Raw genomic sequence first — 72,089 nt, 5'->3', positions numbered from 1 at the left:
GCTTCGCCCATTCATTTGAATGGGGTGACGTAGAAGATTTTTAAACTTCGCCGAACTGCATTGTGGGGAGCATGGCATGGCTTTGCAAGCATCACGAGCATCTATCGGCATCAAAAGTTGAACAATGTTCAACTTTTGAGGCTCGATGCTTGGCATCAGCCAATCAAATCCCGCGTATGCAAATCTGACAGTACAAGCGCTAGCCAATCAAACCGCGTGTATGCTGGGAGAGACTACGCAGGTCATTTCCTCATGTTCAAAAAAATGGAGGGAAAATTCATTATAGCGGTAGTGAATCACCCGGTGCTGTATGATCAGTCTCTGTTCATCTACCGGGATACAAACCGGAGGAGCGAGGCATGGAGGGAGGTGGCAGAGACAGTGGGTGAAACTGGTAGGTTTTCGCCTGTTTGGGGATTTTATATCCAGTTTACTTCGTTTTAACATTGCTATTGCTTTGTATGTCGGGGGTGGGCGGGAGATTTCTGATTGGTTGTTGGTCGCCTTGGGCGCGAGAAATCGCCAAGCCTCAGACACGCCCAGCTTCAAGATTTTGTTATGCCTGTAGTGTAGACGGGCCGTAAGACTTTAGCACGGAGCACGAATCAGTTCATTAATAGACTAACAAACAAAACAGTAATGTCATCATCTTCCAATCCAATCCAACTTTATTTATATATCACTTTAAAATCTTCAGACCAAAGTGCTGTACAGAGAGATAAGCTCACACAACATAATATAAATACATTTAAAATACAAGATACAAAACAGTTTGTTATGCTCATCGAGTCATCCGTGAGCAGAGCATCAAGTTGGCATGCCTATAACAGCTGAATGTGGCAGTTACCATCTTGTTCAGCAAAATGCCTCACACAAACTTCTTAAGATTTAAAGATATGGTGCATTTTGATTCAATGCTGAGTACAGCCAAACTTGACAGGCTCTTCTCTGTCATTGTAGACCGTAAATACCTCATTCCTTCCGTCTACTTGGATCCGAAATGCTTCTCGTTTTGCGCTGTCCCCCCGTTCAAATGAAATCGCCGCCAATCATATTTCCACGCTCGCGCCAGGGCCGGCGGAGGGGTTACAAGGCTCACGTCTTGTGCTGCATTCACTTGCACAAGGACATTAGAGATTTTCTCTCATAAATGTCCGATGAGCCACAACTTTTCTTTCAAAACAAAGCTGCCAACTGGGGTGGCAACTATGGGTGGCAAGGCATTTTTCTGATGTGGCAGCTGCCACCCCGTAGAACCGCCATCCTTAATAAATGCCATCCTTATAAATGTATATGAATACAATACCGTTTTAAATGACACTTTAATTATGTTTGATTCCATTAATTGAATTAAAGATGTGTGATATCTTGTGTTATTATTACATGTTATTGCATTTGTCCAGCAGGGGGCAAACTCACTCTTGGTATTAAAAGAGCCAGTTATATTCGTTCCCACGAGGAAGTCTCGGCAGTATGTTACCAAAGTAAAACCAGTTAAACCTACTCCTATGATGTGGACTAGTGTTGTCACGATACCAACATTTTGGTTTCGATACCAAGTCAAGAATTGCGATTCTGATTATTTTTCGATACTTTTCTAAAAAAAAGGGAAACAGTCTTAAATGTATTTATTGTGCTTTATTTCACACCAGAACCAGAACCATAACACAAACTTTTAAACAATGAGAACAATAAACAAAATAAATGACAATAATTCGTATTAAATCAAATTAAGCATAATCTCAAACAACTTTTTTGTTTTATAAAATAATTTTTGTTTAATATTTTATTAACATGTAATAGTACAGTAATATAAATAATTATTGACTAAATGTATATTGCAGATGTTAGCCACATTGGTAAGTTAGCTAAAAAGATAGCCATATTAGCAGGGCTGCACATAACCGGTGCGCAGGTGCGCATGTGCACCTCCGCCAAAAAAAGAGCACCGGGTCATTTGAAAAAAGGCGCATTTGCGTACCAACATTGAGAGAGAGAAGATAGAGAAGGGAGGAGAGAGGAGAGAGAGAGAAAGATATTTGCGAGTTGCATATGAACTCGGGGTCGGCCCGTAGCACTGGCGTTATAGATGTTCGCCTAGGGCGCCAGATCTGTGGAGGCGCTGCGCTGACAGCTCTGGGAGGGGGAAAAAACATTTTTAACCGTTGGCGTTCAACCTAATTTTCGGCCTTGATGTAACAACATTCATAATTAAGTAAATGTAACACCCTTTTCACCCCGGTTACACGTTTCATTTGCCCTGTACGATGGTAAGTGATGAAAATGGGAGATGTTGGCTTATCTGGCGCCCGCAGCTCACAGCCAAAATGTGAGTGAGCGAGGGAGAGAGAGAGAGAAGGGCGCACCGCCCGGTACCGGCGCTGTTGTTATTAGAATCTGGTGCTAGCTGCTCTAACGGATGTAAGAAGAAGATGTTTCTACAATAATGTGGAGGGAGAGTCCTCTCCAGTCAGACTGAGAGGCTGATGACTACAGCTCAGTGAGGTAAAGGACTCTGAGTGTTTAGATAGTTCACTTTAGTCTAAAGGCCCTGACACACCAGGCCGATTTCGGCTGTTTTCGTAAGTCGGGAGACGAAGCGTGTCCTGTCGCCCAAACTCAATTTGGTGTGTCCCGTCGACCGTGACACGCCTTATTTGGACTGCCAGACCCGATGCATGGCCGATTCAACATGTTGAATCGGCCATGCATCGGGTCTGGCAGTCGGACCAAACAATCACTCTGATTGGCTGTTCAGCTAGCGAATCAGTGCATGAGAAGCGAAACGGAAGTGAGGGACGTAAACAAACGATTTAAGAAGGCACACACAGACTGATATTCATTTTCATCTCTTCATGGCGATCTGGAATGACGCAAACGAAGACCTGCTCATCACATTGATCCAGGAGAGGCCAGCTCTGTACGACATCACAGAGAACAGGTACTCGAACCGAGTAGTGAAAACCGGACTCTGGCGAGAGATTGAAACGCAACTTGGTTTCTCGGGTAAGATTATCTTTTTCATCAATCTACCTCTTTAGCAGATATTGTTGGCTTTTTATTGTTTGCCAGCGTACAGTGACGTTAACGTGAAATGTAATTTGTTATTTCAACCTTGTGTTTTGTTGTTATCTTGTTGCTAGCTGTTGCTAGCTGTGTAGTTTGGCACTGCATATAGATATGAATTGGACATTGGTTACATCGTTTATTTGTGTGCTTCAGAGAAAGAGCTGAGGAAGAAGTGGGATTCTCTGCGAACCCAGTACACCCGGTAGGTACAGGAGACTTGCCCCTTCGGGTAGTTGTGGAGCACCAAAGACGGGCAGACAGCAGTGGATCATAACCAGGCTGCAGTTTGCACACGCTATTTGTTGTTGTTTATATCACGCAGTCTGTTCTTCTTCTCTGTCTTCCGGTTGTTGCCTATTTTTAATGACGAATACACACTACCGCCGCCTGCTGGTAAGGAGAGTTATTGCCACTCACGCACTGAAGTCTTTGCGGTGTGTTCCCGTGCGACACATGGCCAAGACGCAGGAGAACACCGCGACGCAACAGCCGACGTCGGCGTCGGCGAGTCCTCTGGTGACTGCTTGGTGTGTCAGGGCCTTAAGTTCAAACAGGTTGGTCACAATTTATGTAAACACATATTTCCAAGGCACTCCTTTATAATTATTGGGATAAACAGGTTTGAAATCATTCCAATGTATACTATAGGACAGTAAACCAAAAATATCCTTTAAAACTGGAGAGATAAAAAAAAATGCATAAATAAATAAATGTTAAGGTAAAATAAGATATGAATGAACAACATAAATAAAAATAAGTTTCATTTGTTATTGGCTATGGTAGTTATTGGTTATGTTCACATACTTATTTGATTACATCCACTTGTCTAAGATGACAACAGAGACTTTCGACCCAAAACCAGCTGTTGACTTGTGGATGCAAGCAGCCAATCGCAGACTCAACCAGAGAGAAAGAAGTAGGCCTACATCATTAGCTACCATGTCTGACAGAGAGGAAGACAGTGAGGAGAACAGTCAGGAGGGTAGTGATGAGAGCTTGTAGGATTATTGGTCGTGCTAATGTTGTCTTGTGTTCACCTCTGCATGTGTGTTCTGTGTTCACCTCTGCATGTGTGTTCTGTGTTCACCTCTGCATGTGTGTTCTGACAGTTATCATTGCCATTAATTGCCTCGTCAAACTACGAAAACGTTCGTTTGTCACAAAATAAATTACACTTGTTTGACTTAGATTTGAGGGCATGGGCTTGAGCATGATGTAATTATGTTATCTATCACATTCGCTAACCTGTCTGTCTTTAAATTCTTTAAACAGCTCTGGATTCCGGTCGGCGGGTGCTTAGCCAAGTCTGATGTGTTGGCTCCCTTGGTTTGCAGGGATCTAAAACATTTCTCACAGACAGGCCTCGTGGTGTCCGTAGGCTTGCCCTCACTGTCAGAGATATAGCTAAAATACTTCCAAATTTAGCTTCTGGCGTATTTTTTGTCAACAAGCCGAGGCGCAGCGGCAGTTGCACTCCCACTTGCAGCCATGCTTCTCGTTTTCTCACATGCTCTGGCAGCTAGAGCGTGGCCGTGTGCACGAGAGAGGGGAGGGACTTAGAACGTGCTTGAGAGGGGCGGGACTGCAGGCACGGCTGCAGTGCAGTGCACGCAGGGAGTGGAAGCAGAGCGCTGAACACACGGCTCTTATTACTCTTAGTACTTTTCCCCGTCATATCACAAGATACAACATATTATTGGCGACGAGGATTAAGAAGAGGATTAAGACAAGGATCAAGACGGGATTAAAGAGGACATGCCGAACGGACTGGTTAGCACCTTACATGCAGGTTTGGGTCGTTAGAGGCAGCTTGCTCAAATTATTAGCAGCGGGTGAAGGAGAGGATTCATTGACACACAATGGCAATGATTGGCACGCTGGCACCTTTTGATGCAAAAAATCAGAAGTGGGAAGAATACTTTGAGGTATTGGAACAGTTTTTTGAGGCAAATGAAATTTATAATTGAGACAGACAAAGAGCCATATTAATAAGTGTTGAGGTTTTTCATAAGGCTGTATGTTGATGATCTCACCTCAGTCTGGATAAGCCCAAGGATAAGACTTACACACAACTTGTGGAGCTGCTAAAAAATCACTTTGACCCAAAGCCTAGTGAAATTGTGCAAAGGTACAAGTTTGACTCCTGCAACCGTGAGCCCAATGAGTCAGTAATGGAATACGTGGCTGAGCTGCGTCGGTTAGCGCAGGATTGCAACTATGGTAACACTTTGCAGCAGAGGTTGAGAGACAGGATCGTCTCTGGAATAAATGAAGATCGGATTCAGAGATGACTCTTATCAGAAGCGGATTTAACATTTGAAAAAGCATTGTCAATTGCTGTGGCGTCAGACACTGCAAATAAAAATGCACAGGAGATACAAAACCAAGGGGCCACAGCTAAATGCTTCAAAATGGATAAAAAGCCACAGGAGGCTTATGCACACAGAGAACCTACCAAAGAGTGTTACAGATGCAAGGGAACCAAGCATGAAGCAGCAGACTGTAAGTTTAAACAAGAGAAATGTCATGCATGTGGTCAAATAGGACACATTGCCAGAGCTTGTCGTAGTAGATCTACACAGAATGGAAACAGGCACAGCAACAAAAATGCAGACCCAAAGAGAGAAAGGAGGCAAACCACATATCACCGTTCTCATAAAGTACAAGAGCAACAGAGCCAAAGTGATAGCTCAGAAGAAGATACATTATTTCTGAATAAGATGAGGTTCAGATTGGGACGCATGAGTGAAGTGCACCTGAGACGAGTAGACCCATACATGGTTTAAGTGAAGCTGGATAGTAAGTTTGTTAACTTTGAGATAGACACTGGCTGCAGTCTCACAATAATGAATGAACAGACATTTCAAAGACTATGGAAAGACACAAAAAGTCCATGTTTGAGACCAACCATCATCCACATCGAGTCTTATACAGGTGACCCTGTTAATGTGGTCGGTGCTGCCATTGTTAAAGTGAAATACAAACATCAAAGGCGGTACCTGCCCCTCATTGTGGCTAAAGGGGACGGCCCCAGCCTGCTGGGAAGAGGCTGGCTGGAGGAAATACATCTGAGTTGGAAAGAAATCAACCTCAGACACAAATCCCGAGTCCTGAAACACCTGAAGACAGAGGACAAATCGCTGCAGCAAGTACTGAGCAAACATGAAAATGTCTTCAAAGAGGAGCTTGGCACACTGAAAGGTATGAAAGCTACCATCCATGTAAAGGCTGATGCAGTCCCTCGTTTCTTCCGTCCAAGGTCTGTCCCGTACGCCATGCGCACCAAAGTAGATGAAGAAATAGACAGATTGTTGAAAGAAGGAGTAATCTCACCTGTTAAACATGCAGAATGGGCAGCACCAGTGGTTCCAATACTGAAGCCTGTTGGGACAGTAAGGCTATGTGGAGACTACAAGCTCACTGTAAATACAGTTTCCTCACTTGAACAATACCCCATACTCCGAATGGAAGATCTGTTTGCAGCACTGACAGGAGGAAAACAGTCATGCATACCAGCAAATACTCATGGATGATGAATCAAAGAAATACTTAACAGTGAATACACACAGAGGCTTATTCACATACAACAGACTGCCTTTTGGAGTAGCATCAGCCCCAGGTATATTTCAGAGGACAATGGAAGGTCTCCTGTGAGGCATTCCTTTCGTGGCAGTGTATTTAGATGACATCCTGGTGAGCGGTGTGGATGAGGAAGACCATCTGCAGAACTTCGAGACAGTGTTGGCAAAACTGGAGGAGGCAGGATTGCGTCTGAGAAGGAGCCAGTGCACTTTCCTGGAAGAGGAAGTGGAATATCTGGGACATCGAGTGGACGCACAGGGACTTCACCCTGTGGAAAAGAAAGTCAAAGCCATCATGGAGGCTCCCAACCCCACAAATGTTACTGAACTCAAGTCGTACTTAGGTTTGCTAAATTACTATAACAAATTTCTGCCAAACTTAGCTACACTATTGGCACCACTGCATGAGCTCCTGCGACAAGATGTGCGATGGACATGGCAAAAGAAACAGGAAGAGGCTTTTAAAAAATCAAAGGCCCTGTTAAACTCAGCAGAAGTGTTGGTGCATTACTCTGCTGACCCAGAGTTAATTATGTCATGTGATGCGTCACCTTACGGGGTGGGCGCTGTTTTATCACACGTAATGGACGATGGAACTGAACGTCCTTTGGGGTTCATGTCGCGTACCCTAGCGCCTGCTGAAAATAATTACTCACAGCTAGACAAAGAAGGCTTAGCAGTTATATTTGGAATCAAGAAATTCCACTAGTACTTGTATGGTCGAACTTTCACCATCTATACAGATCACAAGCCACTGATCTCTCTCTTCAACGAAAAGAAACCCATTCCACAGATGGGTTCCCCTAGAGTTCAGAGATGGGCGGTGCACCTGAGTGCCTATGAGTATCACATTGTGTACAAACCAGGAAAGAACAACGCTAATGTGGACGCATTAAGCAGACTGCCGCTGTCGGAAGATGTGCGAGAGAGTGAGACCGCAGAACAAGTGCTCATGATTGTCTCAAGTTCATGGTTATGTCCTGTCGGGATGGCCTTCAGTGACTGAGGCTCCTCTCAAGCCGTATCATCAGAGGAGAGAGGAACTGAGTGTGAGGGATGGCTGCATGCTCTGGTAAGCCCTTGACTGTGTCAGACTAAAGTTGTTGTTTCAGAGGTTAATTCAAGACGTGTTATGTTTACATTCTAATATAATGAGCATCAGGTAAACATACCCATTTCAATTTTTTGAATTTTTAGTGTCACCAAGTGATATTTTAAAACATTATCGCTCTCACTTATGAAGATAAAAGTTGAAATAATCGTCTGTTCTTATTTATTCTAGGACCCATGTGCCACTTTATGTAAATCTCTGAGCATGAGGTGGGGCTAAAAATAAGTAGTTGGACATTTTATGAACTATATCAATATCATGACTATGTGGTTCATTTTCTTGCAAACCAGCCTTTTTTTGATTGCTTAAACCCCTCGTAATGCATGTTAATAGCACCTCTGTTACCGTCTGTTAACAGCTAATGTAAACTGGCTCGTTATGATTTCAAGACGGATGTGATTTTTGTTGTTGAGGAAAACGCTTGGTGTGTCCTGATTTGTACTCAATTTATGTTTCGTTTGTAGGCCTACCATCACAAATCTTGGGATAAAGATGGACCCTGAACTTAAGCTGGACAGCCAGATCAAGGCAGTTGTTAAAAACAGCTTCTTCCACCTCAGGCAGCTAGCCAAAATAAAGCCTTTTTTAAATCGTGACCTCTTTGAAACGGTAATCCATGCCTTCGTCACCTCCCGCTTGGATTATTGTAATGCACTATATGGGGATAAGTGCATCCTCCCTTGCTCGCCTGCAGATGGTGCAAAATGCAGCAGCACGGCTACTAACTGGCACACGCAAACACGAGCACATTTCCCCCATTTTATCTTCACTCCACTGGCTGCCCGTTCATTCGAGGATTCATTTTAAAACTCTTTTATTTACTTTTAAAGCCCTCAATGGCCTGGCCCCGCCCTACCTCTCTGAGCTGTTACACAGCTACACGCCAACTCACACTCTCAGGTCAGCTGATCAGTTGCTCCTGAGGGTGCCAAAAACAAAGTCTTAGCACAGAGGGGACCGTGCTTTCTCTGCTGCCGCCCCTAAACTGTGGAACGACCTGCCCTTGCTCATCAGACAGGCTCCCACACTGTCTGTTTTTAAATCATGAAGTTATACGTTCCCCACGAGCCAGATGCAGTTGGAATAACCATCAAGTAATAACCATGTGTCTCCATGTATGTTAATGTGTTGTGCTTTTAAACAAACTTGTTACTGTTTTATGAAAACTGTTTTGAAATAATCACATTTTAATAACATGTATTACCATGCCCATAACGTTCCCCTTTTTTAATCTATTTGTTCTCAAATGTTCTCAACAGTTTTTCACTTTAATTGGATAGTCCTAACACATGCCTACAAACGCTTAGTGGAGAATGCCTACTAAAAGTATGCTGATAGTCAACTCTAGATTAGTTGACGATCAACAGATAGTCAACTAAACTTTAGTTTCTTATCTGTTGATCATCAACTAATGCTTAATATAATCTCTAGTTGACATCTTGACTCTCAACAGATTATCAACAGATAGTTGACATGACCCTGTTGACTTTCAACTGACAGATTGATTTTGAGTATTCGATTGTCAATTTTGAAGATCTTGACACAATCTACCAGTGACGTGCGGTGAGGTTCATGGCTGGTGAGGCACTGACTCTTTCAGAGTCAGATTTACAAATATTATATTCTGACCTTAATCGAAATATTCTGTTATTTTCAAAAGCTTTTTTGGTCTGATGTTTCGATTCATTTTAAACAGACCGTTCAACAAAAGGAAACCCAACATCTAAATATTGGATTGTTCTTTCTTAGTAAGATCCAATTTTCATTACCAATGTGGTCTTACCTTGACTTGAAGATGAAGTCCATGCTATCCTTCTGGACAACAATCTCTATTACTTTTTTGTAAAAGTCCTCCTTATCTTCCTCTCGTTTTCAAAAGTCTAGTTTGTTGTTTGCATCTGGTCTACCGTCTCTGCGTAGAATAACAGTAGCAACAAGAACCTGTGGGCTCACGTGCGCCCCCTTCAGTGCGGCAGAGGTTATGGCTGCCTCCCCTGGTGCTTTTTCATTGCCGTTGTACGGCGAGCCTAAATATCATATATACGTGAAATAAGTTATTTAGAGACTATGGATGGCGAGGATAAATGTAATAAAGGGATCTACAAACATTACATTGGTGACATACAGTGAGATGGTGCAGGCATGCGCTTAGGGCCCGCTTTCCAGACAGTTTCTGTGAGGTGACGCATTCTGAGGTGAGGCAGAGCTCATCTGTGCCTCACCTCACCCCACAGTAACCGGCTTGAGCGCGCTCACAAAATAAGTGCCCGCGTTAAATTAGTGCCCGCGCTCCAGCCAGTTACTGTGGGCTTACGTGAGGCAGAGCTCGTCCCTGCCTCACTTCTCATCGCTACCCGTAGTTGTAGCGGAGCTCGGCAAATTAGCTGATTTCAGTGGAGACATTTTATTATTATTACTATTTAGTTTTTCCTTAGTTGTTTTCCGTTACATTGTAGTATGGCCAGTCTATGAGTATGACAGGTGAGGCTCTGCCTCCCCTGCCTCCCCTGACTGCACGTCGTTGCAATCTACAGATAGTAAGGTTGAATATCGGTTAATAAGCTGTTGCAAAAAAACATGTTGACAGTCAACAGACACTTTTTGTAAAATCTATAGATCAACACTTGAGATGTACCTTATATTATACTGGCAGTTAGTTACATGCATGTTACTTGTCTGTTGAAACAGTGTTGTTGAATGTCAACTGAGGACTTATAGAGTGTCAACTATGGACTATCAAAAATAAAGTGTTACCCAATATCTGAGTACTTCTACTTTTACTCAAGTACAAGATCTGAGTACTTCACCACCTCTGTAAGTATAGTAAGGCAGTAAGGAGTGCCTTGAATCTCTCAGTCAGAGCTGGTTCATGTTGCTTGAAAAGAAAGCTTTGGTGCCCTCTGCTGGGGTTTTTTCAGGTGCTGATGAACTAAATATCTCATAAAGCACAATTATTTAAACTGGCACTCAAAACAGCACAACCATAGCTCCAAAACTCTAAACACTTTTTCAGCTCTGCACCCACATTTCAATTCAACATGGCCCTTTCTGCAAACACTGCAAACGGTTCTGTAAGTAAAACACGGGAATCTGAGGTAAAACACTGCCATTACTGTAAAACTGCAGCAACATTAACCGTTAAAGTTAACACTTTTGCAAACTGTAGATAGTTTTAAAATCAGAATCCAGTTCATTGTAGTGAAGTAGATTACATTTGCTAAAATGACTTTTGTTGTGTTTCATGCTGCTTTGTTTTGGCCTGCAAACATACGAAACCCTAGACATTTGCAATTTGAGGAAGTCACATTAATTTCTAATTATAATTACTCTGGCATTTTAGATCCCAGAAAAGTGAAGTTATTTTTGTATCATTATTGAATTATTTTTAACTTGAAGTTAGTTTTATGTTTTTTCACATTACATCCTATTTAAAACACTGAAGTTAGTTTGATCATTAAACTCTGAGCTAAAATAGATACAGTACATCTCCCATATTATTAATTTATTAGACTTTGTATTTGTGATCTCACATTATCTGCCAGCTCCCGTCTGGTTTCAGTATCAGAGTTTCTGCTTCCTCTCTGGAGTTTCTTTTAATCATCTTTGAAGAGCTGTTATGTAACCTCCACTCTCTGCAGACTGCACACTGTTAGCGGCAATACAACCGTGTGTGATTGATTGATTGAAAAGTTTATTAACAGCTTGTATATTAGGTACAGTACAGTACAGCTCAAAACATACAATTGTTAAGGGGATGCAGACCAGAGAAAGACTTTCGTCTTGTTTACATCAGGGTCCCCCATTTCCAATTCATCATGTCATATAAGACATATAAGACATATTTGACATACAGATGGCTTATTTACAATTTACATACAGGTGGTTTTTTACATACAGATGGCTTATTTACAATTTTCATTTTAGATTTCGTTCTAATACATCCTAACCGGACATTTAAGACATACCAAGTCTACAGATATACAGTTAGTAACAGAGTATAAAATGCGAGTATATACATAGATGGGGGGGGGGGGAAGCTGTCCATTGAACGACAGGTTGAGATTTGTACCATTACCGGGGCCAGTTTTGCAATGCTCTCCCCCGAAGGTGCTCTTTAAGAGAGGTTTTGAAGGTAAGTATAGTTTTACTTTCCTTTACAGTTGTGGGAAGAGCGTTCCACCTTGATGTGGCATAATTGCGAAACGTGTATTCCCCCTTTTTTGTGCCAAATCTGGGTTTCGCATGATTTGTGGAGCTCCCTCTGGTGTTATGATCATGGTATTCCTTGACCTTTGGGAAGAATTTTGACATGTACATGGGTACCATAGAGGTGTAGTGGATCTTGTAGACCAGGCCCATTGCAAGTAGCTGTACTCTGTCGTCTACTCTAAGCCATCCTAGGTTGTCAAAGTGGGCAGAGGTGAGGTGGGTTCTAGATGAAAGGTCAAGCAGTAGTCTGACCAGTTTATTTTGCGATGTTTGAAGTTTTATTTTTAGCGCCTTGGAGGTGCTATGGTACCATGACGTGCAAGCATAGTCATAGTACCCTTGAATGAGTGCTCCTGCCAGAGTCTTCAGGGTGTTTTTGTTTACCAGAGAGGAGATCCGGTATAGGAATCTAGTTCTTTGATTGACTTTTTTTATTACATTGGATGCCATTTTGTCACAGGAGAGGTTTGCCTCAAGAATAGATCCTAGGTATGTAATTTCCTTCTTACTTGTGATAATAATGTCGCCCACTGCAACTGAGAAGTCGTCGGATTTGCTGAGATTATGTTTTGAACCGAAGAGAATGGACTCTGTTTTACCCAGGTGTAATGACAATTTATTATCGGCGAGCCAGGTGCAGATTCTGCCGAGTGTGTGTGCAACTGCTTCTTATCAAACATAGCTAAATCAAATCTGAACAGAGCAGGGCTGCGGCTCATGATTTAAGAATCAGTATTCATTATACACCTGGACATCAGCAGGAGAGGACTCTTTAAAGTAGAGACACTATACTGATATACACCTGAACATCAGCAGGAGAGGACTGTCACGATTCTTGTGTTGTCACATTTTTAGTTTTGGATGTCTTGTTACGGGTGTTTTGCTGTTCTCTCTGTCATGTTTTCCTCCTTGTGTATTGTCTGGTCCTTCTCCCTGGCCCTTTCTCATTTCTCTAACTCCCCTCCTCGACTTCTATCCTCGAGACTTAGTCCCGCCCACAGGAGATGCGAACGGAGGAGTCGAGGAGGGGAGCCGAGGAGAGAGGAGGGGAAGCAGCAGGCGGTTAGAGAAATGAGAACTCCTCTCCTCTGAGAGGTCATTTTAAAGAGACGTCCATTAATGATGACAGGAGGCACAGCAGCCCTCTGTCTGATGGACAGATGTGTTCATGACCACTTATATATTTACTTTTAATTCATTCACAGTGCGGTATAATGAGACAATAACAGGCTACAGATGCGGACACACACACACACACACACACACACACACACACACACACACACACACACACACACACACATATAAATACAATTTCAGAATCAAACAGAGCACTCTCATAATAATGTAACACTATCAGAGACTGCTGGATATATACCGCCCCCCCTCTCTGGTCGCTACAATGAGGGAAATAAATTACGGGCCAAAAGTTTTATTTACAAGTATTAAAAGTAAGCAGAGGACACCAAACCAACTGAGACGCTGCATCTACGCACTGTACAACACACACACCTACACACTGTACCACACACACCTACAGCTGCTAAAGCATATAATCAGGCTACAGCCGTTGTGTATTTTATTATGTGAAGCACTAAATGGTTTTAGAAAAATATCGACTCTTTGTTTGTAGGCTAGTTATCGACTAAACTACAGCAAATAAAGAGAGTAATGTAGGCCTGTTATACTGAGTGATATATATTTTACACACTGCTCTGCTTTCTGCACGGACCTCACAGCTGTTCTCTCTGTAAACATCGCGTTGCGATGAAAGCAGTTAATACAAATAATATCCAGGGGATGCATGCAGAGCTGTCATTGGCTGAGATAAATCCGGCCGTGCGTCACGACGCTTTGAAACATCTCTGTTCCCGGAAATGCATCCACGAATGAGCCGTGGAGGACTGTGGAGGACCCATCAGTGTATCATCGGTTATAGCTCCTCTAGAAAGCCTCCTCGACGCTCGATCCTCGGTCCTCGAAGTGCATTTAGAGAAATGAGATGTCCTTCAACATGGCGCGCTAAAATTCATTTCCGGGTCACTACCGGAGGACCGAGGAGTCGAGGAGGGGGATTTGATGAAATGAGAAAGAGCCCTGTGTTTTCCTCCCTGTCGTTAGTTTCCCTGGTGTGTCTAATTGTGTTCACCTGTTTCCCTTCTGTGTCTCCTGTGCTCATCAGCGTCAGCCCCGCCCCTGATTGTCCCCACCTGTGTCTTGTTATCCTGTGTTTAAATTCCCCTGTCTCCCATGTGTTCTTTGTCAGTTCGTCTTGTCTCTTGCCATGGTCAGGTCTATGCTCTCTGTGCTCTTGAAAAGTTGTGTTCCTCACCACGTGAGCGATTTTCATTTTGTTCTCAATTTTTTGTCATCTCAATCTGAGATTAGTTAGTGACCATTTTTTGTTCATCGTGTTTTGGAAAAATAAAGTATCTTACCAATACTTTACCTCTGTCTCCCGGGTCGTGCAATTGGGTCCTACCTTCTGAGTGCCTGAGTTCTTAACAAGGACTCTTTAAAGTAGAGACACTACATACTGATATATACACCTGAACATCAGCAGGAGAGGACTCTTTAAAGTAGAGACAATACATAACATAAACACATATTTCTCGATGATGATGATACCTCACACAGTAAATTAATATCATTGTGATTCTGTGTTATTCATGTGTCTGTGTCTGTGCAGGGTGTTGAGGTGGGGTTCCCTGCAGGATTTAAGCTAACGAGCATTTAGCTGCTGCTTCTCCTGCAGTCCTGCAGCCGCTGCCTTTGATGTCGGCGTGTTTTCCCCAGTGTCGGTGGAGGGTTGATTTGCATTCAAAGATATTCTCTCCTAATTTGTTCTCGCTCAGAGAGAGTGGTTGTCTTCATCAGTCAGACGAGTTTATCTGAGTGGTTCGGGGCAGATTTGGCGTGACGTCGGGCGGAGGTAAAACTTTTGTGTGCTACCCTGCAGTATACAAAGTCATTAAAACTAGCTGCACCTTTACCAGCTTTGATAACACTTTAAATATCAATCATTATATAAAAACCTATATAATGGGAAACACATGTATGATCACAAACAGAAACATTTGTCCCAACGTTCAAAATCCGCCATACCAGTCCCATATTTGTATATTATTATTATTATCATTATTATTATTGTTGTAATTCATATTTATTTTAATACCGTTTTTCACCACAGGGAGGCAGTGAATGTATGTTTAAAAGAAAAACTAAAATCCCATGATGCATTGTGGCGGTCCGTTTCTAGCTTCCGGTCCTCAGTAGCTACACGTTGTTAACAGACGTCGACGCAGATTTCAAACCGAATGTAATGTGTTTAAGAGACTTTTAAAACACATACAAAGAGTTAGTTTATCCTTGGAGGGTGATTTATCCGTTAAACCGTTTTTTGTTGCCTCCCGTTCTTTGTTCGTAGCTTTTTATACCACGTTGCTAATCGGTAAACATAAGTAGGCTAAAGGCGTTCAAGGGAGATTAGTGTGTTTAACTGCAGTGTTTTATCAAGGAGAAGAAAGACTGAAGAACCAGGACGAAGAGGAGAGAGAGAGGTAACATCCTTCAGTGTGTGCGTTTTGTTTTTTTGAATGACTTTGTATACTGCAGGGTAGCTTGTGAATTTACTCCAGGTGGACCTAAAGTCTGATTTAAGAATTGATTAGAATTTCACATAATTGATCCAAATATGTAAAGTAACTAAAGGTATTCAATACATGTAGTGGAGTAAAAGTGCACCATTTACCTCTGAATTGTAGTGGAGTAAAAGTACAAAGTAGCATTACATGGAAATATTGTTGACAGACCTGCTGTTCAAGTGGCCGGCCCTTGACAGAACTCACTTTTACCTCACCTACCTCTATTAAAGGTGGGGTAGGTAATTTCGGAGAAACCAGCTCGAGTGCGCTAGAATTTGAAAATACCATGGATGTATAATAAGAACTGGATACAGCGTGGGAGGCGGGGCCTCATTCATTCATTCCTATGAGAGTTGCTCATTGGCGCATGATGATCATAGAGAAATACGGACATTATCTTGGACTGGTCATCCTACCCATATTGTACAGACATTCTACCCATAGACAGCAGAGGTTTCAAGATGCCAGAGCACTGTGCGGCGTATTGCTGTGCAAATCGGCGGACGATTGCGAACAGGGGTCGGGGGATTACTTTTCACAAGTAAGATTCAACATTATTATTGGTTGTATTTTGTAAATAGAATATTATTGTACTGTATTGATGTCCGCCAGCGAAATCGTAGCCAGCAAACATTATGTTTATGGCCAACTGAGACTTTATAAATCATATGCTGCTGGAACAAGTGAATTTCACCGTTGTAGGATGAATAAAGTAAAATCTAATCTAATCTATCTAGGAAGAAGAAGGCAGAAAATAAGCTTGACCTCCTTCTTAACATTTTTTTGTGTTGACTCTCTCAAATCTCCCGTTTTTATTTTGAAGGTTTCCCAAAGACAAAGATATGAGGAAGAAGTGGGAAGTTGCTTTGAGGAGGGAAGGGTTCACTGCAAGCGAGTCATCCGTGATTTGCAGTGAGCATTTTAAGCAGGACGAGTTTGACAGGACAGGACAGATTGTCCGACTCAGAGATGGTGTTATTCCCTCCATCTTCAGCTTCTCGGTTCACCTCCAAAGAGTAGGTGTATCATCATAAGTAGACCCTCCAGAAAAACGCGATTCTCTGTGATTCCTGTGTATGTATGTATGTATGTGTGTGTATATATATATATATATATTCTTTTCAAGTATTATGCTTCTTCATTTTAGCCGGAAAAGGGCAGGACTATGTCTACTTCCAGAAAAGCTGAAGAGAGCCTGTCTGTGGCCCCTCAGGACGACCCAGAAGCTTCAACCTCACACTCACAACCTCAGCCTAATGATGTGAGTATTTCTATTTTCAACATCATATCATAATGGTCCTAGACCAGTGTTTCTCAAACTTTTTCATACCAAGGACCACTTAACCAATAAAAAAACACTCGCGGACCAGGGTTTCCGTTAGCCGGTAATTACCGGTTTTTAGCTGGTAACATTTATTAAAAACCGGTAAATTCAAAACCTGCCGGTCAAAATGTCTGGTAATAATTAGGGAGGCTCCGATAGATCGGCCGCCGGTCATTATCGGCCAATATTCACTCTTAATAGTTTGATCGGTGCTCTATATAAAGGACGATCAGGAGAGCTGGATCTGATCGATATGGACATAAACGCGAGTGAAGTGTAACCGGACACGAGAGAGAGATCAGATCAGCTGCTGAGTCTGACAGAGACATGTAGCTCTGCATAATCACCTGAAGCCCCGCCTCTGTTTAGCGAGCTGCAGGAGCTGCATGAGAAACTGACGGGCTGTCAGGAGAGAGAGGGAGGGAGAGAGGAAAAGAGAGCATCCGTTTCTCCCGTGTTATTATTCAAAGTTAATGTAAACTTTTGAATAATGTACTTCATCTACTACAAGTAGTTTGTTTGAATGTAATAATTATGTTGTTTGTTGTTTGTGGAATCATTTATTGGAAAATGAATCTGAATTTTTCGATCTGTAACGATTATAAACTGAAGCAATATAAAAATGAGCCCCATTAACTGAGTTTTAAACTGAAGCATATCTGCTCATAGTCCGGTAATTACCTGCTAACGGAAACTCTGCTACACAACTCTTATTATTATTATTGAAATATGACCGGTAAGTTTCAAATTTGTCCGATAAAATTAATTCTGCCCGGACATTTGACCGGCGAGAAAAAATCCTAGCGGAAACCCTGTCGCGGACCACCTACTCCACAAATATCCAAATACACATCGTTTTTTACAAATCGCCTGAAAATGGTACAAACAAGTGGCCACATGTGTGATGAAGGTGTTTATCTGGGCTATATCATGCAATCAAAAGTGAAACTTAAGCTCACTCCATTGCAGTGGCGAGCCGTGACTTTTATACCTAGGCCCTCTGACCCCCCTTCCCTCGAAACAAAAGAAGATCACGTCACAGCGTATACTTCTGCGGAATATCAAAACAGCGGCCCGGGGTGAAAAACACATCAATGACAGCGACCCTCTACCACACAAAACAACACCATTTATATAAACACCTATCATGACAGGGCACCCACAGCCAAGTAACAATTACAAATGAATTAAGTCGGCACGGCGGCCCACATTGAAAATGACTTAGGCCTACCTTTGATGATCAAATCACTTAAACACAAAGTCCATCCTCCTGTCCTTTTGGATGAAGCACTTCATGGCGGGGTCATGCAGCTGTTCCTTTGCCACTCCAGTTTATCATTGTAACTCAATCTTGAAAATGACTCGGTTAATAATTTCGCAACGATGTCATCACTATCACTGAAGTGAGCAATCATGAACAAACTTATGCTAATTATAAATCTATCAATCATAAATCTATCCATCATAAATCTATCGATTAGATTTATGATTCGAAAATAATAAAAGTAGGGTAGACATGTGGATATTATCCGGCTGAACAAAACATGCATTTATCTAACATGTTTGTTTTCCACAGACCTTATTTCGAGCTATTTTCCAAAATCCTATGGAGAAATCCCATTGTTTTCTGTCGAGGGAATCCGAGCGAAGCTTACTTCCGGGTTTTAGGACGCACCACTTGCATAGACCTCACAGCGGGCGGAACTTGTCATAAAGTCCGCGAAAATAATGCCCGCCCATTTAGAGGGAAGATGTGATTGGTCAATTGTACTGTCATTTGACATTACTCTCTCATTGAGTTACTATAGCGGGCCCTCTGTGAATGTAGAGAGGGACCAACAAGCTCTCCATTCTTCACATAACTCGCAGAGACGGCATTTAACCCTTCACATTCTAACAGAAACTGAACAGGCAGATTCGAAGGATTTATTTCTTTGGAAATATTATTTTAAATACAATTAAATAAAGTTATTTTGGTAAAACTAATGAAAAATGTAACAACAAAAAAATATAAAAAAATATATTTAAAAAAAAAGGTTTTTTTTTATTAATGTTTTCAAATATTATTTTTTAGAATATCTTAGGCCCTCACGGCTCGCCACTGCTCCATTGCGGAAATATTCCCGCGAGAGTGCGGAAAACTTAAATGTATTTATTTATTTCAAATGTGAAATTTTACCAATATACTCACGGACCACTAGGGGGCGCTCACGGACCACCAGTGGTCCGCGGACCACACTTTGAGAAGCACTGTCCTAGACAAAGTAAAATCTCTCTTGTTTGCTGCCACTCATATTAAACACACTCACAAATAAACCCATACACACACAATTGAAGACATGTTGAACATGCATTCCTGACACACACAAACACACACAAACACACACAAACACACACAAACACACACACACACACACACACATACATACATACATACACACACACACAAATGCGCCTGCCAGACAGATTACACTGAGTGGAGCGGGTGACCGGTCCAAGATGGAGGCCCCACGGCTCGTCAGCGCCAATAGGCAGTAGCGGTCGATGCAGCGTCTACTCTTTATATGTCTATGGATGAAATGGCCCAACTTTTGAGAGAGCGAAACGTCACAGATTACCCGACATGCCTGAGAAGTAACCGTATGTGCGCTCATAGCGCATGCGCAACTTTAACCATGCCCCCAAAAATGCTCGTTCACATGAAGCACGTCAATTTGCGTACACGTAACAGCACCGTGCGTTCATGACAGCATGGTACTGGATTGTTATTATGATGGATTTGATATTAACGAGGCGGCAGTTGGCAGCTAGTGGCTAGCTAGTAATTATGCTAATTTACACATAAATCGTTATGTACTTTTATATTACGCTGTAACAGGATCTAGTGATATCCAAGCAACAGAGCTTCATTTAGCATGAAATAATTATTGCACTGTGTATATATGTATGTGTGTATATATATATATATATGTGAATGTATTTATATATTAGGGCTGTCAAGTTAACGCGTTATTAACAAAAAAAAGATGAACGCCACTAATTATTTTAACGCGATTAACGCATGTGTCTTTTTTTTTCCTCGGCCGCCCCGTAGTTTCAGAGCGCATCGAGTTTAAAATACCATCTACAAGCTGATGCTGACAGCCCCGCTCCTGCCGCCCGCTTGTGGCAGACCACACTTCCACGCTCACCCGCAGGCACCGACTGGCTGTTGGGAGGACCGGGAGGGTGTGTGTATGTGTGGCCCGAGCGAGAGAGTGCATTGTTGTTGTTAGCATCTGGTGCTAGCTAGCTGCGCTAACGGATATGGAGCTGTTTAAATGAAAACAGAGGAGCGACATTTCGCCACAACTGCGCCGAGCACTTGACTTTATGCAAGAAGCCAGACAGTGGGACATTGTACGAAAAGTCAGCACACTCAGCACGGATAGTGCGCAACATGATTGCAGCTCCCGTTCGAGCATATGCCTTGAGTTGCACATAGCTCCAACACACACACACACACACACACACACACACACACACACACACACACACACACACACACACACACACACACACACCATTTGTATTGTATTATTGTATGAGAGAGGTTCCAGGTGGAATTGAGGCGAATATTTGTAATGTTCAGAGGTTGTTGTGTTTAATATTCATGAGAATATTTGTCATTGTTCAAATGATAATAAACATTAACATAAAGCATATTTGTCCACTCATATGTTGATAAGAGTATTAAAAACTTGAAGAATATTCCTCTAAGGTACATTTAGAACAGATTGAAAATGTGCGATTAATGTGCGATTAATCGCGATTAACCATGGACAATCATGCGATTAAATATTTTAATCGACTGACAGCTCTAATATATATAACGTTTAACTCCCTTAGACATCCTGGCAAGAGCAGGCAAAAACACAGGGGAGATTTAGCCTGCCGACAGCCTATATGCGAATGAGAGGTTGGGCAATGGCCATATAGGCGGAGCACCCCTAATTCTGATATCAGAGAAATTCTGATCTGTATCAGCTCCGTTGCAGCCCCGTTTTTAGAGATTTGGGTATGGAGGAAAAGAGAGAGGGTTGTGTTTTCTGACACTTGGTGAGTTCCCCGACACACCGGGGACACATATTCATGTATAAAAGACGTACAAAAGTGCATTTTGCATGATCGGTCCCCTTGAAGTACAGTACTTGAATACATGTACTTAGTTACTTCTCACCTCTGCTATGAACCTACGAAGTGGCTGTAGATTTGTTTTGTTGTGTCTGTCGGTTGTATTGAGTTGTCTTGTTTTGTGTCAGCTGTAGTTGTGTTGATTATTACAGAGACGCAGCCGGAGAAGGAGCACTGAGAGCAGCATGGAGGAGAACAAAAAGACCCCTGGAGCTCAGGTCAGTGTGCACTTCATCACAATATATTCCTAACATTGTTATCCCCAAATGAAAGATCACAACCTGTTTAGAAAATACAATATTGAAGCACAATATGGTTAGATATAGATTAGAACATTGCTGTATTTCTTATTTTTAGAACATTAGACATATGGCAGTTTACTAAATAATGCAAAAAAAAGTGTGTAGATACTAGAATCATCAATCAGTTTAAAGTACAGAACAAGAATATAATTACATTAAAAACAATTCTAAAAAAATTCAATAAAAGCAGATCCACAAACAGAGCAGAGTACAGCTTACAATTCTCCAAATAGATTAACCATATTCAAAATGTCCTCAGTAGTAGTAGTAGTTTAGTCTGTTCACTTTAACCTTCCATAGCTTCTGCAATGTCCCCACTTTTTATAAGTTCCAAAAACAATTCCCAAATGGTGTAAAATTCAGAAGCTTTCTTCCTTAGTATATATGTGAGTTTCTCAAGAGCCAGACTCAAAGTTAAAGTGTTTAACCTGTGGCCCAGGGAGGGGCAACCAACATTTTCCCAACACAAAGCAATTGAGCGCCTGGCTTGTAGAAGGCATAAGTTAACCATTTTTCTTTCCCTAACCAAGTGGTTCTCAAACTTTTTCCATCAGGCCCCCCCTTTGGAGAAAAAAAAAAAGTCGGGCCCCCCCAACACAAATAGTCACGTAATGGGCCAAGTTAACATTTATTAAAATACATCAATATGAACGTGAGCATTCCTTTCCTAAAAAAATCACTTTGCTAGAACAGTGATAATAAAACAATTCTTCATACAGTAAGTCTGTGTGCTCCAAAAAACAATTGTTGTTTTACCTGTTTTTCATTTATTCTCTTATTTTTTTATACCTATAATGATCATATAATAATTGTTTACATTAATCGCGACCAAACCGTTTGAGACCCACTGAGATAACTTAGACTAAAGTTAACTATCTAAACACTGAGAGTCCTTTAGTTCACTGAGCCTCTCAGTCTGACAGGCGAGAGTTCTCCCTCCGCCTTGTTGTTGAAAAAGCTCCTTATGTCCGTTAGCGTAGCTAGCTAGCACCAGATGCTAACAACAACAATCTCCGGTACCGGTGCGCTCTCTTTCTCTCTCTCTCACGCACACAAAATGGCTCGTTCCACACACACACAGAGCCGAGCTTGAATGAAACACAGAGACCCAGACGTACTTGTACTGAAAAGTGATTGATTCGCATATTATTTTCGAATCAATCACTTTTCCAATTATCAATTTCCCAAAACAAAAAAAAGACATACATTTCTTAGGGGTGCTTAGGGTGTGCTATGGCTATCCTAGGGGAGCTGCAGCGCCCCCTGACGCTGCCTAATGTACATTACACACCTGTGCCCTACAGCGCCCTCATAGGTTTATAAGGTTTCTAATGCCTCATTCACACCAACGGTGTTTCAGGGCCGGTTCGGAGCTGGAGCTTGAAAAGCACCGGGTTTTCCTCTTCACACCGCAACGGAGCAGCCTCTTAGCTCCGGAATCCGGTTAATTTCGAGCACCAAAAAGTTGTCTGGCCAGAGCAAAAGCACCACATACGTCACGCTTACGTCGAGGCGGGGGCAGGGGCGGGATCAACTCCTGAACAACAACAAGAAGCCCGCGTTTTATCCAGTTTGTACACGACGATGGAGAAACTTAACAAGCAGCAGTGGTCCACTGAAGAGACCAGCTACCTACTGCGAATCTGGTCTTCCGAAGAGGTACAGAGGAAGCTGGAGGGGAGCACGCGGTCCAAAGCAATTCTCCAACAATTGCAGAAAGAGATGGCAACCGCTGTTTTTTTACCGTACCGTGGACACGTCGATTATGTTGCAAGACAAGTCGCTGAATGTGCGGAGCTCATTTGATGCCGGTGAGTTATGCATTACCCATTTGTTTTATTTGTGACTTTTTGTTTTACAACATAAACTAAACCATGCAGCTATCGACAGACCTGGCAATAAAGCTAAAGTTGACCTACTACAGCTACCGGATGTGCATCCAAACCAATAATAGCGCTAGCATGCTAATGCTAACAATAATAAACAAAGGTATCCCCATGGCAAAGACAGCTAACGCCTCCAATGTATCTTCTTTCTTCTCACTAACGAGTTATGATTCATTGTGTTTACAGAAATATCTGGTTTGGAGTGTACTGTGTCCGAACCACCACTGCCATGTGCAGTTATCATGGCATAGTCATTGTAGTAGTTGTTCAAGTTATACAACTGCAGCCATAAGAACAATACAACATTTCATTACACAGTATATAATATACATCTCATAAAATGCCATGAATACGGTGTTGACTTTATTTTTCCCTTTTTGTAGTTAAAAGGAAGCGGGATTTATCATCTGGCCTTCTGGAGTATCTGGACAAAAGTGACGACAGGGAGGAAAGGCTTCAGGAGCAGGGCCAGGCGATGCTTCAGGAGGTGCATGTGGCCAATGCTGAGTTCCTACGAGTTTTCACCAGAATCGAGCAGAACAGCCACTCAATGCTTGGCATGGTAGACAGGCTTGTGAAGATGTTGGAGGCCAACAACAAAAGCTGACCATATTTTTATATGTAAATACTTCATATCTTTTTTGTATACACGTTATTTTTTTGTTTCCACATTATTATTATTATTATTATTATAGTATATTCGCCACACCTTTTGGTGAATTATTGTCCATATATGTCTTTGATTTGTACAATAAACAAAATTCAAAAGTCATGTCTGATCCATTGATTTTATGGATGGAGCCATAAGAAAGGAATGCAACTGATTAATGTATAATGTTTTTATAGGCAACAATTTAAGCTTTGTTAGTTCCAGGTTTAATATTACTCGGATGTGAGTCATGTGTGCAATCCTTATCAGTTAAAGTGCCCATAAAATGATGTTTGAAATGTAAATGTATACTTGTAATGTCGGAGAAGGCCCACTCACAGATTGGCACACATTTAAATACAGGGCATTCACTTATATGATAGGACATACTGTACATTATATACAGTGGGGCAAAAAAGTATTTAGTCAGCCACCAATTGTGCAAGTTCTCCCACTTAAAAAGATGAGAGAGGCCAGTAATTTTCATCCTAGGTACACTTCAACTATGAGAGACAAAATGGGGGGGAAAGAATCCAGGAAATCACATTGTAGGATTTTAAAAAATGTATTTGCAAATTATGGTGGAAAATAAGTATTTGGTCAATAACAAAAGTTAATCTCAATACTTTGTTATATACCCTTTGTTGGCAATGACAGAGGTCAAACGTTTTCTGTAAGTCTTCACAAGGTTTTCACACACTGTTGCTGGTATTTTGGCCCATTCCTCCATGCAGATCTCCTCGAGAGCAGTGATGTTTTGGGGCTGTCGCTGGGCAACACGGACTTTCAACTCCCTCCAAAGATTTTCTATGGGTTTGAGATCTGGAGACTGGCTAGGCCACTCCAGGACCTTGAAATGCTTCTTACGAAGCCACTCCTTCGTTGCCCGGGCGGTGTGTTTGGGATCATTGTCATGCTGAAAGACCCAGCCACGTTTCATCTTCAATGCCCTTGCTGATGGAAGGAGGTTGTCACTCAAAATCTCACGATACATGGCCCCATTCATTCTTTCCTTTACACGGATCAGTCGTCCTGGTCCCTTTGCAGAAAAACAGCCCCAAAGCATGATGTTTCCACCCCCATGTTTCACAGTAGGTATGGTGTTCTTTGGATGCAACTCAGCATTCTTTCTCCTCCAAACACGTCTAGTTGAGTTTCTACCAAAAAGTTCTATTTTGGTTTCATTTCACCATATGACATTCTCCCAATCCTCTTCTGGATCATCTAAATGCTCTCTAGCAAACTTCAGACGGGCCTGGACATGTACTGGCTTAAGCAGGGGGACACGTCTGGCACTGCAGGATTTGAGTCCCTGGCGGCGTAGTGTGTTACTGATGGTAGCCTTTGTTACTTTGGTCCCAGCTCTCTGCAGGTCATTGACTAGGTCCCCCCGTGTGGTTCTGGGATTTTGCTCACCGTTCTTGTGATCATTTTGACCCCACAGGGTGAGATCTTGCGTGGAGCCCCAGATCGAGGGAGATTATCAGTGGTCTTGTATGTCTTCCATTTTCTAATAATTGCTCCCACAGTTGATTTCTTCACACCAAGCTGCTTACCTATTGCACATTCAGTCTTCCCAGCTTGGTGCAGGTCTACAATTTTGTTTCTGGTGTCCTTTGATAGCTCTTTGGTCTTGGCCATAGTGGAGTTTGGAGTGTCACTGTTTGAGGTTGTGGACAGGTGTCTTTTATACTGATAACGAGTTAAAACAGGTGCCATTAATACAGTTAACAAGTGGAGGACAGAGGAGGCTTTTAACCAGTTAAGCCCTGAGCCTGTTTTTCAGGTTTCAGGCTCGAAAATGCCACTAACACAACAAATGATATATCTTCACTTCTAAAAGGGGTAAATTAATAATTATTTTTCTCAAAGCAAGGTTACATCTGTGAGTTGGATGTAGAAGTGTCAGAATCAATATAGATGTTTTTATTTTAAAGTAAATTCAGATGGAACATAGTAAAAATATGTAAATTCTAATGTCCACCTAAAAAAAACCCTTTACTTATAGTGAAAACCACCCTTGCATGATGGGTTAGTAGACTAAAAGCTTTAGGAATCCAAACTATAACATATAAGTACCCTGTATCAAGATTGATGCAAAACAAGTGAAATTTGACCTTTTTAGAGAGATTTAGAAAAATAAAGTCTAAGAGGACTCACCTCTGGGTAATTTGGGAACCATCGGTTCCATTTGAACTTTTTCACTGTAAAAATCATTTTATTACTTTGAATTATCACTATAGGTATTCATTCCATCCAAATACAACTGTTGTTAAAAAAATAAAATAAAATAAAATAAAACATAGGCCTACTCTGTTATCCTCTGAATTAGCCCCGAGCGAAAAATGCTAACCTATTACAGCACCGAAAATCACTCCTCGCTCCCTTATTACTTATCCTAGCTGCACATCCAACACATTGTTTATGATCGCAAGGAGACACAGAATCTAACGGTGCCCACCTGAACAGCCCAACACTGAAAGATACAAACTCGCGACGTTATCAACAAAAACGTACATCAAAACAAATGGCGCTAGCGCTAATGCGCTAGGCTAACAATGACTTACCTTCCTCTTTGTCTGGTCTAAACTGGTCTTCAATGGCATTAAAACGATAAAAACGATGATGTAGTTAATCCATAGATTAATATCCAATGGGGCTGTGTCCCCTTTGAAATGTTCTGATAATCTATAAGCAATAAAACTGCAATTCCGTTATCTGCTGTCCGCTCTGTGCTCCGTGCGCTCTGGGTCCTGCTGCATTTCCTGCTTCGTTACGTTGTAAACAATAAATGAAGTCGGCTGCGTAATGTACTTAAGCTGGCTGCCATTCTTTATAATTTACGCAGGACCATATCTCTGGAACCCATTGGTCGATTCGTGTGATTTACACCTTTTTCTTAACCATCAGAACCAATAGAATCGATGGGCAGTTCCCAAATCTACGTAAACATTACCATAGCGGACGTAATAGAGAAGCAAACGAAGCATACCTGAAAGTGCAAGCCTGGACGGCAATACTTTATACCGAGTATATTGCCATAAATATGATGATTGATTATCAGTAAAAAATTATACGTGACACAAAGACATTGGATTAACCTTGAGATGCATTTTTATTCCGTTGAACACAACTTTTGATCACAAATCAAAAAAGGTAAGACGTAATTATTGTAATATTTTTGGAACCGGATGTTGTTTACTTTCTCTTTTCTGGCTGATAGCTCCAGGAATTCGAGGTCGGACAGTGATGACATTACATGTGTGGAATCTGTGGAGTCTCAGCTTTAAATCGTATATCTTGTTTGTGCAGTTAAGATAGTAATAAGGGCATTTCTACCGTGTGTTGTGTGTAAAAAAGCGTTAGCATTAGTTAGCATTTTTTCGCTCAATGCTAATTCAAAGGCTTGTTATTACTCTTGTGTTTTTTTTAGCTAACAATTGTTCTTATTGTCAGTTAGCGGAGTTTCTTACCTTTAAAAGGGTATGAAACATTAATAGTTTCATAAATGTTAAGAAGCCCTGAGACATGTGAGGAAAAAAAACTGTGGGAGGGGTCCACTGGGGGGAACTTCGGGCTTAACTGGTTAAAGAAGAAGTTATAGGTCTGTGAGAGCCAGAAATCTTGTTTGTTTGTAGGTGACCAAATACTTATTTTACCGAGGAATTTACCAATTAATTCATTAAAAATCCTACAATGTGATTTCCTGGATTCTTTCCCCCCATTCTGTCTCTCATAGTTGAAGTGTACCTAGGATGAAAATTACAGGCCTCTCATCTTTTTAAGTGAGAGAACTTGCACAATTGGTGGCTGACTAAATACTTTTTTGCCCCACTGTATGAGCCCTATCAATACAGGCTAATATGATGTTTTTTATTCTGATAACAGTATAGAAGCATCAGTATAAACAAGCTACATTGATAGGGATCCTTTTTTTAAATTTCCTGTCAAATTAATTAATATAGTTTTTAGTAAGAATATACTATTTTGATAAAGGTTAATAAGATTGAGTATTGTATTATTGCCAATAATTAAATCAATATGTTCCACTGTTTTCTAGATGAACAGCAGTCATTGTTATTATGGATATATAATAATAATAGTATGGACTGCCGTTAACAATGGTTATATGATTTTGGGGAGGCCAGGACTGTATGATGTTCTATATTATTTGTAGTTCTTTTGTCCAGTTTCAATTTTATCCATAACTCTGTGCTTTTTATAGTTTTTTTTCATTTGTTTCATTTGATTTTACAATATATAGAATATAGTCTAAACCACAGAAATGACTCTGGAAAAGCTGCAGATAGGTCTATAATAAAGGAATGCAACTGATTTAATGTGTAATCTTTTTATAGGCAACAATTTAAGCTGTGTTAGTTCCAGGTTTAATATGTGCAATAAGTTCATTTCAATACGTTTTGCAATAAACATTGAACCAGTCCGGCCCTCGACTAGTACCCATTTATTTTTATTTTGGCCCACATTTTGGCCCACTTTTTTTTTATAAGAATATAGTTCATACCCGTTTGTATCTAGATTCTGTGATTTGTATTCAAAATAATCACAATTCAAGTCTGATCCAGTGATTTTATTGTAAAAAAAAGAGGCATGATACAAAATAGATCAGGTTTAACTGCAGTAATATTAGTGCTCACCCATGTTGAAATAGTCCATCAATGCAGATCTAACATCAGCTCCTTCTTGGCTACCATTATCTGGTAAGGGGTGTAAAGCGGGTTGGTCATACACAAGTTCATGGCAATCGTCAGTGAAGTTGTCGCTATGTTCCTCACATACAGTGGGGCAAAAAAGTATTTAGTCAGCCACCAATTGTGCAAGTTCTCCCACATCAAAATATTTCATCCTCAAGTATTTGGTCAATAACAAAAGTTAATCTCAATACTTTGTTATATACTTTTTGTTGGCAATGACAGAGGTCAAACGTTTTCTGTACGTCTTCACAAGGTTTTCACACACTGTTGCTGGTATTTTTGGCCCATGCTAGGCCACTCCAGGACCTTGAAATGCTTCTTACGAAGCCACTCCTTCGTTGCCCGGGCGGTGTGTTTGGGATCATTGTAATGCTGAAAGACCCAGCCACGTTTCATCTTCAATGCCCTTGCTGATGGAAGGAGGTTGTCACTCAAAATCTCACGATACATGGCCCCATTCATTCTTTCCTTTACACGGATCAGTCGTCCTGGTCTCTTTGCAGAAAAACAGCCCCAAAGCATGATGTTTCCACCCCCATGTTTCACAGTAGGTATGGTGTTCTTTGGATGCAACTCAGCATTATTTCTCCTCCAAACATGTCTAGTTGAGTTTCTACCAAAAAAGTTCTATTTTGGTTTCATCTGACCATATGACATTCTCCCAATCCTCTTCTGGATCATCTAAATGCTCTCTAGCAAACTTCAGACGGGCCTGGACATGTACTGGCTTAAGCAGGAGGACATGTCTGGCACTGCAGGATTTGAGTCCCTGGCGGCGTAGTGTGTTACTGATGGTAGCCTTTGTTACTTTGGTCCCAGCTCTCTGCAGGTCATTGACTAGGTACCCCGTGTGGTTCTGGGATTTTTGCTCACCGTTCTTGTGATAATTTTGACCCCACGGGGTGAGATCTTGCGTGGAGCCCCAGATCGAGGGAGATTATCAGTGGTCTTGTATGTCTTCCATTTTCTAATAAGATAAGATAAGATGGACTTTTATTAATCCCTCGTGGGGAAATTGTTTCTCTGCATTTTACCCATCCTAGTGTTAGGAGCAGTGTGCTGCCATTTTGAACGGCACCTGGGGAGCAGTGTAGGGAACGGTGCCTTGCTCAGGGACACCTCGGTAGCACTTGGTCTTGCCGGGACTTGAACTGTTGACCTTCCAGTTGCCAAGCCAAGTCCCTATCGACTTCGCCACCACCGCCCTATAATTGCTCCCACAGTTGATTTCTTCACACCAAGCTGCTTACCTATTGCAGATTCAGTCTTCCCAGCCTGGTGCAGGTCTACAATTTTGTTTCTGGTGTCCTTTGACAGCTCTTTGGTCTTGGAGTTTGGAGTTTGACTGTTTCAGGTTGTGGACAGGTGTCTTTTATACTGATAACGAGTTCAAACAGGTGCCATTAATACAGTTAACAAGTGGAGGACAGAGGAGGCTCTTAAAGAAGAAGTTACAGGTCTGTGAGAGCCAGAAATCTTGTTTGTTTGTAGGTGACCAAATACTTATTTTACCGAGGAATTTACCAGTTAATTCATTACAAATCCTACAATGTGATCTCCTGGATTCTTTCCCCCCATTCTGTCTCTCATAGTTGAAGTGTACCTAGACTGACAGTGGTTCCTTTTTAGGAGGCACCTCCGTCTTCCTTTTAGCCTTCCAAACGCCATAACAACAACCGACCGTGCACTGCTCAGCCTGTAATTGTAAGTGTGCTGTTCATTGGTCAGTCTCCCAGTGTCCGAAAATTATTTCATTAGCCATCTTTGCATTGCAAAGGCTGGGATGCCAGAGATGGTCATTTTGTTTTGGCCTAGCAACACTCCATCACTGATAGCCAAACAAAGATTAGATTGTTTTAGCACTCTAGCATCATGTACACTACCTGGGTCGCAAACACACACTTCCCAGAACATCCCCCTGCCATCAACAACAGCCTGTAGAACAACAGAATGCCATCCTTTTCTGTTATAATAGTCCTTGAGATAATCTCGGGGTGCTAAAATAGGGATGTGGCTTCCATCTATTGCACCAACACACTGTGGTGCTCTCCAACGTCTGTTGAAAAAAGTGGACATTTCCACCAACTTCTCCACATCAGGAAATGTGATATGTAGTGGAAGCAGCACTTCCATGGTTGCCCTGCAGAAATCCTGAACACAGAGGCAAACGGTGCTTAGGCCTACCCTGAAAAGATGGCTGATGGTCCTGTATTCACCTCTGGTGGCCAGCTTCCAGAGGGCAATTGCAACCCGTTTTTTATTGGGTATACACAGACGGTAACTTCTCCCCATAATGCTGCTGACCTGTTTGCAGATGTAGTCAAAGGACTGCCTGGACACGCGGAAATTCTGCATGAATTGCAGAGGGGAGAAGTCTGGAACAATGGTGTTCCACCAGTCGGAAGATCTGGGCTGTGTCCAAATAACACGCGACCTCCGCCTTTCCGCCAGCTTCAAAATGATCGGTGGAAATAACATTGAGAATCAGTTTTAATGTTATACCATAGTAATTAATTTAGCAAACCTGGGTAGTTTGAGCTTTGCACATGCAGAGGCTAACAACAGCTAGCTCTAACATCGAATAGGACGTATATTTACCTTCTTTCTCCTACGGAATCTGAATCGTCGTTGATGATTAGGATTGTAAAGCAGTTTTGAATGTAGCATGTAACGACTGTAAAGTTGGTAGTAAAGTCGTCCCATTACTTCCATTTCGTTTCGACAAAGCAAAACCAAAACGAGTAGCGCTTCAACACAATCGACCATTGTTGTTGTCGGTATCAGCTGTGAGTGGTTTCTGCGCGGTTTGGCTTTATGAAGCAGGCACGCAAACAGTTACGTCATGACGCAAACGATGACGCAATGACGCAGCACCAGTCGGACTCTGGGCGGTGTGAAAAGAGCCGGAGCTAAACCGAAGAACCGGTTCTGAACCTGAAAAGCTCTAGCACGGAGCTTGAACCGGAGTTGCGTTGGTGTGAATGAGGTATAAGTGTAACTTCCGCCAGTCATGCCGACGTCATAAAATTAAGGCACTTTGTTGCGAAGGGGGGAGGCTGCCCTGCTCGAATGATTCCATGCATACATGTTTAACAATGGGGCTATCAATTTTGCATTGAAAAATGTATACATGTCAATTGGGATCCCGTCAGGTCCTGAGGCCTTACTACCTTACATGTTAAGAATGGCATTGGAAATATCTTCAAAGTTCAGTTGCCTATTCATTGTGAGTTTTGTTTCTACAGAAATATTGGGAACAGACAGCCCATCTAGGAAAGTGTTTTGACTTACCGAATTCAATGGATAATCAGATTGATAAAGCCTCTCATAGAACGAAACAAATATTAATTTCCAACGCATCTGTAGTTATTGCCCACTGTTCATTTCAACACAGATGAACGATCGAGTTTTGGGCTAGAGTGCAGTTGAAGTCACCTGCCATCATTACTTTGCCTGGGAGGGATGCAACCATTAAAAATGGATTCTCAAAATAAGCGGGACTGTTGTCATTTAGGCCATAGACATTCACCAAGGTGATAATTTCTTTTAACATAATGCCTTGTATCACCAAATATCTTCCAGCTGTATCAGATATAATAATGTTCACTCAGAACAGACTTGTGAAGCAACACCATAACCCCCCAAGAGTGAGAAGAAAAACATGATGCCAGTACCTGGCCTGGCCATCTCCTTCACATCTTTAACCTGTTAAGCCCCGAGCCTGTTTTTCAGGTCTCAGGCTCGAAAATGACATTCCCAGAACAAATGACTATATCTTCACTCCTAAAAGGGTTAAATTAATAATATTTTTTCTCAAAGCAAGGTTACACCTGTGAGTTGGATATAGAAGTGTCAGAATCAATATAGATGTTTTTATTTTAAAGTAAATTCAGATTGAAAAAAGTAAAAAAAAATGTAAATTATTGTGTCCGTCCAAAAAAAAAAAATTACTTATAGTGAAAACCACCCTTGAATGATGGGATGGTAGACTAAAAGCTTTAGTAATCAAAACTACAACATATAATAAGTGTTGTGGCGATCCAGCATAACACAACAGGAAATAATGAAACAGAGAGGAATCAATAAAACACAAACACAGAAATAGTTGAAATTAATCATTATTATTTAGTTGTGCACCACCAAACAACAATGGGGAAACATTACCTGCTCTCAAGCAATCATACAGCAATGCTTCCACGAATACAAGAAACACAGGGGCAGATATACATTTCTAAATGACACACGAACATGTTCCCTAAACATGTTTAACGCACACACATTGTCAGGTCTCCTAAACTTGGACATGTTCCAGATGTCGAAAGGTCATCATTTCATGACTTCTTTAGGAGTCTTGCAGGATATAAATTATCCAATTTATAAAAATAAAAAAAACTATATATACGTCTGCACATGAACGCACATACATTTCCTTCATTAACTAACACTTAACTATATTATATCTAAATGTAGTGTCTTTGCATTTCCTCTGAGCTTGGCGTCAGCTCACTTAACATAATAATTAGCAAAGAGAGACGATGCTATGGAAACTGTAACTTAATAACATACCTAGTTACTATGACTAGGTCGAAGATTGATATAACAATAAGTACCCTGTATCAAGATTGACGCAAAACAACTGAAATTTGACCTTTTTAGAGAGATTTAGCACACAAATAACCACTTCTGGGGTCATTTGGGTGGATTTGACCTATCTCTGGGCCCCTTGCTCGATTTTGCTGATTGACATCTCTTTCTAACCGTCAGAGCCAATGGAATCGAGGGGAATGCCCACATACTCCTCATTTGGTAATGTGTGTGTGTGTGTGAGACTGCCGCATAGTCAAAACCAGAAGCTGCGATAACTCTGGTGGCTATCATTAGCAGCTAACTTTTACTCTCTGATTTATACATAAAAATGGAATTATGGATTATAAATAATGCTGTCAAAATTATCGCGTTAACGGCAGTAATTAATGTTTTGAATTAATTGCATTCAAATATTTAACGCATTTAACGTATGTGCAGAATGGCCCGCCCCATACATCCCACCAGTGGCAGCGCCAGGGTATGGCTGGGGTAGGCTACATCCATACCAAGAAATGGCTTAGCCCCACCTTAGTCCCACTATGAAAAATGATGTTAAAGTAAGCAAAATGAAGTCCGCCAACTCGCACCGAGAATTGCACAGAGAGCAGTTAGTAAGATTGCTTTCAGTAGCCACTTGTCTGGAAATACCGAAGACCAGAAACGTTTTTGAAAACTTTTGTCACGTAGTGATTGTCTTCTTAATAGAACATCTTTGATAATGTCTTCTGGCCAATCAGAATCAAGATAACGGCATGGTGTTGTTGCAGGAAGTCCCGATGGAGAATACTTTTGCTGTAGTACAGGGGTGCACATAACTGGTACGCATGCGCGACAACAATCTGAAATGCTTACCGTCACTTGTGTCACAAAGCGCATTTGTGTACCGACGTACTTGTGAAGCCTTTCCAGAAGACAGTTAGATCACCGGACGACAGAGCTGGTCGCCATGTGCACAGACAGGGCTGCTGTTAACGTCGGTCTGTACAACGGAATTGTGCCAAAACTACGCTCCCCCCCCCCCCCCCCCGTGTTGATAGAAACACGTAATGAAATAAGACCCCAGGGTTTGATGATTGATAAGTGTGTGGGCTGTCTTCCATTTTGACACACAGAACAATGTTATAATAAACATACATACATGCATACTGTATGTTAAATGGATATATCCGCCTTCTTTCATTTATCTTTCCATTGCCACAACAATATACATAAATAAATGGCATATTTTGGACATAGTTCGAATGGTGATTAATCATGATTAATTAATTTGTAATCGTTTGACAGCCCTAATTATAAATTTTAAAAAAATTCCACAAACATTATCAACCTATGGATTAAACGATTCAGCCGCGTTTTTTCTCGTTTTAATGCCATTGAACAAGTCTTTTGATCAGATTGACAGCTACGGTGAGACGATCTCCCGTAAAAGCTACGTAAAGGTACGTGTTGTGATGTCTGTGTTTGCTCCCCCTGTCACGAGTTCGGATCACTCAGTGATGATATATATATATATATATATATAAATAATCTGTGGAACCTCAACTTTAATCGGATATCTTGTATGTGCAGCTACGATAAGTAATAAGGATATATTTTATCTTGAGTTCTGTGCCAAAGTGCGTTAGCATTTTTCGCTCAGGGGTCATTTCGATGCTTCATATGAGACTTGTGTTTTGTTTTGGTAAAAATGGTTTGTATCGTGAGTTAGCTGAGATTATTCCCGTTAATCTGGTACAACACATTAATAGGTTCTTAAATATTAAGATCCCCTGAGACACAGTGTCGTGAAAAAAGAAAAAAAAGCACCTGCCGAGAGGGACCTTGGGGCTTAACAGGTTAATAAGTCATCCCTAAGCAGATGGGTGTGTGGTTAAAATGTAGCAGCCTGCCGTCACTCTTTAGCTGTTCTAATGAAGGTAAACACAGTGCAGTAAAAGGCACAGCTCTTTGCAGATGGTGCTGCTCTTCTCAGATTCTGCTGAGTTACACGTCACTGCCTCCTGGTGCAACAGAGATTTCATGAAGTGAAGGAGGTTTTCCTTCTATAAAACAGCTTCGGGCATTAGATACTGTGAGAGTCACGGACATGAATTCATAGATCAAGAAAGACTGGTTCACAGACTCTCGTGTTTTGCCGATCCAGTGCTTAACCTGTTGAACCCCATCCGCCCGCTGGCGGGGGGGAAAACGCATCATCTGCAGGAAACAGCTGAGGGCTTCTTAATATTTAATAAACTGTGAATGTTTCATATCCATGTAACAGGAAGAAACTCAGCTAACTGATGATATGAACCATTTTTAGCAAAAAAAAACACAAGACTAACGCTGAGCCTCTGAATTAGCCCTGAGCGAAAAAATGCTAACGCCATTAGCACAGAACTCACGGTATAACACCCTTATTACTTATCGTAAATGCAAATCCAACATACCGATTAGCATTGTTGGAGCTATATATATATCTCTTTATATTATTTAATAGTTTAACATTTATTTTCTTGCTGTTTATAGTGTTTATTATTATCATTTATTTATATCTATTCTTAGTTAGTGTCATAAGTTAAAGTAGTTTATATTCTTTTATTTTGAAGGCATGTTTTGGGAACTGGGTGATTAGAGCACCTGTTGTAATTGTATATCTTGGAGACAGGTGGGTGGTGGGAGCCAGAACACTAGTAGTCAAATGGTTTTTTACCAGGGTGTTTCAAGCCACACAAAGGAAAGCCATAGGAATGGCTTAAGGAAAAGAGGTATAAGAAACCTGTTCATTGTACTCTATTATTGGAATAAAATGCACAAATGTAGGTTCTTGTCTGGACTTGGATGATCATTGCCCTGCGTAAGATCCGCTAACTAGTGCCTCAGCGGCGGTTTTAATTCTATAGGATTTTGACCGCTACAAGCATTGTGAGATTAAACAGATTCGATGGGTATCTGTATCATCACTCCATGATCAGAACTCGCGAAATGCGAAACAAAAACAGACATCACAACACGTGGCATTAGGTAGCCAAAACGGCAATATGTCTTACCTTTGTTGTTGTGTGATCAAAAGTTGTCTTCAATGGCATTAAAACGATAAAAACGCTGCTGAAGGTTAATCTATAGGTTAATCCAATGTGTCTGTGTCACTTTCAAATGATTTCTGATAATCAATCAGCAATAAACCTAGTTTTAAGTTGTCAGAATCCAGAGCGTAAGATAGCTTTCGCTTTGGGCAAACTGCGTGCGCATAGCCCCCACTTCTCAATGGTAACGTTGGTGTGTATGCGTAAATTCCCCTTTGATTCTATTGATTCTAACAGTTCAAAAGAGATGTCAATCATCAAAATCGACCAATGGGTTCCAGAGAAACGGCAAAAACGCCCATTTCCACCCAAATAACCCCAGAGGTGGAGTTTTTTTTCTAAACCTCTCTAAAAAGGTCAAATGTCACTTGTTTTGCATCAATCTTGATACAGGGTACTTATTATATGTTGTACTTTGGATTCCTAAAGCTTTCAGTCTACTAACTCATCATCCAAGGGTGGTTTTCACTATAAGTAAACAATTATTTTTGGACGGACACTAGAATTCACATTGTTTTACTATTTTCAATCTGAATTTTCTTTAAAATAAAAAATATCTATGTTGATTCTGAATATTCTACATCCAACTCACAGGTTTATCATTACTTTGAGAAAAAAGATTATTAATTTTCCCTTTTTTTGAAGTGTTGGTCACTTGTTCTGGAAATTTCATTTTCGAGCCTGAGACCTGAAAAACAGGCTTGGGGCTTAACAGGTTAAACAAAATAGCTCTACATCCCTGGTCGAAAAGTCCGAATTCAAAATGTATCTCAAATAATGTCATTGCCCTTTAGGGGCTTCGTACAATACAAAAACAAATATTTTATTTTAAAAAGTAAAGTCCTTTCGAGTCATCTGTCTCAAGCCTAAGTCAAGTCTCAAGTCATGAATACCAAGTCAAAGTCAATTTGAGTCTTTTATCAATGTTAGTCAAGCTAGTCTCGGGTAAAAAAATATGCGACTCGAGTCCCCCACCTCTGGTATATATTATGTAGAATGTTGCCGTATTACTGTATCAAATAGAATACAAATATAATAAACACAGTTAGTACAAGTAGTATTTTGTTAATTGTATATGTATTAAGTGAGTTTTTATTGTGGCAACTCTATACGTATTTATGCTTTTTAGATTTACTTTGTTTCTTTCTCTGTCCGTCTGTTTTAGAAACCGAAAGGAAGAGAGAAACGTCACAGCTGTCAGCAATGTGATGAATCCTTTACAACATCTAGAACTTTAAAGAGCCACCTGCGTATTCATAAAGGAGAAAGAACGTACAGCTGTGAAGAGTGTGGGAAAACTTTCACTAGATCGGCTGGTGTCAAAACACATCAACGTATTCACACAGGAGATAAACCGTACAGCTGTGAAGAGTGTGGGAAAACGTTCACTCAATCAGGTCCTCTTAAAACACATCAACGTATTCACACTGGAGAGAAACCGTACAGCTGTGAAGAGTGTGGGCTAGCGTTCACTACATCAGGTGCTCTCAAAACACATCAACGTATTCACACAGGAGAGAAACCGTACAGCTGTGGAAAATGTGGGAAAACGTTCACTCAATCAGGTGCTCTCAAAACACATCAGCGTATTCACACTGGAGAGAAACCGTACAGCTGTGAAGAGTGTGGGCAAACATTCACTCAATCATGTGCTCTCAAAACACATCAACTTGTTCACACTGGAGAAAAATCATACAGCTGTGAAGAGTGTAGGCAAACGTTCATGACATCAGGTAATCTCCAAACACATCAACGTATTCATACTGGAGAGAAACCTTACAGCTGTGAAGAGTGTGGGCAATCGTTCACGACATCAGGTGCTCTCAAAACACATCATCTTGTTCACACTGGAGAGACACCGTACTGGTGTGAAGAGATCCTTTTTTCTCCCTAACCCATCATGTATTTTCCTAAATCTGAGGAACAGTTTTTTATGTTTTAACCAGCGTTCACACTGTGCCTAAACAAGGCCACAGAGATGTTGTTTCTCCCGATGTAATTCAAATCATTGTTCTACTATGCTATATTTCAACTAGGGCTGTCAAGTTAACGCAATAATAACGCGTTGACGCAAAAAAAATTAACCCCACTAATTATTTTAACGCGATTAACGCATGTGTATTTTTTGTCCTCGGCCGCCCCGTAGTTTCAGAGCTCATCAAGTTTAAAATACCATCTACAAGCTGATGCTGATCCTGCCGTCCGCTTGCGGCAGACCACACTTCCACGCTCACCGGCAGGCACCGACTGGCCATCGGGAGGACCGGGAGGGTATGTGTACCGGGAGTGTATGTGTATGTGTGGCGCGAGCGAGAGAGAGAGAGAGAGAGAGAGAGAGAACGGGCACACCTTACGTGTATTGTTGTTAGCATCTTGTGCTAGCTTGCTGCGCTAACTGATATAAGGAGCTTTAAATGAAAACAGAGGAGCGACATTTTGCCGACAACTGCGCCGAGCACTTGACTTTATGCAGGTAGCCAGACAGTGGGACATTGTACGGAAAGTCAGCACGGATAGTGCGCGCAACATGATTGCAGCATCCAGGCAGCTCCCGTTCGAGCCTATGCCTTGACTTGCACATTGCTCCAACGATCCATCACAGTGTCTCTCTCCACACACACACACACACACACACACACACACACACACACACACACACACACACACACACACACACACACACACACACACACACACACACACACACACACACACACACACACACACACACACACACACACACTGTATTGTATGAGAGGTTCCAGGTTGAATTGAGGTGGATATTTTTAATGTTCAGAGGTTGTTATATTTAATATTCATGAGAATATTTGTCATTGTTCAAATGATAATAAACAAACATTTGCACAAAGCATATTTGTCCACTATCAATATGTTGATAAGAGCATTATTAAAAAATATCCCTCTAAGGAACAGATACAAATTGTGCGATTAATTTGCGATTAATCGCGATTAACTATGGACAATTATGCGATTAATCGCGATTAAATATTTTACTTTTTACCCCAATGTGTTTGTCCTGGTTTGATCAAGTGAAGGACTCCAGCACATAATGAGGTATTACACAACAAAAAGTGTGTTTCTCCAACAGTTTAAGTCTCTGAACACCTATAAAAGAAGTTCAATCAGAATCATAAAATTGTTCTTTCAATTGTTTGTGGTGGAATAACTGTATGGAAACTATTTTGATCAACAATGTATAATTTAAGGTATCTTTTAAGCAAAAATGGTAAATATTTAGCATTAGCAACACAATTTTTCACGCTAATTAACATTTATATCTGGCTGTTGAGGGCTCTGAAGTGAAGTGTATTTATTACGGCAAATCCATCAATCCAAGTGAATCAAAGTTTATTTATTCAGCCCAATATCACGAATTATACTTTACAGTTTATACAGAGAATGAATATGCCAGAAATTCACGGTGCTCGTTAAAGAATATTCCTTAAAGAGAAAGAGTTAATAGCCCTTTCTCAATTGTCAAATTTCCGCTTGACTCCACGGTCCTCCGGTAGTGACCCAGAAATCGATTTCAGCACGCCATGTTGAAGGAAAACTCATTTCGACCGGACTTATCTTAACCAATGACAACTCTGCAAACTGTCTCTCCCCTGGATATTCGGCTACTTTTTTTATTTTATTAACTGCTTTAATCATGACGCAATGTTTCCAGTGAGAACAGCTGCTGAACAGTTTGTTTAATATATATCACTCAATAATATATATAACAGGTCTAAATAACACTTTATTTGCAGGCTATGATAGATATCTACAAACAAAGAGTCAATATTTTTCTAAAACCAGAATTAGGTGTGTGAGTCTGATATCAGTAGTGTAGATGTGTGAGCATGTAATTGCTTTAAAGTAATTATTAATGAAAACCTGGCAGAAAGTGCTGTTTTAGCCTCTTAAATGTAAAGATTTCCTGCTATCCAATGCTTCCATCATATTATACTGAGTATTTGTGGGTTTGGACTCGAGAAACTGAGATGAACCCTTTTTAAAAATATTTTTCCACCAATTATCCATTAATCAATTTTCCCAGAAAAGATGCAGATGAATCATTAATGAAAATAATTGTGAGTTGAAGTCCTATTTGTGAGGAGACTCAAACTGGTTAAGGATCATCTCATGTATTACAAATTGATTTTCTGGCAAGAAATGAGTTTGTGGAAAGCTTAGAGGCAACATAATCAAGCTAAAAGCCAATACTGACATATCAGCAGCAGTAATTGAGCAAAAATAGCTTTTTTTAACATCTACATCCTCTTGTGTGTTGTTTGATCATGTAGAGCTACAGGTGGTCATGTAGAGCTGCAGGCGATACTCTAGAGCTGCAGGTGATACTATAGAGCTGCATCATGTAGGGCTACATCATGTAGGGCTACAGGTGATCATGGAGAGCTGCATCATGTAGAGCTGCAGGTGATCATGAGCTGTGTGTCAGCAGCAGCTGATCCTGATCTCTGATATTGCGCCATGGGGAAATTATTTTTACCGGACATTTTTACCGGAGGGATATAGATGTGCCGGTCTTAGTCCGTCAATTACCGGATAACGGAAACTCTGCCCTATGTTAAAAAACAAATGTCCCATTGAGAGATAATAAGGTAAAGATGACCTGCAAATATTGTAAATATACTCACACCATACAGGAGGATAATGGTTGGACATGTAAACTGCCATCAGGTCTGTGGGCCTCTGTCCTTATTTCCCTGTTTTGTCTCGGCCACAGTCAGACAGACCGGATCTTTTCACATTAGCCAGTTGTCATTTCTGCAACTATTGTTGACAGTTTAAGAACAATGTATTAAAAAGGAAGAAGAGAGCCCACCACAAAACAGTTTTAATATGTATATATATATGTTTTGTATTTAATTGTATTCTATTTATTTATTTATTTGTTCACTTCCGGTGACGTCACCACTTCATATATTTTCATGATATATACAGTACCAGTCAAAAGTTTGGACAGTCCTCATTCGATGGTTTTTGTTCATTTTAATAGTTTTTTACTTTGTAGAATAATACTGAATACATCAAAACTATGAAAGAACACATATGGAATTATCTAGTTAACAAAAAAGTGTTAAAAAATTCAGAGTATGATTTTTATTTTAGAGTCTTCAAAGTAGCCCCCTTTTGCCTTTATGACAGCTTTGCACACTCTTGGCTTCTCTCAGTCAGCTTCATGAGGTCGTCGATCCGGAAAATGTCAAGAACTTTGAATGTATCCTTAAGTGCAGTTGCTGTTGTCACTGTTGGTGATTTATTCAGAATTCAAGGCTCACTTAACCTGCATGGCTACCAAAGCATTCTGCAGCAGCCAGCAAAATATTAATCAAATTCTGGATTTTTTTTTACATTTTTTTGTTTACTCGATAATTACATACGTGTTCTTTTATAGTTTTGATGTCTTCAGTATAAATCTACAATGTAGAAACAATTAAAATAAATAACAAACTAATGAGAAGGTTTGTCTAAACTTTTGACTGGTAGTGTAAATAGAATGTATCTTACTGTGTTAATGTTTGCACCACTTGAGCCAATTAAACCTACTTCATCCATCACTGGATTCTGATTTTAAAACTATCACACAGATATTTTAGTGTGTCAATACCTGAAAATAAACCAGCAGAGGGCGATAAACCTCTCTTTTCCCAGCAACATCAACCAGCTCTGACTGAGAGATTCAAGGCAATCCTTACTGCCTTACTAATTGTAGGCCTACTTGATTAAAAGTAGAATTACTCAGGTATTTTACTTGAGTAAAAGTAGAAGTACTCAGATCTTATACTTGAATAAAAGTAGAAGTACTCATGTCATGTACTTGAGTAAAAGTAGAAAACTATCTACTCTTTGTTTATAGATCTACTAAAGCCTACAAATAAAGAGTGTAATTCAGGCCTGTTATATATATATAATTGAGTGATATATATATTATATACTTTACATTACATTGCATTTAGCTGACGCTTTTATCCAAAGCGACTTACAATAAGTACATTCGACCAGGAAGACACAACCTTGAAGAAAACAGAATCAAATAAGTATATCAGGTTTCATAGAGCCAAACATCTCAAGTGCTACTCCACTGGCTTTAGGTAAGCCAGTCCTTTATTAGTATAAAAGTGCTTCGTTAATAGTTCTAACGCTCGAAGTGGAGTCGAAAGAGATGAGTTTTCAGTTTGCGCCGGAAGATGTGCAAGCTATCTGCCGTCCTGATGTCAATGGGGAGCTCATTCCACCATCTTGGAGCCAGGACAGCAAACCCACGTGTTTTCGCCGATGGGAACTTGGGTCCCCCTCGCAGCGAGGGCGCAACGAGTCGTTTGGCTGATGCAGAGCGTAGTGCACGCGCTGGGGTGTACGGTTTAACCATGTCCTGGATGTAGGAAGGGCCAGATCCATTCGCAGCATGGTAAGCAAGTACCAGTGTCTTGAAGTGGATTCTAGCAGTTACCGGAAGCCAGTGAAGGGAGCGGAGGAGCGGAGTGGTGTGGGAGAATTTAGGAAGGTTGAAGACCAGACGAGCCGCTGCATTCTGGATGAGCTGCAGAGGTCGGATGGCACATGCAGGTAGACCAGCCAGGAGGGAGTTGCAGTAGTCTAGGCGTGAGATGACGAGAGCCTGGACCAGAACCTGAGTCGCTTTCTGAGTCAGCTGGGGACGTATCTTCCTGATGTTGTAAAGCGTGTATCTGCAGCAGCGGGTTGTAGCAGCGATGTTTGCAGTGAAGGACAGGTTGTTATCTAGGGTCACACCCAGATTCCTTGCAGTCTGAGTCGGGGAAACAACTGAGGTGCCGATGTTGATTGTTAGGTCAAGAGTGGGACAATATACTTTCTGCACGGACCTCTGCAGCTGTTCTCACTGTAAACATTGCATCACGATTAAAGCAGTTAATACAATAAAAAAAGAAGCCTAATATCCAGGGGAGAGACAGTTTGCAGAGCTGTAATTGGTTGAGATCAGTCCAGCCGTGCGTCACGACTCTTTTAAACATCACTGTTGCCGGAAATGCATCCGCGGAGGATACATCAGTTCCTCTCGCTCTCTCTTTCTTTCTTTCTCTCTCTCTATCTCTTTCTTTCACTCTCTCTCTCTTTCTCTCTCTCTCTTTCTCTCTCTCTCGCTCTCTTTCTTTCTTTAGCTCTCTCTCACCCTCTCTCTTTCTTTCTCTCTCTCGCTCTCTCTTTCTTTCTCTCTTTCTCTCTTTCTCTCTCTCTTTCTTTCTCTCTCTCTCTCTCTCTCTCTCTCTCTCTCTCTCTCTCACTCTCTCTCTCTGAGTGTGTGAGGAACGGTTTTTTTCACACGATGTCCTACTAATATATTTAGTGTTGAATGTTGTAAGTTGTGTGTAGTGTGTACTAGGGGTTTCACAACTACCAATATTTACTAGTCGACGCGTTTTTCAAAATAGTAGTCGACTAGTCGTTACGTCATAATAAAGACACACAAAGAGAGGTGTACAACTGTATTTTATATTGGAACTCATACAGTTACATTAAACACTGCATTTTAATTTGTGTTACATGGCTGAGTAAATAACAAACAGTAACTGGACTTAGTAAATGACAAACAGTAACTGGACTTAGTAAATGACAAACAGTAACTGGACTCACCAAAATCGACAGCAAAAAACTCTGTTTACTGAAATGCCACGTAAATCCAGTGCGCAACAGCGCATTGCGCAACACTTTACTCGCTGTCCTCCACGATAACGTCCACCTTTCCAGGTTTTTGGTTTGCGTTGAGGAACACCAACGCATCGACATGTGAGGGAAGGAGGCTTGACCGCTTTCGGGTGACAGCCTTGCCTGCTAGGGAAAAAACCCTCTCACTCGGGGGTGCCTGTGGCTGGAATAGCCAGGTAGCTCCTCGAAAGCTTGGCTAAACGGGGGACGTGGTGCACGTTTTCTGCCCACCACTCCAGTGGGTTATCCATTGTGGGGATATGCGGTGTCCGCTGGCAGTAATCCCGTAGCTCATCATCCGCATCACTGTAGACCTGTTTTTTCTTGCTGCTCGTCTGCCTCTGTCCTGTGCTGACGCAGGTCCGTTGCTCACTGGTGCTAGCATTACTGCTAGTGCTAGCTGTCGGCAGCGGGTGTCTCATCTTCAGATGGTTGCGCATAGCAGATGTATTTTTGTTGTACTTCAGAACAGCTGTACATAACTGACACTTCACTGTGGAGTTGGTTACATCTTTGTTGAAGTACTCACATACATAAGAATGTCGGACGTGTTTTGGAGCATTTTGCAGCACCTCGTTTACCTCCATTTTTTTCACGACTAGTCGACTAGGGCCTACAGCGCCGACTAGTGGTAAAGGTAGTCGACTAGTCGATTAGTTGGTGAAACCCCTAGTGTGTACATGTGTTAAGTGTTTGATTGTTGGTGTTTTCTCGCGTTTTGGTCTTGACACAAACACACACACACACACACACACACACACACACACACACACACACACTCACACAATAATATGTTCAAATTATTGTACAATATAATGTAATATTTGAAAGGCTTACATTATTACATTTTCATTGCACTAGATCAGGGGTGGGGAACCTTTTTCCTCTCAAGGGCCATTTCAATATGTTCAACATCCTCCGAGGGCCGTACAAATTATTGATCTCTGCATAAAAATATTAAAATCACAGCCCATTAATTTCACCTTTCTTTCATGCTGTGCAAAGAAAAAGCAACCTCTTAATCCAGATATCTTACCATGACTCGCGCATGCATGCACGTGCACGGTTGTGGCATGACCACCAAAACAGAAAGTTATGGACAGTTATGTGTGCAAATGTATTTAGTATCCTATCCATGTGGTCATGATTTAAGTGGGGGTGGACCTAACCGGGAAGATTTTTTTTTTTTTAATGTTGAAGTTAAAAGCATCAATCTTGTGCACTTTGAGAGCAACATTAAGAGCTCTATGGATACATCTCTCAACACCCATATGAAACAGAACTGTAAGCAGATTTATTTTTCTTTATGGATATTTTACAAATCACTCTCCTTTCAAACTGTATTCTTGTTTATTAATAACAACTTACTTTATTCTCTTATTTTTTTATAACTATAATGATCATATAAAGATGTGCCTTTACCTCACTGGTTGTAGAAAAAGCTTCTTATATTCGTTAGCATAGCTAGCTAACCAGATGCTAATAACAAAGTTATTGACTGTATGATCAGTATGACAGATGAACATATCGCTACTGGGCTTTCAACTAAAGACACAGCCACGCAAAAACTGTGGCATGTGTATGGCTCCTTATGGGTACTGCCATTGGTGAAGTGTTGGAGCGACGTTGTGGTGCTCTCCGTCAGAACTGCACCCCTGTCAGACGAGACATATACCACGTGATGACACGTTAGGCTCGTGTTGTGTTCAAGGAACCTGACCTTGGCCAGGAACAACAGGCACTCGCTTGTTTAATTATTTTGCTGTCTAGATTTATTTTTTGCGTGTTTTTATAAATTACCTTGAGGGCCGTATCAAATTGCCTCGCGGGCCGTGTACGGCCCGGGGGCCGGAGGTTCCCCACCCCTGCACTAGATCATAATGTATAACTCCACTTACATAAGCCAAAAGGAAAAGAGCCTCTTCTTTTTCCTTGAAATGTGCCATCATGACCAGAATTGCAGAGAGATCTTGGTTGGAGGATTCCTCCTCGATTTGAGCGAGGACATTCTGAATCTCTCTCCTCCATTTGGTCCGCTGACTGTTGAAGCTGTTTAGCCATATAATACTGCAACTCAATCGCAAAATAAAATAAGAACGTTTAGGGGGGAAAAAAAGGTAATAATAACGTTTATAAATCTAAATAATCCGTTAAAGGTCACAGCGGTTCTCTCCTCTTGCTCCTGATATTTACACCCCAAAATGTTGTACAGTAACAACAAAAGTGACTGTAACATTACACAAAATGTACAGTCAAATTACAGTATTGCTGTAATATTACAGTATCATTTTTAAATTGCTGTATACATTTCCCACCTAAGGATAATAGTCCCACAATGCAGCAGCACTATGTGCTGCAATACTGTAATTGTATTGTACAGTAGCCTACCATTACAGTATACAGTATGGACCTGTCTGCTGCATTCGACACGGTGAACCATCAGATCCTCCTTCACACTCTCCAAGAACTTGGAGTTTCAGGCTCTGCACTTTCCCTCCTCACCTCCTACTCAAAGACCGCACCTACAGGGTGACTTGGAGAGGTTCAATTATCTACAGGGGTCCCTCGGGTCTCTGTAGATACATTTTTTTCCCGGGAAAAGATTGTCCCACTCTTGACCTAACAATCAATATCGGCTCCTCTGTTGTTTCCCTGACTCAGACTGCAAGGAATCTGGGTGTGACCCTAGATAACAACCTGTCCTTCACTGCAAACGCTGCAACAACCCGCTGCTGCAGATACACTCTTTACAACATCAGGAGGATACGTCCCCTCCTGACCCAGAAAGTGACGCAGCTTCAGGTCCAGGCTCTCGTCATCTCACGCCTAGACTACTGCAACTCCCTCCTGGCCAACCTGGTCTCACCAGAATGCGTGACTCCACCACGACTCCTTAACACCGCAGTGTGTGGTGGAGTCACGAACTCTGCCACATTTACGTGTCTGCACTACGCAAACAACCGCAATGTAAAGTGAATGAGGCTCCTTTGTCGTGGTGCACACACGCATTTCTACAAGGTCCAGCAGTGAGCTTTTATTCTATAAAACGTTTTTATTACTTTATAGCTTGTAGTAACTCACGGGAGGCTTCTTTTATTTTATTTGTAATCATAATAATTTTTATTTTTCGTCAGAATGTATTATGGTGCATTAGTTACGAATGTTTGTTCTCAAAAAACAGTGCATTGTGTGTAATACAACTCTGATTTTTATTAAATGAGTTAGTTTTTAAGGAAGGCCAGAGCTTCAGCTGTGTCAAATAGATTGTTCCCTTTAGTTAACGTTTTTTAAAAGATAATTATATTCCTATTTCATCATGTCCCCTTCATTGTATTACGGACGCAAAGCGTCCATTCCCATTGGATAACGGAGGATTTTACACCCGGAAGTAAGTATTCTCCTTACTGTCGATAGATTTTACAGTGATATCTGCACTACTCATCAACTCAAAAACACCAGATCTTTGCATTGGAAAGGCTGGGTCACCAATCAGGTAATGTCCCACATCACAGCCAGAGATGATCATTTTGTTTTGGCCTAGCAACACTCCATCACTGATAGCCACCCAAAGATTGGATTGTTTTAGCACTCTAGCATCATGTACACTACCTGGGTCGCCAACACACACATCCCAGAACATCCCCCTGCCATCAACAACAGCCTGTAGAACAAAAGAATGCCATCCTTTTCTGTTATAATAGTCCTTGGGATAATCTCGGGGTGCTAAAATAGGGATGTGGCTTCCATCTATTGCTCTCCAACGTCTGTTAAAAAAAGTGGCCATTTCCACCAACTTCTCCACATCAGGAAATGTGATATGTAGTGGAAGCAGCACTTCCATGGTTGCCCTGCAGAAATCCTGAACACAGAGGCAAACGGTGCTTAGGCCTACCCCGAAAAGATGGCTGATGGTCCTGTATTCACCTCCGGTGGCCAGCTTCCAGAGGGCAATTGCAACCCGTTTTTTATTGGGTATACACAGGCGGTAACTTCTCCCCATAACGCTGCTGACCTGTTTGCAGATTAGTCAAAGGACTGCCTGGACACGCGGAAATTCTGCATGAATTGCAGAGGGGAGAAGTCTGGAACAATGGTGTTCCACCAGTCGGAAGATCTGGGCTGTGTCCAAATAACACGCGACCTCCGCCTTTCCGCCAGCTTGAACATGATCTGTGGAAATAACATTGAGAATCAGTTTTAATGTTATACCATAGTAATTAATTTAGCAAAGCTGGGTAGTTTGAGCTTGGCACATGCAGAGGCTAACAACAGCTAGCTCTAACATCGAATAGGACGTATATTTACCTTCTTTCTCCTACGGAATCTGAATCGTCGTTGATGATTAGGATTGTAAAGCAGTTTTGAATGTAGCATGTAACGACTGTAAAGTTGTTAGTAAAGTCGTCCCATTACTTCCATTTCGTTTCGACAAAGCAAAACCAAAACGAGTAGCGCTTCAACACAATCGGCCATTGTTGTTGTTGTCGGTGTCAGCTGTGAGGGGTTTCTGCACGGTTTGGCTTTATGAAGCAAGCACGCAAACGGTTACGTCATGACGCAATGACGCAGCACCAGTCGGACTCTGGGCGGTGTGAAAAGAGCCGGAGCTAAACCGAAGAACCGGTTCTGAACCTGAAAAGCTCTAGCACGGAGCTTGAACCGGAGTTGCGTTGGTGTGAATGAGGTATAAGTGTAACTTCCGCCAGTCATGCCGACGTCATAAAATGAAGGCACTTTGTCGCGAAGGGGGGAGGCTGCCCTGCTCGAATGATCCATGCATACATGTTTAACAATGGGGCTATCAATTTTGTACTGAAAAATGTATACATGTCAATTGGGATCCCGTCAGGTCCTGAGGCCTTACCACCTTACATGTTAAGAATGGCATTGGAAATATCTTCAAAGTTCAGTTGCCTATTCATTGTGAGTTTTGTTTCTACAGAAATATTGGGAACAGACAGCCCATCTAGGAAAGTGTTTTGACTTACCGAATTCAATGGATAATCAGATTGATAAAGCCTCTTATAGAACGAAACAAATATTAATTTCCAACGCATTTGTAATTATTGCCCACTGTTCATTTCTAATTTCAACACAGATGAACGATCGAGTTTTGGGATAGAGTGCAGTTGAAGTCACCTGCCATCATTACTTTGCCTGGGAGGGATGCAACCATTATAAATGGATTCTCAAACAAAGCGGGACTGTCATCATTTGGGCCATAGACATTCCCCAGGGTGATGATTTCTTTTAACATAGTGCCTTGTATCACCAAATATCTTCCAGCTGTATCAGATATAATAATGTTCACTCAGAACAGACTTGTGAAGCAACACCATAACCCCCCAAGAGTGAGAAGAAAAACATGATGCCAGTACCTGGCCTGGCCATCTCCTTCACATCTTTAACCTGTTAAGCCCCGAGCCTGTTTTTCAGGTCTCAGGCTCAAAAATGACATTCCCAGAACAAATGACCATATCTTCCCTTCTAAAAGGGTTAAATTAATAATCTTTTTTCTCAAAGAAAGGTTACACCTGTGAGTTGGATTTAGAAGTATCATAATCAATATAGATGTTTTTATTTTAAAGTAAATTCAGATTGAACACAGTAAAAAAATAATAATAATTACTTATAGTGAAAACCACCCTTGAATATGGTAGATGGTAGACTAACAGCTTTAGGAATCCAAACTACAACATATAAGTGTTGTGGCGATCCAGCATAACACAACAGGAAATAATGAAACAGAGAGGAATCAATAAAACACAAACACAGAAATAGTTGAGATTAATCATTATTATTTAGTTGTGCACCACCAAACAACAATGGGGAAACATTACCTGCTCTCAAGCAATCATACAGCAATGCTTCCACGAATACAAGAAATACAGGGGCAGATATACGTTTGAAAATGACACACGAACATGTTCCCTAAACATGTTTAACACTCACACATTGTCAGGTCTCCTAAACTTGGACATGTTCCAGATGTCGAAAGGTCATCATCTCATGACTTCTTTAGGAGTCTTGCAGGATATGAATTATCCAATTAACAAACTATATATACGTCTGCACATGAACGCACATACATTTCTTTCATTAACTAACACTTAACTCTTATATATAAATATAGCCTCTTTGCATTTCCTCTGAGCTTGGCGTCAGCTTACTTAACATAATAATTAGCAAAGAGACGATTCTATGGAAACTGTAACTTAATAACATACCTAGTTACTATGACTAGGTCCAAGATTGATATAACAATAAGTACCCTGTATCAAGATTGATGCAAAACAAGTGAAATTCGACCTTTTTAGAGAGATTTAGCAAAAAACCCACTTCTGGGGTCATTTGGGTGGATTTGACCTATCTCTGGCCCCCCTTGCTCGATTTTGCTGATTGACATCTCTTTCTAACCGTTGGAGCCAATGGAATCGAGGGGAACTCCCACATACTCCTTATTTGGTAATGTGTGTGTGTCAGACTGTCAGATAGCCAAAACCGGAAGCTGCGATAACTCTGGTGGCTACCATTAGCAGCTAACTTTTACTCTCCGATTTTTACATACAAATGGAATTATGGATTATAAATAATGCTGTCAAAATTATCGCGTTAACGGCGGTAATTAATTTTAATTAATTGCGTTAAAATATTTAAGGCATTTAACGCATGTGCAGAATGGCCTGCCCCATACATCCCACCAGTGGCAGCGCCAGGGTATGGCTGGGGTAGGCTACACCCATACCAAGAGATGGCTTAGAAATGAAAAATGATGTTAAAGTAAGCAAAATAAAGTCCGCCAACTCGCACCGAGAATTGCACAGACAGCAGTTAGTAAGATTGATTTCAGTAGCCACTTGTCTGGAAATACCGAAGACCAGAAACTGTTTTGAAAACTTTTGTCACATAGTGATCGTCTTCTCAATAGAACATCTTTGATAATGTCTTCTGGCCAATCAGAATCAAGATAACGGCATGGTGTTGTTGCAGGAAGTCCCGACGGAGAATACTTTTGCTGTAGTACAGGGGTGCACATAACTGGTACGCAGGTACGCATGCGCAGCAACAATCTGAAATGCGTACCGTCACCTGTGTCACAAAGCGCATTTGCGTCTCGATGTACTTGTGAATCTTTGCCAGGAGGCGGTTAGATCACCGGACGACAGAGCCGGTCGCCATGTGCACAGACAGGGCTGCTGTTAACGTCGGTCTGTACAATGGAATTGTGCCAAAACTACGCTCCCCCCCCCCCCCCCCCCCCCCCCCCTGTTGATAGAAATCAACACGTAATGAAATAAGACCCCACGGTTTGATGATTGATAAGTGTGTGGGCTGTCTTTCATTTTGACACACAGAACAATGTTATAATAATAAACATACATACAGTACATATATACTGTATGTTAAATGGATATATCCACCTTCTTTCATTTATCTTTCCATTCCCACAACAATATACATAAAGAAATGGCATATTTTGGACATAGTTTGAATGGTGAGTAATCATGATTAATTAATTTTTAAGCTGTGATTAATCTGATTAACATTTGTAATCGTTTGACAGCCCTAATTATAAATTTAAAAAAATATTCCACAGAAACATTATCAACCTATGGATTAAACAATTCAAGTCTTTTGATCAGATTGACAGCTACGGTGAGACGATCTCCCGTAAAAGCTACGTAAAGGTCTGTGTTTGCTTCCCCTGTCGCAAGTTCGGATCACTCAGTGATGATATATATACCTAAATAATCTGTGGAACCTCAACTTTAATCGGATATCTTGTATGTGCAGCTACGATAAGCAATAAGGATATATTTTATCTTGAGTTCTGTGCCAAAGTGCGTTAGCATTTTTCGCTCAGGGGTCATTTAGATGCTTCTTATGAGACTTGTGTTTTGTTTTGGTAAAAATGGTTTCTATCGTCAGTTAGCTGATATTATTCCCGTTAATCTGGTACAACACATTAATAGGTTCTTAAATATTAAGATCCCCTGAGACACAGTGGCGTGAAAAAAAAAGTACCCGCCGAGGGGGACCTTGGGGCTTAACAGGTTAATAAGTCTGCTCTTCTCAGATTCTGCTGAGTTACACGTCACTGCCTCCTGGTTAGGGATGGGTATCGTTTGAAATTTATCGATTCCGATTTCGATTCCGGTTCTGCTTATCGATTCCGGTTCTTATCGATTCCCCGTTTCGATTCCAAAATTGTAAAATAAAGAGGTCAAACGTTTAGATAACAAAAATATATTTATTCTTAAAAGCTTTAACTGAAATTGTTACTAAAAAAATATACATGCAATACAAATGTATTGCACAATAGCTGTGCTTTATTTAACTGAGCTATGCCTGTGGCAAGCTATTAACAGGCATTACACTTTGCCTTTTCTTTTTCTTTTTTAGTGTAGTGGAGCCTCACTTCAGAGTGTTTACCGCGACCTATCTTTGGTGTTATGAAGTGACTGAGCTCGTGAAATGTCTACGGGAGGGCGGGGGAGCATCGCTGCGGGGCAACTGTGGACCTCTGTCGCCTGTCAGCGCAATTTATATGATGCCGTTTAAAAAAATGAAGGGCGGTGCCGGCCGTCAGCGTACCGAGCCGGCCGTCAACGGCCCGCTGACGACCGGCCATTCTGTGATTCTCCAGGTCCGCCCTGTATTCCACCGGGTCACCGCAGCACCGCGGTGCAGACGGACCCGCTGGAATACAGGGTCTACCGCGTTTAGGAACCGTTAAGCAGAACCGAAATTGTGTATTTTGTATGGGCACCCGGTACCCGGCATTTTCTTATCGGTTCTCCTCTGGAACCGAGTTTCGGTTCCCAACCCTACTCCTGGTGCAACAGAGATTTCATGAAGTGAAGGAGGTTTTCCTTCTATAAAACAGCTTCGGGCATTAGATACTGTGAGAGTCACGGACATGAATTCATAGATCAAGACAGACTGGTTCACAGACTCTCGTGTTTTGCCGATCCTGTTGAACCCCATCCACCCGCTGGCGGGGGGAAAAACGCATCATCTGCAGGAAACAGCGTCTGAGTTAAACCTGAGCGAAAAAATGCTAACGCCGTTAGCACATAACTCACGGTATAACACCCTTATTACTTATCGTAAATGCAAATCCAACATACCGATTAGCATTGTTGGAGCTATATATATATATATATATCTTTATATTATTTAATAGTTTAACATTTATTTTCTTGCTGTTTATAGTGTTTATTATTATTATCATTTATTTATATGTATTCTTAGTTAGTGTCATAAGTTAAAGTTTTTTATTTTGAAGTTTTGGGCACTGGGTAATTAGAGCACCTGTTGTAATTGTATATATTGGAGACAGGTGGGTGGTGGGAGCCAGAGCACTAGTAGGCAAACGTTTTTTTACCAGGGTGTTTCAAGCCACACAAAGGAAAGCCATAGGAATGGCTTAAGGAAAAGGGGTATAGGAAACCTGTTCATTGTACTTTATTATTGGAATAAAATGCACAAATGGAGGTTCTTGTCTGGACTTGGATGATCATTGCCCTGCGTAAGATCCGCTAACTAGTGCCTCAGCGGCTGTTTTAGTTCTATAGGATTTTGACCGCAAAAAGCATTGTGAGATTAAACAGATTCGGTGATGATCGATGATCCATGATCACAACTCGCGAAATGAGAAACAAAAACAGACATCACAACACGTGGCATTAGGTAGCTAAAACGGCAGGAAGGTTAATCCATAGGTTAATCCAATGTGTCTGTGTCACTTTGAAATGATTTCTGATAATCCATCAGCAATAAACCTAGTTTTAAGTTGTCAGAATTCAGAGCGTAAGATAGCTTTCGCTTTGGGCAAACTGTGTGCGCATAGCCCCCACTTCTCAATGGTAACGTTGGTGTGTAAGTGGAAATTCCCCTTTGATTCTATTGATTCTAAAAGTTCAAAAGAGATGTCAATCATCAAAATCGACCAATGGGTTCCAGAGAAACGGCAAAAACGCCCATTTCCACCCAAATACACCAGAGGTGGAGATTTTTTTCTAAACCTCTCTAAAAAGGTCAAATGTCACTTGTTTTGCATCAATCTTGATACAGGGTACTTATTATATGTTGTACTTTGGATTCCTAAAGCTTTCAGTCTACTAACCCATCATCCAAGGGTGGTTTTCACTATAAGTAAAACACATTTTTGGACGGACACTATAATTCACATTGTTTTACTATTTTCAATCTGAATTTTCTTTAAAATAAAAAACATCTATATTGATTCTGCATATTCTACATCCAACTCACAGGTTTATCATTACTTTGAGAAAAAGGATTATTAATTTTCCATTTTTTAGAAGTGTAGTTATGGTCATTTGTTCTGGAAATGTCCTTTCCTTTTCGAGTCTGAGACCTGAAAAACAGGTTTGGGGCTCAACAGGTTAAACAAATAGCTCTACACCCCTGGTCGAAATGTCCCTAAAATGAAGTCCGAATTCGAAATATATCTCAAATAATGTATGCACTTTTTTTTCATTGCCCTGTAGGGGCTTCGTACAATAAAAAAACAAATATTTTATTTTAAAAAGTAAAGTCCTTTCGAGTCATCTGTCTCAAGCCTAAGTCAAGTCTCAAGTCATGAATACCAAGTCAAAGTCAATTTGAGTCTTTTGTCAATATTAGTCAAGCTAGTCTCCGGTCAAAAAATATGCGACTCGAGTCAAGTCATATGACTCGAGTCCACCACCTCTGGTATATACTGTGTAGAATGTTGCCATATTACTGTATCAAATATAATAAGCACAAACAGTTAGTACAAGTAGTATTTTGTTAATTGTATATGTATTAAGTGAGTTTTTATTGTGGCAACTCTATATGTATTTATGCTTTTTAGATTTACTTTGTCTCTTTCTCTGTCCGTCTGTTTTAGAAACCGAAAGGAAGAGAGAAACGTCACAGCTGTCAGCAATGTGATGAATCCTTTACAAAATCTGGAAATTTAAAATGCCACCTGCGCATTCATACAGGAGAAAGAAGGTACAGCTGTGAAGAGTGTGGGAAAACTTTCACTAGATTGGATGGTGTCAAAACACATCAACGTATTCACACCGGAGATAAACCGTACAGCTGTGAAGAGTGTGGGAAAACATTCACTCAATCAGGTCCTCTGAAAATACATCAACGTATTCACACTGGAGAGAAACCGTACAGCTGTGAAGAGTGTGGGCTAACGTTCACTACATCAGGTGCTCTCAAAACACATCAACGTATTCACACAGGAGAGAAACCGTACAGCTGTGGGAAATGTGGGAAAACGTTCGCTCAATCAGGTGCTCTCAAAATACATCAACGTATTCACACTGGAGAGAAACCGTACAGCTGTGAAGAGTGTAGGCAAACGTTCACCACATTAGGTAATCTCCAAACACATCAACGTATTCACACTGGAGAGAAACCATACAGCTGTGAAGAGTGTGGGAAAACATTCACTCAATCATGTGCTCTCAAAACACATCAACTTGTTCACACTGGAGCAAAATCATACAGCTGTGAAGAGTGTAGGCAAACGTTCACGACATCAGGTAATCTCCAAACACATCAACGTATTCACACTGGAGAGAAACCATACAACTGTGAAGAGTGTGGGAAAACATTCACTCAATCAAGTGCTCTCAAAACACATAAACGTGTTCACACCGGAGAGAAACCGTACATCTGTGAAGCGTGTGGGGAAACATTCACTGGATCAAATCATCTCAAAACACATCAACGTATTCACACAGGAGAGAAACCTTTCAGCTGTGAAGAGTGTGGGCAAACATTCACGACATCAGGTGCTCTCAGAACACATCATCTTGTTCACACTGGAGAGACACCGTACTGGTGTGAAGAGATGCTGTTTTCTCCCTAACCCATCATTTATTTTCCTAAATCTGAGGAACAGTTTTTTATGTTTTAACCAGCGTTCACACTGTCCCAAAACAAGGCCACAGAGATGCTGTTTCTCCCGATGTAATTCAAATCATTGTTCTACTATACTATGTTTCAACTAGGGCTGTCAAGTTAACGTGTTAATAACGCGTTGAGAAAAAAAATAATAACGCCACTAATTATTTTAACGCGATTAACGCATGTGAATTTTTTGTCCTCGGTCGCCCCGAGTTTAAAATACCATCTACAAGCTGATGCTGACAGCCCCGCTCCTGCCGTCCACTTGCGGCAGACCACACTTCCACGCTCACCGACTGGCCATCGGGAGGACCGGGAGGGTGTGTGGCGCGCGCGAGAGAGAGAGAACGGGCACATCTTACGTGTATTGTTGTTGATAGCATCTGGTGCTAGCTAGCTGCGCTAACGGATATAAGGAGCTTTAAATGAAAACAGAGGAGCGACATTTGGCCGACATCTGCGCCGAGCACTTGACTTTATGCAGGTAGCAAGACAGTGGGACATTGTACGGAAAGTCAGCACTGACAGTGCACGCAACATGATTGCAGCGTCCAGGCAGCTCCCGTTCGAGCATATGCCTTGACTTGCACATAGCTCCAATGATCCATCAGTGTCTCTTTACACACACACACACACACACACACACACACACACACACAGACTTTGTATTGTATGAGAGGTTCCAGGTTGAATTGAGGCGGATATTTTTAATGTTCAGAGGTTGTTATGTTTAATATTCATGATAATATTTGTCATTGTTCAAATGATAATAAACAAACATTTGCACAAAGCATATTTGTCCACTATCAATATGTTGATAAGAGCATTATTAAAAAATATCCCTCTAAGGAACATTTAGAACAGATAAAAATTGTGCGATTAATCGCGATTAACTATGGACAATCGTGCGATTAATCGTGATTAAATATTTTACTTTTTAACCCAATGTGTTTGTCCTGGTTTGATCAAGTGAAGGACTCCAGCACATAATGAGGTATTACACAACAACAATTGTGTTTCTCCAACAGTTATGTATCCAACACCTATCCAACACCTATAAAAGAAGTTCAATCAGAATCATAAAATTGTTCTTTCAATTGTTTGTGGTGGAATAATTTTCTGGAAACTATTTTGATCAACAATGTATAATTTAAGGAATCTTTTAAGCAAAAATGGTAAATATTTAGCATTAGCAACACAATTTTTCACGCTAATTAACATTTATATCTGGCTGTTGAGGACTCTGAAGTGAAGTGTATTTATTACGGCAAATCCATCAATCCAAGTGAATCAAAGTTTATTTATTCAGCCCAATATCACAAATTATACTTCACAGTTTATACAGTGCATGAATACGCCAGAAATTCCCGGTGCTCGTTAAAGAATATTCCTTAAAGACAGAAGAGTTAATAGCCCTTTCTCAATTGTCAAATTTCCGCTTGACTCCATGGTCCTCCGGTAGTGACCCAGAAATCGATTTCAGCACGCCATGTTGAAGGTAAATTCATTTCGGCCGGACTTATCTTAACCAATAACAGCTCTGCAAACTGTCTCTCCCCTGGATATTCGGCTACTTTTTTTATTTTATTAACTGCTTTAATCATGACACAATGTTTCCAGTAAGAACAGCTGCTGAACAGTTTGTTTAATATATATCACTCAATAATATATATAACAGGTCTAAATAACACTTGGCAGAAAGTGCTGTTTTAGCCTCTTAAATGTAAAGATTTCCTGCTATCCAATGCTTCCATTATATTATACTGAGTATTTGTGGGTTTGGACTCGAGAAACTGAGATGAACCCTTTTAAAAAATATTTCCCACCAATTATCCATTAATCAATTTTCCCAGAAAATAAGATGCAGATGAATCATTAATGAAAATAATTGTGAGTTGAAGTCCTATTTGTGAGGAGATTCAAACTGGTTAAGGATCATCTCACCCAGTAAAACATGTATTACAAATTGATTTTCTGGCAATAAATGAGCTTAGAGGCAACATAATCAAGCTAAAAGCCAATACTGACATATCAGCAGCATTAATTTAGCAAATATAGCTTTTTTAAACATCTACATCCTCTTGTGTTTTGTTTGATCATGTAGAGCTGCAGGTGGTCATGTAGAGCTGCAGGTGATACTATAGAGCTGCATCATGTAGGGCTGCAGGTGATCATGAAGAGCTGCGTGTCACCGTCAGCAGCAGTTGATCCTGATCTCTGATATTGCGCCAAGGGGAAATTATTTTTACAGGACATTTTGACCGGAGGGATATAGATTTGCCGGTCTTAGTCCGTCAATTACCGGATAACGGAAACTCTGCCCTATGTTAAAAAACAAATGTCCCATTGAGAGATAATAAGGTAAAGATGACCTGCAAATATTGTAACTATACTCACACCATACAGGAGGATAATGGTTGGACATGTAAACTGCCATCAGGTCTGTGGGCCTCTGTCCTTATTTCCCTGTTTTGTCTCGGCCACAGTCAGACAGACCGGATATTTTCTTTGGCTTATTTTATAATCACACTAGCCAGTTGTCATTTCTGCAACTATTGTTGACAGTTTAAGAACAATGTATTTAAAAGGAAGAAGATGGCCCACCACAAAACAGTTTTTTTTTATTTATTTTTTTTAACAACTTTATTTTTCAGTTTATCACAAATACAGTATGTCCAACATTTATGACAACAAGTTGCAAACGCCCCAGATCCCACCCCCTCCAGGTGGTATTCCCAGTGAATAGACAAACGAGAAAGAAAAAAAACGAATGGTCATAGAAATAAAATATAAAAAATATATAAATACAAGTAAAATAAATGAAAAAATAAGGAATAGGCCAAATTAAACACATACAACAAAAACGACGATAATAGACAGTATACGAGTAGATAATCAGATATAATAAAACACACACATAACCCAAAAAAGCATTTCAGTTTATGCTATTCTTATTGCCAGCCTTCTAAACCCTTAGTCTGACAAGGTACGTAACAACTTCAAGCCCAAAGTTAGGGACCCCAGAGTGCCCAGGTCAATAGTCAAAGACAGATGCAAAGTGAATCAGGTGAGGGATAGGCCTCTAACATGGGCAATAAATAGCGACCAAGTTTTGTCGTATTTGTTGACTAAACCGCGCACTGCATATCTCAATTTTTCCAAGTCTAGCCCAAGCATCACTTCCCTGATCCAGTGAATATAGGAAGGGGAATGTTTTCCTTTCCAATTCAGCAGTATGAGACGGCGGGATGCAGCGACGCATAGGCAACTGCATTTTTGTGGAGGGAGGAGAACCCTAATCCAGTATTAACAGTTCCAAAAATAGCTGTTTGAGGATTAGGCGATAGTATCCTGCCAGATATTGCAGAGAGTGACCGAAACACAGAAGCCCAGAAACTGCTTAATGACGGACATGACCAGAACATATGGCCCAGGGAAACAGGAGAATAATGACACCTGGGACAGGTTGGAGCGACACTGGGAAAGATCTTAGCTAGTCTGTCGTTGGAGTAATGTAGCCGGTGTACCACCTTAAATTGGATTAATCCATGTCTAATACAGAAAGAAGAGGTGTGTATACGTGAAACAATGCTTCCCCAGGCTTCCTCTGAAATAGAATCACCAATATCTCCTTCCCATGCTTTTTTAGTTTTGTCCCATGTGGGAGGGCAGTTATTCAGAATCAATGTATATATTTTGGACACAGCCCCTTTATTAAATGGATTCACATTAAGAACCGAGTGAGCTTGATCTTTAGAAGGTGGACATGGATATCCTGGAAAATGCAAAAGGCAGAGCCTGGAGGTATCTAAAAAAGTGAGATTTTGGTATGTTGTGATCCCTACACAAGTGTGTAAAGGATGCGAAACTGCCGTCACTAAAAAGATCTTGAAAATAGACCAAGCCACTTCTATGCCAAAGAGCAAATGCCATGTCGAAACGGTATGGTGTAAAAAGGTGATTAGACATTATTGGCGAGAAACTGCATATGCTTTTCAGATTCATATGTTTCCTAAATTGACCCCAGATCTTAATTGAGTTTTGGACCTCTAAGTTTGAGTTAAACTCACTTACTTTAACATTCAATGGAAGGGGGGCAGTTAAAAATGAGATTGGGGAAACTGGGAGTGTGGACTCCAACTCCATTGTAGCCCATATTGGGCCCTCCTGGTCTGCAAATGTGGTAATCCAGTATGTGAGTTTAGCAATGTTAGCTGCCCAGTAATAAAATAGGAAATTAGGTAGACCCAAACCACCTTCAGATTTGACCCTCTCCAGATGTGCCTTCTTTGTGCGTGCAGGCTTCTTATTCCATATAAATGCAGAGATAAGGCTGTCTAGTTGGGCAAAAAAGGATTTTGGGATGAAAATCGGAATAATTTGAAACGGGTACAAATATCTGGGCAATATTGTCATTTTCACAGCATTTATCCGCCCTGATAGTGTGACAGGCAGCTTCGACCACCTATCTAGATCATTCTTGGTGCGTTCCAAGATAGATTTATAATTGTACTTAAAAATATCCTTAACCGAGCCTGCTATCTCAATACCCAAGTAAGTAAATGTTTCATTTTCAATCCTAAAGGGCAGATGACCATAATCCTCCAGCCTTGCCAAGTCATTGAGAGGAAACAGTAAAGATTTTGACAAGTTAATTTTGTAAACTGATATGTTCCCAAATGTCTTCAGCAAGGAGAGAACACATGGCATGCTTTCTATTGGGTCTGACATTTGCAAGAGCAGGTCATCCGCATATAGAGATGTTTTATGCACTGTGTTGCCCCTGGAAACGCCCGTTCTGATAGCAATTGCTAAGGGTTCAATTGCAATGTTGAATAAATAGGGTGACAGGCAGCATCCCTGCCTTGTTCCTCTGTAGAGCATAACATATTCGGAAATAAGACTGTTTGTTCTAACAGCTGAGTATATTGTCTTAATCCATTTACAAAAAACAGGTCCCAGTCCAAATGTTTCCAAGGCAGCAAAAAGATAGTTCCACTCAATCCTATCAAACGCCTTTTCAGCATCAAGGCTCAGGATAATTTCAGGCCGTACTTTGGATTTAGGGGACAATAATAAATTAAATAACCTCCGTACATTAAAAAATGAATGTCGCCCAGAGATGAAACCTGTTTGGTCTTTATCAATAATGGTAGGAATAAAGGCTTCTAATCGCTGCGCAAGGACTTTAGTTAATATTTTATAATCACAGCAAAGAAGGCTGATTGGTCTATAGGAACTACACTGTGAGGGATCCTTGTCTTTTTTCAATATCACTGAAATTGTCGCTTGAGAGAGTGTTGGTGGCAATTTACCATTAACCAGTGATTCTTCATAAACCGATTTTTAAAACCGGCACAAGTTTTGAGGAATATTCCTTATAAAACTCGATGGGAAACACATCTGGACCTGGTGCCTTCCCTGTACTAGACAGTCTGATTGCGCCTTCTATTTCTCCAACCGTTAATGGCTGCTCTAAGGAGCACTGGGAGTCTGGTGAGAGTTTTGGAATATGTAAGGAATCCAGAAACGACTGAATTTCAGACGAGTTAACATCTACCTCTGATTGATATAAAGTAGAATAGTATTGCTTAAATTGGTCATTAATTATTCGGGGATTATGCGAAGTCGAATCGGCACCTGTATTGATCCTTGGGATCGTCTGTCCAGCCGCCTGCTGCTTGAGCTGAAGTGTGAGGACTCTCCCTGCTCTGTCCCCATGTTCATAGTAAACCTGTTTAGTTTTTAAAATATTTTTTTCAGCTCTCCACGTCGAAAGTGTGTTAAATTCAGATTGAAGCAGTACTTTTTCTTTAAAAAGATCTGCCGTGGGGGGGGGGGTGCGCGAAAAAAATATAAAGTTTTAACAACATTATTTATTGACTTTTCATTCCGGTATAATCATTTTGCGCAAAGATGGCACTGTTTGTCAGAGCACTTCATCCTTCTGGGATTTCATGAAGAACAGCTCCAACGCCTGTGTGTATGGGAATGCCTCTGGTGCTGGTCCATTAACTGCCAGTGTTTCCCACAGATCTGAAATATACTTTGGGGGGTGGTGGTAGCGGGGGGGGTTGAGGTGACGTGCAACAACATTAACCTTTCTGTTGGTCGCTTGTTAGCAGACCCTTCACGCGATGGCAGAGCGAACAGGTACAGGTACAGGCAGGGTCCATAATGATAGCCCTATAGTTTAAATCTACTACCCACACATGAACATATGGAAATGGGTTACTATTTAAAAAAATTAATGTATTTATTAATGTATTTAGGAACCTATCCATGTGATTTTTAGTGGGGGTCGACCTCAAATCCTCTAGGGGGGTCCAGGGGCATGCCCCCCCGGTAAGATTTTATTTTTTTATTTTGGAGTTAAATGCATCAATCTGGTGCATTTTGAGGGGAAAATAAAGAGACTAGATCTATGGAAACACCTATATTTAACAGAACTGTATACATTTCAATAATCATAAAATCAAGGCCATAACCAATAACATACCATTTCCAATATGAAAAAAACACTGAAACTTGTTTATTAATTTAGTTTTGGTTCATTTATAGTTGTGAGTGTGTCTGTGCTCCTGAATCAGCCTCTCCTGTCTCCATCCTCTCCCCCTGCTCCTCTTTGAGACAGCAGCAAAGACTAGTTTTCTCTCAACAAGTTTTAAAAGTGTATCTTACCTTTTTTCACCTAGTTAACTTTTTATTTATTTATTCATGCATATTTTACTAATCACATTACATTTCATTTAGCTGACGCTTTTATCCAAAGCGACTTATAATGACCGATTACAGGGACATTCTCCCTGGAGTAACTAAGGGCTAAGTGCCTTACTCAAGGGCACACTAGTGGTGGTGTTCCTGGCGGGATTTGAACTCACAGCCTTCCGATCTTCAGCCCACCTCACTCTCCATTAGACCAATCACTACCCTCTCAAATGGAAATATGTGTTTACATAAATGGTGACCACACCGTTTGAGTCCCACTGAGAACTTAGACTAAGTTAACTATCTAAACACTCAGAGAGTCCTTTACCTCACCTGAGCTGAGGTTATCCCGAGCTTGAATGACACACAGAGACCAATCAAGGGCTTTGATTTATGATCTGTATGACAGTGGCCATGTCGGCAGGCCACATCATGTAGACAGCCAGTCACCCTGTGTGAGGCAGGCCACTTAACAGGCCAGAAGGAGGCGAGATCAGAGCAAGGGAGCGAGGGATCATTGTCTACAAGTTAATCGATCGCAGATGGCGTCGTGGTCACGGACGAATAAAAAAAAAAAAAAAAAAACTAAATGGGTCGCGAAATATACTTGGGCGGCCGTTAATATACCTGGGCGGCCCGCCCAAGTATAGTCTGTGTGGGAAACCCTGACCACCCAATACCAATTTATAGGTATTGAGGTCAGGGAGGGCTGAGAAGAAGTTTATGAAAAACTTTGAGTCATCCCAATTCGGTACATAGATGTTAGCCAATATTAAAGGAGTATTAAACAACCTGCCAACTGCAACAATATATCTACCATTGGGATCAGATATTATTTCAGAGAGTTCAAAAGGTATCCCCTTTCTAATTAAAATTGCTGTGCCCCTGGTTTTGTAATCAAAACGCGAGTGATACACTTGTCCAATCCAACTGCATCTTAGTCTCTTCTGGGAGTTAATATTCAGATGTGTTTCCTGCAGAAACATCACATCAGGCTTCAATGATTTTAAATGGGCAAATATTTTACTCTGTTTAACCATATTATTTAGATCTTTGACATTCCAGCTGATGAAAGAGAATGCACCTTGTTGTTTATCTACAGCATCAGGAGCCATAACTCTGCCACTGGATACATGGTCTGGACTTGAAAGTTGGCAAAATCTGAACACATATGTGCAATCTTGGGTTAAGGCATGAAACAATAGAAAAACAAAAAATTACCATAAAACAGACAAAAGTTAAGAAAGTAACAAAAAATATACTCTTACCATCCTGGATCCCCGGGCTGGTCTTCTTAAAGCCTGAGACTGCCCTACAAACACTCGTCCTACTCTTAGGCATATAACACGTCAAGACTAACCTAAACACTCGACTGAACTGTGCAAGGTCAGAACAATATGAATTTAAATGAAACATGGCCCTTCTCATAGCACCGACATTGCTGCACTTATGTGGTCATAACTTAAAACAGCCTTAAACACCTACAGTTGGGAGATATAAACAGCTATAACTTAAGAAAATCTGCATTGTTGTAATTTCCCTGACTCATTGTCCATAGTCCACACATAAAGCGCAACCAACTGTAGTGTAATTAACTGTCAAAAATGTAGTCATTGTGACACAGGCTGGGACAATATCCTGCAGCTCCAACAGTACCTGTCATGGCCCCAATATTGATTATCACTCTCCCTCCGGGTCCCGCGGGTGCAAATCCGTCTCAGTGTAGTGCTTTGCCTTGGTTGGGTCTTCAAATGACTTTTGCTCTCCAGCTGAGGTTGTGATTTTAAGTGTGGCTGGATACACAAGTCCATACTTCACACCAGGGCATCTGCGCAGCAGCCCCCGAACCTCAGTAAATGCTGCCCTCCTTTTCCTCACCGAGAGCGTGTAGTCCGGGTAGATGTAGAAACGCTTGCCGTTGTGGAAGATGGGCACCGCTCCCATGGCTTTCCGTATAATATCTGCTTTCTCCTGAAAGTAGTGGAATGTAATGATGATCGGCCTCGGGGCATCCCCATCAGCTGGTTTCGGCTGCAAGCCCCTGCACGGTCAAGCGTCGGTGTGTAGTCCAGGCTCAGAGCATCCTGCAGTAGTTGAGCTATGGCTTTCTCTGGTCGAATATTCCCTGTCCCTTCCGCCACACCGACTAGTCGACAATTATCTCTCCGTTGTCGAGACTCTAGATCTTCGGTTTTGTCCACCAACTTGTTTACTTGTGAGGACAGCGTAGTAACTTTAGCCTCGAGTTCCACTACCCGGTTAGCATAGAAATTAGCCCCCTCCTCAACGCCTTCAATGCGCGTTACGAAAGTTGCGTTCTCCTTCCTAACATCTTCAACAACCTTAGTAAACTCTGTGTGCACATTGAAGATTTCTGATCTTAAGTCCCTCGACAGGTTGTCTATTTTGGTGTGCAATTCACCTACAGCCGCCGTCACTGTTGAGTCGATCTTAATTAGCACACACTGCTCAGTCCGCTTTAGGGCGGCCATGATTGCCTGTGTATCCGACAGCGGCTCCGCCGACCCGGCCTCGTCTTCATCAGGCGAGTCCGCGGCGTTTGGGCCTGGTTTCGGTCTTTGGTTCCTCGGCATTTTTTGAGAGTTTTATGTACAACCAAATCAAAACACGGTCACTTTTAGATAGCTGAACACTTTAGAGACACATTTGCCCCACGGGAGCGAGAAAAGAGGCGAAAATAACTTTTGAAATGTTCCTTCCAAGCAGAGCTCAGAAAACTGCGTCCTCACATGTCGCTGCTCCTACGTCCCCCCCCACAAAACAGTTTTAATGTGTATATATATGTTTTGTATTTAATTGTATTCTATTTATTTATTTATTTGTTCACTTCCTGTGACGTCACCACTTCATATATTTTCATAATATATACAGTACCAGTCAAAAGTTTGGACACTCCTCATTCGATGGCTTTTGTTCATTTTAATAGTTTTATACTTTGTAGAATAATACTGAATACATCAAAACTATGAAAGAACACATATGGAATTATCTAGTTAACAAAAAAGTGTTAAAAAATCCAGAGTATGATTTTTATTTTAGAGTCTTCAATGTAGCCCCCTTTTGCCTTTATGACAGCTTTGCACACTCTTGGCTTCTCTCAGTCAGCTTCATGAGGTCGTCGATCCGGAAAATGTCAAGAACTTTGAATGTATCCTTAAGTGCAGTTGCTGGTGTCACTGTTGGTGATTTATTCAGAATTCAAGGCTCACTTAACCTGCATGGCTACCAAAGCATTCTGCAGCAGCCAGCAAAATATTAATCAAATTCTGGATTTTTGAAAAAACATGTGTTTACTAGATAATTACATACGTGTTATTTTATAGTTTTGATGTCTTCAGTATAAATCTACAATGTAGAAACAATTAAAATAAATAACAAACTTCTAATGAGAAGGTTTGTCTAAACTTTTGACTGGTAGTGTAAATAGAATGTATCTTACTGTGTTAATGTTTGCACCACTTGAGCCAATTAAACCTACTTCATCCATCACTGGATTCTGATTTTAAAACTATCACACAGATATTTTAGTGTGTCAATACCTGAAAATAAACCAGCAGAGGGCGATAAACCTCTCTTTTCCCAGCAACATCAACGAGCTCTGACTGAGAGATTCAAGGCAATCCTTACTGCCTTACTAATTGTAGGCCTACTTGATTAAAAGTATAATTACTCAGATATTTTACTTGAGTCAAAGTAGAAGTACTCAGATCTTATACTTGAATAAAAGTAGAAGTACTCATGTCATGTACTTGAGTAAAAGTAGAAAACTACTCTTTGTTTATAGATCTACTAAAGCCTGCAAATAAAGAGTGTAATTCAGGCCTGTTATATATATAATTGAGTGATATATATATTATATACTTTCTGCACGGACCTCTGCAGCTGTTCTCACTGTAAACATTGCGTCACGATTAAAGCAGTTAATAAAATAAAAAAAGAAGCCTAATATCCAGGGGAGAGACAGTTTGCAGAGCTGTCATTGGTTAAGATATGTCCAGCCGTGCGTCACGACTCTTTTAAACATCACTGTTGCCGGAAATACATCCGCGGAGGATACATCAGCTCCTCTCGCTCTCTCGCCCTCTCTCTTTCTTTCTCTCGCTCTTTCTCTCTCTCTTTCTTTCTTTCTCTCTCTCTCTTTCTTTCTCTCTCTCTCTTGCTCTCTTTCTTTCTTTTGCTCTCTCTCTTTCTTTCTTTCTCTCTCTCGCTATCTCTCTCCCACTCTCTCTCTCAGAGTGTGTGAGGAACGTTTTTTTTCTCACACGACGTCCTACTAATATATTTAGTGTTGTAAGTTGTGTGTAGTGTGTACATGTGTTAAGCGTTTGATTGTTGGTGTTTTCTCACGTTTTGGTCGTGACACAAACACACACATACACACACACAACAATATGTTCAAATTATTGTACAATACAATGTAATATTTGAAAGGCATACATTATTAAATTTTCAATGCACTAGATCATAATGTATAACTCCACTTACATAAGCCAAAAGGAAAAGAGCCTCTTCTTTTTCCTTGAAATGTGCCATCATGACCAGCAGAGAGATCTTGGTTGGAGGATTCCTCCTCGATTTGAGTGAGGACATTCTGAATCTCTCTCCTCTCTCCTCTGTCTCTCCGCTGACTGTTGAAGCTGTTTAGCCATATAATACTGCAACTCAATCGCAAAATAAAATAAGAACGTTTAGGGGGGAAAAAGGCAATAATAACGTTTATAAATCTAAATAATCCGTTAAAGGTCACAGCGGTTCTCTCCTCTTGCTCCTGATATTTCCACCCCAAAATGTTGTACAATAACAACAAAAGTGACTGTAACATTACAGCAATATTTACAGTCAAATTTCAGTATTGCTGTAATATTACAGTATCATTTTTAAATTGCTGTATACATTTCTCACCTAAGGATAATATTCCCACAATGTAGCAGCACTATGTGCTGCAATACTGTAATTGTATTGTACGCCTACCATTACAGTATACAGTATGGACCTTTCTGCTGCATTCGTTACCGTGAACCATCAGATCCTCCTTCACACTCTCCAAGAACTTGGAGTTTCAGGCTCTGCACTTTCCCTCCTCACCTCCTACTCAAAGACCGCACCTACAGGGTGACTTGGAGAGGTTCAATTATCTACAGGGGTCCCTCGGGGCTCTGTCCTCGGTCCCCTCCTCTTCTCTCTGTTCACAAACTCGCTCGGATCAGTCATTAGCCCGCATGGTTTTTCATAACATTGCTACGCTGACGACACTCAATTTATTTTTGTCTTTTCCCCGTTCTGAAACCCAGGTTGTCACACGCATCTCTGCTTGTCTAGCAGACATCTCTCAGTGGATGTCTGCTCACCACCTCAAGCTCAACCTTGACAAGACTGAACTGCTTCTTTTTTTTTTTCCATGAAAAGATTGTCCCACTCTTGACCTAACAATCAATATCGGCCCCTCTGTTGTTTCCCTGACTCAGACTGCAAGGAATCTGGGTGTGACCCTAGATAACAGCCTGTCCTTCACTGCAAACATCGCTGCAACAACCCGCTGCTGCAGATACACTCTTTACAACATCAGGAGGATACGTCCCCTCCTGACCCAGAAAGTGACGCAGCGTCTGGTCCAGGCTCTCGTCATCTCACGCCTAGACTACTGCAACTCCCTCCTGGCCAACCTGGTCTCACCAGAATGCGTGACTCCACCACGACTCCTTAACACCGCAGTGTGTGGTGGAGTCACGAACTCTGCCACATTTACGTGTCTGCACTACGCAAACAACCGCAATGTAAAGTGAATGAGGCTCCTTTGTCGTGGTGCACACACGCATTTCTACAAGGTCCAGCAGTGAGCTTTTATTCTATAAAACGTTTTGACTACTTTATAGCTTGTACTCACGGGAGGCGTCTTTTATTTTATTTGTATTCATAATTATTTTTATTTTTTGTCAGAATGTATTATGATGCATTAGTTACGAATTTTTGTTCTCAAAAAACTGTGCATTGTGTGTAATACAACTGTGATTTTTATTAAATTATTTTTTTTTTATTTTTTTTTAAGGAAGGCCAGAGCTTCAGCTGTGTCAAATAGATTGTTCCCTTTAGTTAACGTTTTTTTTAAAAGATAATTATATTCCTATTTGATCATGTCCCCTTTATTGTATTACGGACGCAAAGCGTCCATTCCCATTGGATAACGGAGGATTTTACACCCGAAAGTAAGTATTCTCCTTACTGTCGATATATTTTACAGTGATATCTGCACTACTCATCAACTCAAAAACACCAGATTATCCTTGTTAATTACACAACATTGATTGGTTTAAATTGTGTACAATGCTTTTGTAATTTTCCAGTTTGGCTGCATTAAATATTACACATCTGTCGTAGTTCGGGGGTTGCGGTCGGATAGTTTAAAAATCAGCTCCTACGTTCTAACCCTATCTCCTATTCCTTGACCTCTGAGTGAAACGTCACAGGGTTAAGGGATAGTGGATAGGAGAATTCAAAAGGACTTAGGAGAAGAGACTGCGGTACTTTAGAGAATCCGAATGCACTTTCACTATCCGACGTGTTTATGATGCGCCAGCGGACGTCATTTTGTGCGTCTGCTGCTGTGGGGAAACTATGGGAACTACAGTTTTCTATACAGCGGACTACAACATGGATGTTTAATAAGAACAACGGACTCATCTAGAGACTCTGCACCGTGCTCTGATGCTGCTGCTTTGCTTTATGAACGTGGACAACAGAGAAACATATTCTTCATGACCAAAGTTGGAATTGAAATAAAAAATGAAAGTGAAACTTATGCTCGTCACCCTCTCCCTCCGGTCCACATTAATACAAATGATCCCAATACGTATGATCGTATGAACTATGAAAATATCTTAAAATCAATACACATTTATTTTTTATAAACGTTAGTCCTTAACATCTATCACTGTGTACATCACCATTCAAACATCTTTTAAAAGTTGAACAACCCCACACAGTTCAGTGAAATGTTGACTTTATTTGATCATTTCAGTAAAAACTAACGTTCATATTTCTCTTTTTGATTATAATACTGATGATGATGATTCTAGAGAATTCGAACGGCACTTATCATGGCTGCCACTGAGGGACTTCCGGGTCATTTAACTCCAACATGATCTCACCAGAATGCGTGGGCCCATTCCAAGGCTGCTTCTCAGGTCGATTAAATGAAATCCTTGCTTCCCTCACTTGCGTCGTTTCCCTGCGTTTAGTCCCTCCCACCAGGGAAGCATGGAGGGACGCAAGGAAACCACGAGAAGCAGGGAAATGAGTTTTAAGAGCAATGGGACGTCCTTTCCTCCGGAGCGTCACGTGAAGCGACGTCCGTTTGTGATGACGCTGCACAGCTGCTCGTCTGACAGCAGCTCTGTCCCCGTTATTTCCACAAACACCCCCGCCACACATTTACTGACACAAACATTTGTATCATCTGTTGTAGATCCCAATAAATAAAATAAAATAAGAACTCATTCTCAAAAAAGATAAACACCATTCTTAAAATGTATAAACGAACAATAGTTTGATTAATATTGATTAGAGTGCACAAAAGAAATAAAATAATTGAGAGAAGAAAAAGAGATATGTTATCTATCAAAACCCAGTTAGATTAACATTCATTGGACTGCACACTTTGTTTGTTTGTTTGGATATGTAGCACATTAACATTTTAATAGCACTTAATGACTGACTGAATGGAAATGACAATAAATTAAAATGTAAAACGAAAAAAGCGATCATGAAAATGTTTCCAACAAATGAATAAAATGATTTTGACCACTTTGTTGTTCAGATATATCACATATTTGTAACTAAATTAAACAGGAATTGAAACAAAACACGGTATAAACTGAGGAGTGACTCCCGTGAGGTTCATGTATTTTCTTCACTCTACTGGGAAACTGCTCTCATGTCAAGAAGCATGAGATCAGTGCAAATCAACTTCCGGTGAGAGCGAGGAAATGAAAATAGTCGACCTGAGAAGCAGCCCCATAGTCCATTTAGCTTAGGAACCTTCCTAACCAAGTGAAATGACCCGGAAGTACGTCACTGGCAGCCATGATAAGTGCCGTTCCAATTCTCCAAATGAAAGGAAAGGAGGTTTCAAACTTCCTTTATAACCTCCTTTAGCTTAGGAACCACTGGACCTCCCTAACCGAAAGGAGAGGAGAAAATGCTGCCCCACAATGCATTGCAGCCGCAGCATTTGCCGTCACTCAACAGTCGGCCGTTCACGGAAACAACCGATTATGACCGAGAAATTATATCATGAAAGTTACGATGCTTATTAAGCATTTTAAAACGTATGTGGTAAGTTGCCAAAGTGCTTTGTTTTGAACGTTCATCAGTATTATAATCAAAAAGATAAATATGAACGTTAGTTTTTACTGAAATGATCAAATAAAGTCAACATTTCACAGTCTTTACTGAGCTGTGTGGGGTTTGTTCAACTTGTAAAAGATGTGTGAATGGTGATATACACAGTGATAGATGTTAAGGACTAACGTTTATAATAAATACATTTGTATTGATTTTAAGATATTTTCATAGTTCATACAATCATACGTATTGGGATCATTTGTATTAATGTGGACCGGAGGGAGAGGGTGACGAGCATACGTTTCACTTTCATTATTTATTTCAATTCCAACTTTGGTCATGAAGAATATGTTTCTCTGTTGTCCACGTTCATAAAGCATAAAGCAACAGCACCAGATCACGGTGCAGAGTCTCTAGATGAGTTTACAGTAGTCCCTCGTTCTTATTAAACATCCATGTTGTAGTCCGCTGTATAGAAAACTGTAGTTTCCATAGTTTCCCCACAGCAGCAGACGCACATTCATGACGTCCGCTGGCGCATCATAAAGACGTCGGATAGTGAAAGTGCATTCGGATTCTCTAAAGTACCGCGGTCTCTTGTCCTAAGTCCTTTTTAATTCTCCTATCCACTATCCCTTAACCCCGTGACGTTTCACTCAGAGGTCAAGGAATAGGAGATAGGGTTAGAATTTAGGAGCTGATTTTTGGATTATCGGAACGCAACCCGTGACTCCACCACGACTCCATAACACCACATTGCGTGGTGGAGTCACTAACTTTGTTACATTTACGTGTCTGCACCACGCAAACAACCCCAATGTAAAGTGAATGAGGCTCCTTTGTCCAATCTGATCTCACCAGAATGCATGACACACAAACATTGCACTGTTTTTTGAGAACAAAAATTGGTAACTAATGCACCATAATAGGCCTACATTCTGACGAAAAATACAAATGATTATGAATACAAATAAAATAAAAGAAGCCTCCCGTGAGTAAGCTATAAAGTAGATTTTAAAAACGTTTTATAGAATACAAAGCTCACTGCAGGACGTTGTAGAAATGCGTGTGTG

General features: G+C 40.9%; 1 protein-coding gene across 1 annotated transcript; it reads left to right on the top strand.

The window, feature by feature from the left end:
• The first annotated feature begins 15,233 nt into the window (after positions 1-15,233).
• Positions 15,234-56,157, top strand: LOC117536521 (zinc finger protein 883-like). Its single transcript, XM_034201429.1, has 7 exons — positions 15,234-15,530; positions 16,044-16,155; positions 16,438-16,630; positions 16,762-16,875; positions 21,264-21,329; positions 37,481-38,181; positions 54,958-56,157. The coding sequence occupies exons 2-7, from the start codon at positions 16,076-16,078 to the stop codon at positions 55,907-55,909; spliced, it is 2,106 nt and encodes a 701-aa protein (XP_034057320.1). The 5' UTR covers positions 15,234-15,530; positions 16,044-16,075; the 3' UTR covers positions 55,910-56,157.
• Positions 56,158-72,089: the final 15,932 nt, after the last annotated feature.

This window comes from Gymnodraco acuticeps, unplaced genomic scaffold (genome assembly GCF_902827175.1).
Source record: "Gymnodraco acuticeps unplaced genomic scaffold, fGymAcu1.1, whole genome shotgun sequence".
NCBI classification, from domain to species: Eukaryota; Metazoa; Chordata; class Actinopteri; order Perciformes; family Bathydraconidae; genus Gymnodraco; species Gymnodraco acuticeps.
This window is presented reverse-complemented; position numbering and strand designations above follow the sequence as displayed.

Bases quoted from the DNA above. Each gene is read 5' to 3' on its own strand.
- LOC117536521 (XM_034201429.1), top strand. From the start codon at position 16,076: ATGCCAGAGCACTGTGCGGCGTATTGCTGTGCAAATCGGCGGACGATT. The intron at 16,876-21,263 runs GTGAGTATTTCT...TGATTATTACAG, and splicing joins CACAACCTCAGCCTAATGAT to AGACGCAGCCGGAGAAGGAG. The intron at 21,330-37,480 runs GTCAGTGTGCAC...CGTCTGTTTTAG, and splicing joins AAAAGACCCCTGGAGCTCAG to AAACCGAAAGGAAGAGAGAA.